General features: G+C 41.0%; 1 protein-coding gene across 1 annotated transcript; it reads right to left on the reverse strand.

Moving 5' to 3' along the window:
• Nucleotides 1-16,916: 16,916 nt before the first annotated feature.
• vstm2a (V-set and transmembrane domain containing 2A) lies at nucleotides 16,917-50,615 on the reverse strand (the record flags this gene model as incomplete). The annotated part of the gene is made up of 5 exons (XM_080543881.1): nucleotides 16,917-16,993; nucleotides 23,187-23,520; nucleotides 25,560-25,610; nucleotides 49,182-49,351; nucleotides 50,537-50,615. The coding sequence occupies 5 exons, from the start codon at nucleotides 50,613-50,615 to the stop codon at nucleotides 16,917-16,919; spliced, it is 711 nt and encodes a 236-aa protein (XP_080400007.1).
• Nucleotides 50,616-72,089: the final 21,474 nt, after the last annotated feature.

Below are 72,089 nucleotides of genomic sequence, written 5' to 3' on the forward strand. Positions count from 1 at the left end.
CTCAAACTCTGGATTATCTCACAGACGAGGATTATGGATTGCAACATTATGATTTTCTCTTGACACATGGCTTAATACCAGTGTACTGGTTAGCGTTGCTACGCTAACAGGACGGAGCCTTTTCAGGGCAGACAGGACCATGGAGCTGTATGCACCATACTGTACATAGCTATCTTAACAGCACATAGCTTACTAGTATTATCCTCTCCTGTATATACCGCTAACTACTGTGCTTGCCACGGTGAGGTCTGTTGGGGCTGTGGGGCTGCTTTCTCTCTCTGCAGGAGGAGCCGACACAAGGTCCTGGCAGGTTGGCCTAATCAGTAATTGCCTACATCTGGTGGTTGAGTCAGTCGCTCTTTATTCCCCGGAGAGACCTCTCTCCATGCGGGCACTTTTGTTATGTTATTTGACACCCTACAACATCCTGCATCAACACACACATGCATCCACACACATGCATCCACTCTCACTCACACACACACACACACACACACACACACACACACACACACACACACACACACACACACACACACACACACACACACATACACACACACACACACACACACACACACACACACACACACACACACACACACACACACACACACATGCATCTACACACACATGCATTCACACACACATGCATCCACACACACATGCAGCCAACCACACACACATGCATCCACACACACATGCATCCACTCACTCACACACACACATGCTTCCACTCACTCACACCACTGGTTAATGACGGTGTCCGGTGACGGTGACCTTATTCTCGTTTTGTATTATTTTAGCTTTTTTAAGTTAATACATATTATTATTATGTTATTTCACTGATTCTGAGGAGTGGTCTCCCCTTCTTGTCTCGATCCACGAGCCAGGGTCGTGACACCATACTGTACCTATCATGTTTTATATCACTAGTTGCACTTCTGGTTAGATGCTAAACTGCATTTCATTATCTGGTACTTGTACTCTGCAATGACAATAAAGTTGAATCTAATCTAATCTAATTTAGCAATATTAGCTGTTATCAACACCATGCACTGTATTATCTAGTGTCAAACATGCAACATCTAAATGTCAATTATAATTTGTTAAAAAAAACATGCAATCGTTTCAAAATCATTGTGTTGTCACTGTGTAAATGTTATTCCTGTCTTTGCGCTAGGACTTTGCACATTTCATTTGAGTGATTTGCACTTGGCTAATTTCTGCAGTAAATTGCTTTACTATATAATATGTGCTATATTTCAGAGCTTGACTCATCTTAAAAGTTAACCAAGGGGGAGGCTAGGGCTAAATGGCTTCATAATACATGCTGTAACTCTACAGTGAGACGTGATTGAGCTGCCGACAATATATTACTCTCGCTCTCAGCTCAAATTAGTTGGGCCGTCCCCTATCTTGTCACATGACATCTATTACAATGAGATTCTGCCCAATGTGATGAAAAGTTATTAAAGTCAGCTATCATATCTTTAAAAGAAACTTATGATCAAAAGAAAAGGATAGGCCATTATGTGAGACTGAAAAAGCCACAAAATGAATGAAGTATATATCGTAGCAATGTGCAGGCTCATTGTGGTCCATTTATTATGAAGTAAGCTATGAAAAGATGAGAGTGATCCATGTGCTGTTGTAAAACTACATCTTCAATAGTTTTAATATATTTTACCAGTTGAATCTCTATCGATGCTAATGTAGGTTCAGTTTCTAATAAAACGTGGATTGAGAAAGAAAAACAATCAATATATATTTGTAAACAACATTACACCTGGATAAAAATTGCCCTGTGGACCAACTTTGACTTTGAAGTTGTACAGTACGATATAAGTAACGTGTAACTACGGTATACTTTTTAATTGATTTTATTTATTCATGTCATTGATTCATTTCAGAGTCTAAGATTCCCTAAAACTACTTGAATTCATTTGAAGACAGAGTGTCACTCTCAAGTGCTCTTGTGTGTGTATTGCCTTGTTGACTATGCTCCTGACAGGGATGATGAATGCAATACTGCTGGAAGGTAATTCCATATTACGGTACATACTGTACCTTTGCTTTCAGTGGGCTAGTTATAGTGCTGCATTGCACAAACAACCAGGCCAACATATTTCGCTGTCGTGGTAAAATCTGAAAAAAAATGTTTTCTAGTCCTGTATAACAGGGTTTCAGCCCTGTTTGTTTACATCGTCACTAAGCAGTTCCCTCATATCGCCTAGTTCAACAAAGAAGTCCCTCACATCCCCATACAGTCGATTCCTTTGATAGTGTTTGCAATCTCTACACCCAGTAGTTTATGGCATATAAAGTAACGTCATATCCACCTACCGGTACATTTGGTTCTCATAATAAATGGTGTCATATGCTTTATTGTTAACCTACTCTATTATTTACAGAAATGAACATGCCACTGTGCTGTGCTGTATGTGTAGTGTGCTAAGCCCTCTCTCATTGTTCTTTCGGCAGATATGCCAATATTGTTTCCTTCTAAAGCCCCGGGGCTCTTAAATCCTGAAGCCACAAGGCTTGAGGGGACATTTAAACACATTTTCTCCCCCCAAGTCATATAGAATAAAACAATCACACAGGATAAAAAAGCCACAGTACATTAAAGTGAAGGATTTCTGAAAGTCCCATTAAAGACCCTTACATCAATGCCAGTTTCAATTGATTGCATTTAATGAGCACAAATAAATAATGCAGAACGCTGTGTGTGTGCGTGTGTGTGTGTGTGCGCGCGTGTGTGTGTGTGTGTGTGTGTGTGTCTGTGTGTCTGTGTGTGAGAGAGAGAGAGAAAAAGAGACTCTGAAAAATGTCATGTCCATGAAATGAATTTCGCCCACCACTATTCTTTCTAAATGCCCCCTCCCCCCCCCCAGGTCAAGGGTCAGGGTAGGAGGGTAGAGATTCATGCATGTCACGCAACTCTAAATCACCCACAGGGGTGTTATTGAGGTATTCTACTTAGCAGCTACAGTACATAGCTGCCCTTATCTGTATCAGTCTCTATTTGCTAAACCCATTTCTCAGAAGTGGAAGGAACTGAGTGAATACAGATGTGACTGCAAATATTCAGCACATTTTTGGGGGCCGAAAGTCCTACTCTGAACACTTTGATTATGTTTCGACACTTTGGGCTCTGTTCTAACTTGTAAAAACACGTGTTACTCCGAGTGGTGGGTAAATCATGCATCAGTATCAAAGGGAGAGTAATAAAGTTTGAGTGCAGATTTGGCCCTACGTGTTTCATTTCAGTGTAAGAAGATATGGAATGTGAATTTCAAATCTCTCGTTTCCATATCAACCTTACATGGAGACACAGACAGACCCATGGGCATCTGGAATGATCATACTGCTGTAATATGGTATATTTCTTATCAGATTAATACACTTTTGAATCCAGTGGCTGAATGTGCTGCCGTCCACAGATTTATTCATACAATAATTTCCCCAGCCATGTGTCCCTGTGGAGGGATCTGTAGCAGCAGACCCGCATCCAGATTAAAGTGCTGGAGGCTGGGTTGCACTCATTTCCACATAAATAACTGACTTGGTGCTGACCAAATTAACAAACACAAGCCAGGAATAATTTTGTGTTGTTACTCATCTAGCGTTTCCACCCCACTTCCTAAATGTCCTCCTTTCTCATCTCAAACATTCTGATTAAACAAACTTGATTACATCCACAGTTGCTGATTTCAAATTTCTTGAATTTCTTGTCCCCTCAAACGGATGATTGGATGAAATGTGACAAGCTCATTTTTTCCAGCAGAGAAATTGTGATTAGAGACATTTCCCGGTGCGCATGGAGGCTGAATGGAAACCAACACAGACCTCGAGTAATGCAGTACCAAGCTCTTACAATACACCTTGCTAGCATATTTCTGCTGTCACAGAAATACCTGTGCAGTCTCAAAGTCAGTGACTCAGCCATTGACCAATATAGCCACACTCTGCCATACCATACTAACACAGACAACCTATCTCAGATTTTGACATGTCATGAAATATAAGCCTACATATAAAACCATACCAACACAAATATGCCCAGTGAAATGTATTTGGAACACAGATGGGACAGAGAGATACGGTATATTGTATATCCCAATTAGGATGACTTGGGTGTGGCTGCAGTCTGGTCAGGTGAGTCTTTGAGGAAGGCAGATGTGTGCAGGTGAGTAAACTTAGCTAGCTGCTCAAAAGTCACATGTAAATACATTTACCAACAATAAAGAGCTAGCATGTGACACAGTCTGATCATTTGGTCCGCATGTCGGCAACCAATCAAAATGTTCAGACTTGTCTTTTGAAACACGGAACTACGTTTCAACATTGTAGAAAATCACAACACAAACTCGCTAGTCAAGCCAAAATACTGCAAAGTAATGCATTGGGTGAGTAATCCCCACTGCTACCTAGTTAACTAGAACACTACTTTACATTGTTAGCAGGCTCACAAAACAAGCTGTGTTAGTTGACTAGCGATGTCTCATGGATTTTCAACAACGTGGAAATGTATTCACATTTTTCTAAAGAAAAGTCAGATCATTACATCGGATCCCGACATGAGGACCAAAGCATTAGAATGTGTCTATATGTAATTACTCCTGAGATTATAATCAAATTGAATTGTTAATTCTCATAATAATCACATTGCATCTCCTTTGCTAACATAGCGTAAGCACACGTTTGGACCACTTTTCCATGACTGCAATGTGTTGGAACTCAAATTAGGGTGCTGTATCATAATGACATGTATGTAGCAGGCTCGTAGGGCTGTGTGTGTGTGTGTATGTATGTATGTATGTATGTATGTATGTATGTATGTATGTATGTATGTATGTATGTATGTATGTATGTATGTATGTATGTATGTATGTATGTATGTATGTATGTATGTATGTATGTATGTATGTATGTGTGTGTGTGTGTGTGTGTGTGTGTGTGTGTGTGTGTGTGTGTGTGTGTGTGTGTGTGTGTGTGTGTGTGTGTGTGGGTGGGTGGGTGGGTGGGTGTGTGTGTGTGTATGTATGTATGTGAGTGTGAGAGAGAGAGAAGGCGTGGGAAACTTTTAGAATCCAACCTCTTGTTCAGTAGGCTATGGGCATTTCATGAACAATTAATTATATTTGAATTGTTGATGGTTGCTTTTGATCTAAAACCTTTTTATAAAAAACTTTAAAAAACAAAACTTGAATTTTAACTCCAGCTAATGACTCCCTCTAATACAGGAGGGAGAACAACAGGGAGGGGAAGGGTATGAGGGTGTCTGTGTGTGGATGATGCACTAACCGCACAGTGAATAGTAAGAAATGTAGTTAACTACAAATATTCAGAGCCTTCTGAAGAGACACATGTTAACACTAGGACAGCCGCGCCATATTCACCTAAGCTTAGTGCATAGTCTTTAGAATGGGAAGCTGCTACTTACACACAGAGATCACTAGAAGGCGCCTCTTGTAAATTAGCCTGCCTCCTACACAGAAAAACTGCAAAATAGCTTTATACTAGTTTATCCTGATGTGAGGATGAGGGGTAGGATGAGGGGTAGTGGTGGTCTAGTGGATAGTGAGTTGGACTTGTGATCGGAAGGTTGTGAGTTCAAATCCCGCCTGAAGCCACACCACTACTAGTGTGCCCTTGAGTAAGGCACTTAGCCCTCAGTTACTCCAGGGGGAATGTCCCTGTAATTCGTAATTGTAAGTCGCTTTGGATAAAAGCGTCTGCTAAATGGCAAAATTAAAAATTAATTAATTAATTGATGTGATTTTGAAAATGTAAGGATACTGGGTGGTATATATCTAGGAAAAGTCATGAAAGGTGGGTCGTGAAATTTGATTGAGTGCAAATAATACTTTTATTTTACTCACTTGGTCAAATAACCCCACCCGTGGCTCTTTTGGTGTTACGTTGTTAATGTATAGACACTACAGACGCCGCCCCCACAGTGTTGAGTGAATTCACACCTATTTCCCTGGATAATCTGCTTGACATGGTGTCACACAAGCACTCACACACACACACACACACACACACACACACACACACACACACACACACAAGCACTTATCCTCCTGTGGCCTGGACACTCTTTCCAGACTATTAGAAGTCATTGCCCTGTGTCTTATCTCTATTGTAAATGAGTCTCTGTCCTCTGGTTTGTTCATGTCTTCTCTCTATTGTAAATGACTCTCTGTCCTCTGGTTGGTTCCCAGACTATTTCAAACAAGCCTGTATTCAGCCCCTTCTGAAGAAACCTAGTCTTGATCCAACACTCCCTCATAATTACAGGCCAATCCCAAAACAACCCTTTTGTCTCAAAAATAATTGAAAAGGCTGTTGCTAAAAAACTACTGGAAATAGTGGAAACAAATAACATTCTCGACACATTTCAATCTGGGTTTCGTAGGCTGCATAGTACTGAAACTGCTTTGTTGAAAGTTACTAACGACATACTTATGAATACATTCTGGTCATCACTCCATTTCAATATTGTTGGATTTATCTGCCGCCTTTGACACTGTTGATCATACCATCCTGCTGGATAGACTAAAGCATTGGGTCAGCATAGATGGAACTGCCCTCAGATGGCTTTCCTCATCTTACAGAGAGATCGTTAAGGGTGACTATTGATGATTTTGTCTCATCATCGACTCATGTTGTGTGGGGTGAATGGCATGACACCCTCCTATATTTCTGATCTTTTAACCCAATACACTGTACCAAGATTACTTAGATCTTCTGACCACGGCTTTAAATGTTCCACGGTCCAGGCTCAAAACAAAGGGCGTTTTTTTTTTTTACTGTTGTAGCTCCAACACTATCGCCTCGCTCTCACTGTCAGGTTAGCTGTGTCTGTACCACTTTTTAAAAAAACGTTTAAAAACCGACTTATACAGTATGTGACAGGGTTTGATTAATAGGTCCCAATCTCGGCAATTGTGAAACCTCACAATCGAGCCAAACAAGTCTTGTTGTGAAAAAATGTGTTTTCCGGTTTTTGCCATAGGACGACAAACGAAGCGATGAAGAACCCACTCGATATCATATCCAACAGTTTTACATTCACTAAATACCTACATTTAGTTAGCAAAGTCGGGTGGGGGGTATTATTCGTATTAGTGTGGCAGTGTGTGTAGCCACGCCCACCCCAGCTCTATGTAAGGAGCCACGTGTGTGCGTCTGGACCTGTTGACACATTTTCAAGATGGAGCTGAACCTCTCGCTAACGCTATCAACAGAATTTCAAAAGCAGCCAGAAATATCGACAGTGGGCAATTACAGTTTTTCTCAAAAAAATTCATCTCTAAACACAACACTCTTTTCTAAAGCTACATAAACAAAACCACACCTTCTCTCTTCAAAACTCAAACTTTCACACCAAAACAGCTGCTCAAAGCCTGCAAATTTTTTCTTTTTTTTTATACTTTATTGCAGGACTTTACATTACATTTCACAAGTTCATTTCACACACTTTACAAGTTTTCTTCACTTGTTTAAGTTCATCCTGCATCATTTTTTATTTTATTTTTATTTTTTATAAAGAGAACAAGAAATAAAGAAAATAAAGAATAGAGACTAGAGAGAAAATATAGAGAAAGAAGAGAGAAATTATAGGGATAGACATAGAAAAGTAAGAGACAAAGGGAGGGGGTGGGAGGGGTGGGATCGGGGAGGGGGGGGGGCTTCCTTCCTACTCATTCATTCGGTCCATTTACTCCAGTTCATAGTGAATTGCTCTTCACGGCCTCCCACTTTGCAAGTAATTCTTTCCATTTCTTTTATCTCTTCAACAGTTTTTTTCCAATTATTAACAGATGGTGGGTTTAAGTCCAACCATTTACGTGTGATTTGCTTTAAAGCCGCGATACGTAGTATGGTGTACAAATATTTATCTCCCTCTCTGTATATATCTAATGGAATAAGACCGAGTATAATATTGACTGGATGTATAGGATTTTGTAAGGTAAATGTATTTTTTATTTTTACTTGAACTGCCTCCCAAAACCTTTTCAATTTAGGGCATGTATAGAAAATGTGTGTGTGATTGGCTTCTCGTTCCGTACATTTCCTCCAGCATTCTGCATTGCCTGTTGGCCTATATTTTGACAACATTTTCGGTGTTAGGAAGATCTTCATATTTATTTTCCAAGCAAATTCTTTCCAGAATTTTGATTGTGTTGTCTTAAATATTCTTTTGCATGCTTCTTTCCAATCGTCATCCGTAATTGTTATTGCTAATTCGTTTTCCCATTTTTCTTTAGTGTTATCTTCTTGTATCTTGATTTCTTGCATGATTTTGTAAATTTTTGAGATTTTTGTCTTTTCACTGTTTCTATTTTTGATCAGATATTCCATTAGTATATGTGATCTTTGTTCCTGTCTCCTCTGCTGTGTTATAAGGTAGCTTCTAATTTGTAAGTACTTAAAAAATGGCTATTACTTATATTAAATGTATTAACTAAGGTTTCAAATGAGTCTATCATGTCATTTGTAACCATCTGTGAGTACACCTGTAGTCCCTTCCTAGCCCATTCTTCTAATATTTTGTCTGTTTTATTAGGTAAAAAGTCTGGGTCACTGGCTATCTCTCTCAAATAGATACATTTGTCATCACATTTATACATTTTACGAATAGTTTTCCAATATTTGAGGGTATTTTCTATGCATCTGTTATTTCCACTATATTTTTGAATATCCTTTAGACTCAGAAAAGGTAGTGTTCCTATTGATATTGATATTGCTTGTTTTTCTATGTCTTTCCATTTGGTTTGAACCAAGTTATTCATCCATTTCATTATTGTATCTATTTGAGTTGCATGGAAATAGGACTTTAGATCAGGGAAATTAAACCCTCCTTTTTCTCTGGTTTGAGTTAGTATACTAAGTTTTTTCCGTTTACTTTTGTAGTTCCAAATGAAATTTGAGAGCATTGTATTCCATTTTTTGAAGCTACGCTGTGGAATGGGAACTGGTAATGTTTGAAATAAAAACAGAAACTGTGGGAGGATCATCATTTTGACGCTTTCTACTCTACTCATTAAGGATTCAGGTGTTATCTTCCATCTATTAAGATCTTCTCGTATTTTATTTTCAAGGGCTTGATAATTGTCGGTGTATAATGTTGTTATATCTCCAGTGAGGTAGATTCCTAAATATTTGATTTTCTTTGCATCCCATTTCAACTTGTATTTTTCCTTAATTTCCGAATCTATCTGTTCTCCAATTGTTAATACTTCACACTTACTTTCATTTAGTTTATAACCAGAGTGTTTACTATATTCTGTAATTGCTTCGATTAGGCTTGGTAAGGATTGGGCTGGTGATGTTAAATAAACAACCACGTCATCTGCATATAATGCCAGTTTGTGCTGTTCCTCTTTTATCGTTATGCCTTTGATGGTGTTATTTTTCCTTATACTTTCTGCTAGTCCTTCCATGCATATAGCAAATATAACTGCTGAGAGTGGGTCTCCTTGTCTTGTACCTTTATAGATTGGAAATCTTCTGGATATTGTGCCATTTACTTTTACTCTCGACACTGGATTTTTATACATTCCTTGAAGCCATTTATTAAAATTTTCATGAAATCCAAAGCTTCTTACAATTTCAAACATGAATGGCCATAGCACTCTGTCAAATGCTTTTTCTGCATCCAGTGTTAAGAGTAGAAGGTTTGCACCATTGTTTTGTGCGTAGTCCATTATATTTAACGTCCTCCTTATATTATCTGACAACAGCCTACCTGGTATAAAACCACATTGGTCGCTGTCTATTATATCTGGCACGATGTCCTTTAACCTATTGGCAATAACGGCTGTTACTATTTTATGGTCCGTATTCAGTAGTGATATTGGCCTGTAAGACGAACATTCAGTAGCGTCCTTACCTTCTTTATGTATAACCGTTATTATAGATGAGTTCCAAGTAGTTGCCCAATTTCCCGTTTGTAATACAAACTTATATGCTTGTAAAAGTAGTGGTATCAATTGTTTTGATAGCCTGCAAAAATGTAAACACTATATGCATCATTACAGACTACAACAAAACAACTGAAAACACAATGTTCAGTGTGTGAGAATGTTCTTTTTTTTCACAACTGCCAAAGCACATTTTTAGAAACCTTACAGTATCTGTTCTCAGAATATATCACTGTAGAGTATTGGGCATTCATAGATTTGTGTGTTTCATATGAACAGTATGTAAATCTACAGAAAATACAGTATGTATTTTACGGTACATGTGGGAATACGGTACATGTGGAAAAACTAGGGTTAGGGTTAGGTGCTAGGGTGACTTGGTACATGCTGGCATGTCTAACCCTAACCCTAACCCTAACCCTAACCCTAACCCTACCCCTAATCCTAACCCTAACCTTAACCCTAGCACCCTAGCACCTAACCCTAACCCTAGTTTTCCCACATGTACCGTATTCCCACATGTACCGTAACATGTACACTACTGTACTGTATCACAACTCAATGCAAACACTACAGAGGATCCATTACACACAACAATACTCACTGAAAACAATGTTCAGGGTGTGATGTTTTTATTTTTATTTATGGAACTATACCACACACACACACACACACACACACACACACACACACACACCACAATAATTTGCAACAAGTGTCTTAAATGTTTTAGTCGTTATGTTTAATGAATGAAGCCAGGTGTGTTCATTGTGTTCAAATTTTGCTGACTGTGGCAAGCATTTTGCATCACATGAGCTTTAATTTGAGAATTTGAGCAGAGTTTTTTGCAACTTGTGTTTTAGCAAGACAAAATGTGTTTAGATTTATGAGAAAAGGAGGATTGTGTTTTGTGAATTGTGTCTTCATGTGAAATGTGTTTATGGTTTTGGCAAATGGGGGCTAGTTTTATTAAATGTGTTTAGAGAACTGGTCATTTGGTTTAGAGAATTGGCTTTTGTGTTTTAGCAATTGGGAAAAACTGTAATGAACTCCTTCATACTGGACTATACATAACGGGAACTCCGAACTTCGAATCTGACGATGACAGATGACAACGGAATTTCAGACATTGATCTCCACATCAGTTCACTATTCTTGGGACAGTCGTCTGCAGACAGAACTTCTGCTGTGTTCTTGGGTAAGTTTTAGTGAGTTACATGTGTTGTTTACTAGGATTTTGTGTTGTTTACTTAGGATAGCCAAACAGTTATTTGTTGTTTTGTGAGTAAGGTAGATAGCCCCGTTGTTAGCATCAGTTATCAGACCACTGAAACTGCTCACCACAATTATGCCACCCCTCTACAAAACGAATAGGAGATGGTGGGAGGTAGAAATAGGTTGTCAAAGATAAAACATGATGAATAAATACATTTGTTGCAGACCTACTAAACATGCAAAATACTGTACAGTATGTTTCATGCACCATTTTAGTGTGTTTGTGTGTACCAGCTAGCCAAACAAGTGTTAGCTTGTTAGCGAGCTAGCTAGCTTTGTTAGAGATGTAATAGATTATAGAAAAAGTAAATGCTTTTGTAATGAACGATAATGTTGTGTGGAATCAAAAATAATGATTAATTCATTGATATGTAGATTTGCTGTAGAATAATACTGTGAATTGAGATTATTTCACTAGCCTACTTCAGTACAAGTACAGTACTATGGAAAACCTACACTAGAGAAGTGTCCACACCTCTGACCTGAAATGTGTGTTACAGAATGACGAGGTGAGAGGTTCTGAGAGATGACACCTTGATGAGTCACCAGCACTACAGGTATTTGTCATTGTCATTGTATAAGCAATTCTATATCTATGAAGATAGTAGTAGGCTATTTCGTTAAAAGTGGTGTTGGTAACAGTGGGCAATCATTTTAAATGTACTGTCTTCTTTTTTTATTACAGCTTTGATGCCCAGATGGGATGGGAAGGAACTACACCGAAGTCCCACTAGATGCTTTATGGACTATAATGATAAATGCATGTGCACACGGACACAACATTATTATTTTTTACCATTCTATTATCAGGGTATCCGCGGTGTCTTGAAAAGTATTAAAAGTTGATAAATCAATTTTGGGAAAATCAAGACCCTTAATAAGTATTAAAAAGTCTTATCACGATTTTATGAGGTCTTGAATTTTGTAGATATTTTTCTGAATTAGACTCTGTCCAAAGAGTTTGAGTCCTAAAAACTATTAGTAAAAGTTCGTGAATGTATTAGTTTTATTAAAAAACAAAGATGAACCGGAAATCGTGTTGTATGATAGTGGTCTAGTCTATTGCAAACTAAAACTGTTAAGTTAAAGGTGTCACTGATGTAAACGGTTACAGCTCGAAGTGGCGGTGAAGTCTGGAAAAATATTGACAGAAAAGTCTTAGAAAGGCGTTGAAATTAACCTCAAGATTCCTGTATATACCCTGATTATTGTATTGCTCAATTGTATCTTGCCAAATGTTTTCCATTGCCATGAATTTTACTCTCTTTTACTTGTAATGGGATGTAATAAACTTTTGGCACACATGGCAGTAAGAAATCATGAATCTTGAATTATTATTATTATTATTATTATTATTATTATTATTATTATTATTGTTTAGCTATTTAAACGTGTCAGCCCTGCAACAACCACACTGACAGATGACAGGTAGATAATGACAGGTAGTGTAATGGGGGAGTGGTTGTCTTGAGGTTGTGGTTGTCTTGAGGGAGTGATTAGGGTGGAGTTAACCAGCTATTGTTCCCACCCATTACCTCTGTGAAAAATGTCTCTGAAATGTCTCTGAAGACTTATCTCAGTACGGTGGTTCAGGGGGTATCAACATTCAAATATCCATGACTTCTTCAACTTGTTTCAGATTTCAATGTATGACACATCATTTTAAAGCTTACAATCTACCCTTTCATAATCTGGAAAAAACAGAAAAATTATTTCGCCCTAGTTGCAGGTTTTTTAACCATGCCCTGTCACATATGCAGTTTTAAAGTAGTGTTTTCTATATAAGTTGTTTCTGATATCAGTATAGATTTTATTATTTTATCAGTTGTTTTATTGCTTTTGTGAATTCCTTGTTTCCATTTTATTAATTATATTTTACTTTGTTTACTTGCTGTCTTTTATGCTATATGCTACAGTACAAAATGTACTGTGAAGCACCTTGTGACTGCTGTCTTGAGAAGTGCTATACAAATAAAGCAAAGTAAAGTAAAGTTCAAAGAGCCACATACAGCTTGCAAGTTGTGGACTGAGTACAAAATTAATGCTCTGAGTGTTTTGAGATTCACCTTACAGTTCAATAGCTGCATTATGTGCTGTATAAGTACTGTAGCTCTGGAGTTTAATGTGAAACTATTTGATATATCACCATGTAAAATATGGAATCCTTCAGTGTTTGAATCCCATCTGTGAAAATGATTTATTTAAATATTATTCTGATATAATTTGTATAATACAAACTGCGGCAATATTGCAGTACAGAAGCTTTACACAGTACCAAATAAAATAAAATTACAAGTCATACATTTTTGAAGGCTCAACAAACAGACAGGATTTAAATTTAATGTAATAAAGAAACAATACATCTGCAGTACGTGTGGAGATGAAATAATTGGTCGGCATAGAAAAGAGAACAAAAAACCTGCTGTGTCGTCATTTCTGAAACAACATCCCTGGATGCTTGAATAGCTAGTGCTGATAATGTATTATGGACAGCTGACAGCCACCAAGAAATACTTACAAATATGACTATCCTTAGTCCTTGAAATGATATATCCACTTTCAGTAACTTATAATACTTTGCAAGTGACTCCATTTCTTGTTGGCGAAATCCAGTGAGTTGAGATGCCTTTAAGCAAGGTCTGCATCAGATGCCTTTAAGCAAGGTCTGCATCAGGGGAGTGCAGCCGTTCGAAGAGATCCTCCATAAAATGATGTGTGGATCCAACTGTCAATAAAGTTTGTTTTGAAGATTAAATCCCAGTTCAAGTTGTTAGCACTTGAAAATGAATACATGACAACATTGTTACACACACAGAACATCACTGGTCTCTGCCTTAAACATTTGAATTAAAAAAGGTTACATGCTGATTATTTTCTTTACAAGTTTTACAGATCGTTCCTTTTTTTTTTTTTTTTTTTTCAGGGATTGGACAAACTGAAGGCATTCATTTGACTGATCACAGGAAAGAAAATGGGCTGGTTTCCCAGACACAGATTAAGCGTAATTCTTGTCAAAAAGCATCTTCAATGGAGATTTTCTGTCGAAAGTATGACTTAGTCCTGGACTCTGTTTAATAAGTATGACTTAGTCCTGGACTCTGTTTAAACGTTATCCAGGAAATCGGCCCTATATCCATTTGAAAGCGCCTCACCAGGGAACTTTTTATTGTACAAATGTCACCTGTCAAGCTCTAATAAGAAACAGTTTCTTCCCCTCACATTCTAACTAAACATTCAGGATTTGTGTCATCATACAAATGTTTTCGCTCTCAATGCACTGTAATTGATTTGAATCTTAGCAGCAAATGACTCTGTCCAGATCAACTACATAATGCTGTATATCCTGATACCACTTGAAAAGCAGAGATTTTCCCACACTTCTCTTACACAAACAAAACTTGCTGATCAAGACATCTCTCTAGTTAGATCATTTAGCGTTATCTGCTCTGTCGCCTTTGAATCCAAATGCTGAATCAACAGGTTTCAATCTCTCCACTGGTCATAGTAGCCCAGTACACCACACATAGGACTATATGTTTGCTTTCTCTGCAAAGCTGATTGCTACCTTGAATAAATGATAAGTGATACTTTGCTGCCTGTGGAATTAGTGTCTATCGTGTGTGACTAGATTAACTGTAGCTTCCAGTGTGTCCATAGTTCCATTATGCTGAATATGATTTTATCACATGGGCACTGCAGATGGTGCTTTGTGAATCTTGGCAGATTTGCATCCTTGTTTGACTTTGTAAAGATTGGGCATATATTGGTTCAATAGGCGACGTTACTAACAGCAATGTGCAAATATCAATGTCAGTCTGAACTTCAACAATACAGTAAACTGTATGGCCATTGCCACTGTCTTTGGTAGCATGAAACATTTTACAGTGGAGTCATAGAATGTCTTTACACTCAAACTTGTCTAAACTTGTCCACCTAACATCTCCAACATCTCATACAGAAGCTACAGTATGATTGCATGTTCTGTGATCACTCCACTTAAAAGCACATTACATAAAAGGAGTGCAATCATTTTAAATGTTAATTCATGTAAATGACTCCAAGTGGAGAATGTCCATGGAAGAATGCAGAATGCAGAAAGCTTGTAATCTATCAACGGTTTTGTGACGGTAGGAACAATATGATTTGGCCAGTGTCTGTTGAATCAAGAGGTCAGATTGTCAAAGCGTTGAGTAAATTAACGTTCCTCATTGTTAAGAGCAGGAGCAAGGACCTATTTTTTATAGACTTTGAGACTATTCCCTAATCCTTATCTAGTTAGTTACCAATAAAGAAATCATACTCTATGTATTATTGGGCATTATTTGTGCCATTTAATGCTAATGCTTTATATGTTGCTAATGTGAGATACTTCACAAAGATAATTGCGAGACACCTCACAAAAAAAGAGAACAAAAGAGAACGCCCTGGAGCGTTACGTAGAGTACCTACATTTTCAGGCATCGTTTTTAAATAATAGATCACACTTACACATGAGAGTAGCAACTGAAGCATACCATTTCTAAATGACACTGTGTACAACATTAGTGCAGCCCAATTTAAACTAATGGTCTGCTGGCATGGTCACATATCAACATTTACTGTATATTTGTATGAGTCATAACATGAAGCTATTTGATTCCCCTTGAGCAAATGAGGTAATTATAATGGATGACATTTTCATAGCAAAGAAAACACTTTAAAGGGGCAATCTGGGATTGTTAAATGTTTTACTTTTGAATTAATGATAAATAGCCATTGATTCTTGAATAATTCTTCATGAACCTAGTTCAACTGTCTTACCCCATCAGAATCCAAAATATAATCTTGTTTTACTCCAATGTTTGTAAACATTGTAATTTAAATAAATAAATAAAAACACTCTATAGCTTAAAAACATGGTTAATTGTTATCTGATGGATGGTCATTCCTTGCCATCCATATAGCTGACTATGAATTTGAGAGTGGTAGCATTTCTCCAGCCCCATCCCTGATTACAAAATAAATAAATGGCGGGGTGAATGCTTTGTTGTTTTTTGAACCCCAGATTACCCCTTTAAAAAGTAAAGTATATGAGGAATAACAATAACAAACGGAACCTCAATACAACAACTGTAATTGCAGACGACACACTTGGGGTGGGTGAAATCATACTTTGTTTGAAATCATACTTTGTTTGAAATCATACTTTGTCACAACCAATCAACCATACATACCATACTTTTCTTTTCTGCAGCTATTATGTTTTAAGAGAGCAGAATATCTTAGCACAATGCAGTTTCATGATCATCACGGTGAATGTAAGCTATACAATAGTGTTTCAAATAAAACAATTATATATACTGTACTCATATATTACACAAATATAGTTTTTTTTTCTTCTTTTATTACTTTGAGCAAAGACACATTAGATGAACTGCAGGAAACCGAAAACAAGTCTTTGTGAAAGATATCCAAGGAGACACTGTCAGTTTCCTGTGTGACTGGATAGTTGGGGCCGTTGAATAGGCACAACAGTTAATACCCTCGCCATAGCTCCTCTGTAAAAGTGGCTCTTGTGTACAGTAGATAATAAGAATGCATTGGGTGCAGAGAAGTGGTTGATGAGGGCCAACTGTGCAGTCCGCTTCATGGAAATAACAGGCAATTTTCTCTTTGCTTTGAGAAGAGAGGGAGATAGTGTGGGAATCAAGTCAGTGGCTGAAACTATAGCAACGCATCCCTCATGAAGCCACATGCCAGAAGGAGGACAGCAAGCCCATAGCTTGTCGCTATTCTCGTACCTGTGAAAAAAGGTATACAGTAAGACATGCTGTACACTCATCTTGTCTTTTTTTCCAGCACTGGCAAAGACAAACAGTTCATCCAAAAGCGGTAGATTATATTTTTCTTACTCACATATAGTCATACATTTTGAGTATTCACAGTGAACATGAACGTGAAAAACAAATCAAGAAAAAAGAAAAAATATAGGATGATGCTACTCTAATCTTATTATTAGATTTAAGATTTGTGTACATTGTGCACCGAGTTCACAAAATGATCTGATTTTGAAATAAATACGCAGCCTGCATTGAATATGTCCGCTAGGCTAGATCGAGGCCACAGATTCCAAATGTCAGTAAATCAATTTAAATGTTTTTTAAATAAATACCCTCTTCTCCAAACACCCACAACAATTTACGATAGAATCTTAGCCTAAGGGAGGAAGTAGAAATTGTCTTTGAACTTCCATGAAAGGATTTGCATGGACAGCTACCATTGCCTTAACTTATCAAGCTGCTGTCTATACTGCAGGCAGTTTTGACTCCATGTTGAGCAACCCACACTGTCTGACAAATGTGATACTGATAATGATCGCATTGCAGTCATGCAAGTTTGTTTGGTTAATTTGTGTCTCCAGGACATTGTCCTTGAAATTATAAGAACAAGAAGAAGAGAAAATGTATTGAGTCACTTCTTTCTGATGCAGAACATACTGTACAGTACAGAGGGAGCGGGGGATCAATCACAAAAGCGAGTGGCCATTTGTGGTACAATACCGTTTCACTTGTAGTTCTGCCCAAAAGATTCTCAAAGCAATTCCAAAGGTGGAGTAGGTATTGTTAGTATAGTTGGTATTGTTAGTATAGTTGGTATTGTTAGTATAGTTGGTATTGTTCCTGGCCAAATGAGGTCGATTCCAGGGTGACTTTGATCTTCTACAATTACTTAAAATATATAAATTCACGTCTTGGCCGCCGTCATTTCTTTATAGCCCAGATCGGACGATAGAAGCATTTCTCTTACCTCTATAAAGCACTGATGTCATGTAAGAGTCTGCCAAGGGGCAGGAATGCGCAGGGATTCTATCAGCATGAGTGAGGCACTGAGAAGGAGCATAGAAACCTTATGAACCCAGCTAGACTTTGGTGCGTTGCATCCAGAAGTGCCGCAACAATTGAACACTGATACTAAAATACATAAAAGCACATTCTTTGTGCCAGTACATGCATTATTCTTTTGTATATTCTTATTTGTCTCAATAATAGTTGATGACAATATAGGAGTCCAATAAAAATGTAATTATATACTGATATTGAAAATGATGAGTCTTATGAGAACATGAGAGTGATGGGCTATAAATTCCTATTTTGCAAAGGGCATCATTTGACAGCAATTAATTTCAAGTTAATAAATTATAACGGCGATGATTAGGCTGCACAAAATTGCAATGATTAACCATGTCAAACTAATATAATTGGGCCGAAATAATTCTAACTACATATCATTTGTATAATTATTATTCATTTAATTTAAATTGCGACACAATTCACAATTGGTCTACCACATGGATTCACCCCCGCAAGAGATTTGTGTGTAAAGTGTAAATTGAGAATGTGTGCAATTTCTTTCACTAGTTTGAACTGACCAGTTGTCTGTCAAAATGCCATCTTGTTGTGTTTATAATTGCACTAATTGTACTGTTGTAGGGGACCTTGTTCATGAAAGATGGGACAAACTAAGCTACATAGCCTGTTTGTGACAGGGGCTGGTGAAAGGTCAAAGGTTGGGAATCGTGAAGTCGCGGAAATGACAAAAAATGTATTCATTTTTTAATGTTTTATCATATTACGAAAGTTTAAGTGTTGAAGAGCACACTCATTATAACAAACAGCACTTTTAGTATCACTAAATACTTGTCAGCAAACTCAGCTTGTTTTCGATTCACTGTATCGTCTGCCGTCCTGTATTCCATCAACGTCGCTAAAGGAACATTTTCAACTAAAACTTTCGTAATATGAAAAAAAGGAAATGTGGCCCTTTTCACCTGAACATGTCACATTTGTGTCAATTTCAAATACAGTACTCAGCTTTCTTACCTAACTCCTATACTTTCCTTATTAGGCTACGTCAATAAGGTGACATTTAGTGGGCTAGATGTGTGTGTGTGTGTGTGTGTGTGTGTGTGTGTGTGTGTGTGTGTGTGTGTGTGTGTGTGTGTGTGTGTAGATGGGATTGACAATGAATTGGTTGATGATGTAACAACATGTATATATTGTGGCCATATTGAAACCGCTTGGTATATTCTGAACACCTAAGCAGATGAGCTTCTCTTAAATACTATAAAAAAGGATTTGCATAGAATCAGAATAGATTACACTATGGCAATCCTTATTTTACTACCATTGACCTAATGGGGCATAAATGATTAAACGTCAGAACAAAATAAATACGATGAATAATTACGATGTAGGTTACCCATTAAGATTACTGCAGTTTATCTATATATGCTTTGGTAGCCTTGGTTAAAGACAAGTGACAGGTATTGTGTACTATAGCAGGTATTGTTTTATCATCTGGATGATGTTCTGTATCTGTTTTGCCTATGCTTGTTGGCTGAGGGGTGAGGCGTGTTCCAGAGTGCTTTGGTCAGCAGAGGCCTACGCATTCCTGTGTGCTTCTCGTATTGGTAACCCAGAGTAACCCAGAACTCTGGTACCCTCGTAACTCTGGTAACCCAGAGGCCTGCATGTGGCTGGCCAGGGGTCGCCTTTTTCTCACGCACTCATCTTGCGTTGCTCTAGACGAGAGCGAACACTGAGCATGTTCAGTGAGTTAAAATGCTAATGTAAATGTAAAAGTGGGTGGACAGACCAAAATGGTGACGGGTGATGTCAGACTTCACGTTCCTTTTCATTTACAGTTATTTTGAGGGAAGGGGGTAAGGTATTCTGACTGGCATTGTATCAACACACAAGTGATTTCTCCCTCAAATTCTCCTTGAACACACACACACTAAAAAGGGATACAAGGTTCAAAGACATCAAAATAAATCTCATTCCCTAATGAACTTGTTCGTACCTGCCGAGATTGCAAAAGACAGGAAAAATAAGAAAAAAAAGAGCACAAGAATGTAATCCTGTGAAACAAGGCAGCATTGAGGAAATAGAAAATGAAATATTCACTAAATCATGGTGACATTTACTGGATTTCTCCGTCAGACCAAGCACAGCAATGTTCTAAGAGGAGAATTGTCTGGGGACACTTTCGGCCAAGCTCAATATATGGAGGGGGGGGGGGGGAGACGGAGGCCTGTGACCCTCTGTTCCTCCCTGCCAGATCTCATTTGGCCCTGGGTGATCTAGAGAACAGGAGCACCTCAGAGGAGCAGCAATCATGCTGGGCCAAAACATCCTCCGCATAAAGAATAATTAATCAGTCCCCATCCTCCCCGGGTGGGCTGTGGGCCGTGGGCTGCACTACCAAGAGAAAGCTAGGCTCTACTCTCAAAGCTTTCTGTCAATCCCTCAATCAATACATGTCATTTAAAAATGGATTCCCCTCTCTCTTTTATAAGTGGTAATATCAATTAATTAATTAATAATAACAATTCATATTTCGTATATGAATGAGGAAATGATCAGCGCCTTGAAATAACATAAGTTGCCAGTACTGAAGTCTTAATTGGTGACATGCTCCAGGATATGATATTTATTTTCGGTTTTGCTTTTGCAGGCAGGTCACATATGAGTTTGTTGGTAAGGTATGTGAAAGTTAAGCTGTCTTATAATGAATTTCTGCAACAACAAAAAAACATTTTGATGCCATTTATTTTGTTTGCAAAAATAACAGCTCCTGTGTTTCACATCACAAGTGCCCCAATTCACCTGACATACAGACATGACTTCATTCAATTTGGTATTCTTAATGACAATATTATTATTACTACAACTTCATATACAGCCACTACTATAGTTATCAACAACGATAGGTCTTAAAGCACTTAACATAAGGTAAGGTGCACATTTTCAGTCTGATAGTCTACTGTTCGATTACATATTTTGCACTTTGGAATGCAGAATTTAAATGTGGGGCAGGGTAGACCACCTGCCTCCACCATACAATAGGGACTAGTCCTGGTCTTGTACCATATACTGTATCTGCCTGCATAATGCTACTAGCTGTGGGCTACTGATATATGCCATAACACAGTTTGATATGTCTAGCAAATTCCCTGTTGGACAGTAGGCAACTAGGCATATCAGTTGGTAGTGTAGCAAGGTGTCGTTCACCGTGTTTCACAGTTCTCAGTCAATTCACCAATCAGATGTTGATACAGGGGTTAAAGTTAAAAGAATATATGGCCTTTTGAAACATCTTTCTCCAGGGACACTGTGCATTCCAATGGAGTCACATCTGAGATTTGAGAAAACAACAGTCAAAAACAAAGTATGCAAGCTGTGATGTAACTACAGCTGTCACATGGTCTACACTACGCTGCCAGTCCCATAATAGAGACAAACTCCCATGCACATCACCTTAGGGCAATGCAGAAAAAGTCATATTTGTACCCTCAAAGGTCTAATTGTGACACATTCTAATGCTTTGGTCCTAATGTTGGTATCCGATGTAATGATTGGACTTTCGAAAAATTTGAATACATTTCCACGTTGTTGAAAATCAACGACACTTTGCTAGTCAATTAACACAGCCTGTTTTGTGAGCCTGCTAACAATGTAAAGTAGTGTTCTAGTTAACTAGGTAGCAGCAGGGATTACTCACCGAATCCATTGCATTGCAGTGTTTTGGCTTGACTAGCGAGTTTGTGTTGTGATTCTCAACAACGTTGAAACGTAGTTCCGTGTTTCAAAAGAAAAGTCTGAACATTTTGATTGGTTGCCGGACATGCGGACCAAATGATCAGACTGTGTCACAATTTCATCCACACATTTTACTATATGCCGCTTCAAACCTGCATTCTCAGTGATATAATCTGTCCTGCCTCCATGATACTGCTGGAGCTGTTCAGTGGAGATAAGACCACAGGAGAAGCCATGGAGGAGCATTTATCAGTGTCAAACACTATACCAAGACTTCACAACAACAGAGTTGTCAGCATAATTTCTCTCTCTCTCTCTCTCTCTCTCTCTCTCTCTCTCTCTCTCTCTCTCTCTCTCTCTCTCTCTCTCTCTCTCTCTCTCTCTCTCTCTCTCTCTCTCTCCCTCTCCCTCGCTCTCTCTCGCATAGTTTGGGGCATTATTTTGCTCTATTTTGTATCTCTCTGTATACCTACAGAATGTATTTGACTGGCTAGTTCTGAGGGTGAATGAAGTAAATGACCATCATATACATCATTGATGGAATCAGACAGAAACACAGATGGCTGACAGATGGTTGGACAGACACCAAAGACAGACTTTAACAATGTATAGATCAGATGATCAATGCCATTCTAGCCATTAAAAACAATAAATATATTGTGGCAACCCGCTCACCAGCGCCCCTAGGCCGTGGCCTAAGTAGTATGGACAGCGCCCCGCGCCCCTAGGCAGGGTGATCAACGGAGGATACTATCTGCTCGCACAGCTGAACCGCGTCCGGCAATCAACACAGCGACGAGCGCGGCTCATTAAGCGGACGTGGAACAGCTGTGCCAGCAGAGGAGAGAACAGGATAAAGCGACCTGACAAGCCCTCATATGGAGCAGCATTGCCAGTACAACGGCACAATGCCGGATGGGTGAGAAGAGAGGCACAGGAGTGCTCCCGGAGAACCAAGAGTGCGACGGAGCCCCACCCCCCTTCCTGAACGGACGGATCCCCGCTGCCTACCGCCAGTCCCTCCAGTAGAGAGACCCCCGTTATCCTTTTTTGACCTTTGAACTGAATGCAATATACTTTTGTGCTGATGAGTGAGACATCGCCCCTTCCCCCCTATTAAGCCACCTTTCTGATACCTGTGTTCTGTGTTCTGTTACGGCTACGCCATCTTCCTGAGTGGGCGGGGCCCCAACAGACCTTCCTGATAGGAATAAATGTGCCGATGCGCCTAAAGATGACCTGTCTCCTTGTCTCTCTAGCTCTGTGTGTACATATTCCCATGGTCAAGTGAGCGGGTTCCCACAATATCAACGTTTTGATTTCTCTCATTAACCCCATGCTTGCAATTGAAACACCAAACAACATCAGTCCCATCTCAGCAGACGTATCTTACCTGAACCTGTGTTGTGTTGGACTGTCTTGGATGATGACGTGTGGGAGGTGGATGTAGATCCCACCCTTTGGTCGGAGCTCAAGCTGTCCTGCGCTGCAGATGAGCTGGTCTTGCGGGGTTTATTGTCCGTCAGGTGCAGTGGGGAGGTCTTTTTGGGGGGCCTGACACGGGGCCGGACTGTGGCGTTCACCTTCAGGTAGGCCTGGACCTTGTACTCCAGCAGCTCCCCATAGTTGGCGTTGGTGACTCTGCACTCATACAAGCCCTCATCACTCTTCCCCACCCGGGAGATCTGCAGCTTGTGGGAGATGTCATTTCCTTGTACCTTCACGGTCTGTAACATTAAATGAAGCTTGTGAGTAAAGGGCGGGGGGCCATAATGGACTGACTTACAGTTAGGTCCGTAAATATTTGGACAGTGACACAATTTCCATAATTTTGGCTCTGTATGCCACCACAATGGATTTGAAATGAAACAATCAAGATTTAATTGAAGTGCAGACATTCAGCTTTAATTCGTTTAGGAAATGCAACCATTTTTATACAGTCCCCTATTTTCAGGAGCTCAAAAGTAATTGGACAAATTAACATAATCATAAATAAAATGTTCATTTTTAATAGAGAATCCTTTGCAGGCAATGACTGCTTGAAGTCTGGAACCCAAGGACATCACAAAATGCTGGGTTTCCTCCTTTGTGATGCTTTGCCAGGCCTTTACTGCAGCTGTCTTAAGTTGTTGTTTGTTCGTGGGTCTTTCTGCCTTTAGTTTTGTCTTCAGCAAGTGAAATGCATGCTCAATCAGATTGAGATCAGGTGATTGACTCGGCCATTGCAGAATATTCCACTTATTTGCCTTAAAAAACTTGTGGGTTGCTTACGCAGTATGTTTTGGGTCATTGTCCATCTGTATTGTGTCAAGGACCCCAATTGAAATAAGCCAGTGGCTTTCTTGGGTTTTTATCCTGTTAGTTGACCTTGTATGTAATATGTACTTTCATGTACCTACTCCTGCAAATCTTCTAATAAAGTTTTCAATCAATCAATCAAAAGCGCCATCCAATCAACTTTGCTGAATTTGTCTGAATCTGAGCAGACAGAATATCCCTAAACACTTAATTTAACAATTAATCCGTCTGCTTCTGTCTACTGTCACATCATCAATAAACACAAGTGACCCGAATGGCATTGGAACTGCCATGTAGTGAGCCGTTCCAAGCCTTCTCCATACTTTTTTCTTCCCATCATTCTGGAACAGGTTAATCTGAGTTTCATCTGTCCCAAGAATGCTCTTCCAGAACAGGGCTGGCTTTTTTAGATGTTTTTTGGCAAAGTCTAATCTGGCCTTACTATTCTTGAGGCTTATGAATGGCTTGCACCTTGTGGTGAACCCTCTGTATTTGTTCATGTGAAGTCTTCCCTTTATGGCACACTTGGATAATGATATGCCTACCTCCTGGAGACTGTTCTTCACTTGGCTGGATGTTGTGAAGGGGTTTTTCTTTACCATGTAAAGGATCCTGTGATCATCCACCACTCTTGTCTTCCATGGACGTTCAGACCTTTTTGTGGTGCCGAGCTCACCAGGGAGTTTCTCAGAATGTACCAAACAGTTAATTTGGCCACTCCTAATGTTCCCGCTATCTCTCTGATGGATTTTTTGGTTGTTTTTATAGCTTAAGGATGGCCTGTTTCACTTGCATTGAGAGCTTCGTTGACTGCATGTTGTGCGTATACAGCAACCCCTACATATGTAGGGAGCTCCATATTAAAGAGATGTAATTCCTAAACCCTTCCTTAAATTTGGATGTGAATACCCTTACCCTAAAGCTGAGAGTCTGCACTTTAAGCCCATATTAATTATGTAACTGCAAATTGAAGATATTTTGGTAAACAGCTAAAATTACCAAAATTCTGTCTGTGTCCAATGGACCTAACTGTATATAGCGCCTATTCCAAAGCACTTTACAATGGCCTCTCATTGACCCGTTCACACAGACATTCACACACCAATGGCGGCAAGCTACCATGCCACTGGTCCCACTCATTGGGAGCAATTTGGGGTTCAGTGTCTTGCCTAAGGACACCTTGACATGTGGCCAGCTGGGCATCGAACCGCTGACCTTGCGATCATTGGACAGCGGCTCTATATCCTGAGCCACAGCCCCCCCCAAGCTTGTGTGTAAAGGGGGCCATGACATGCTGTTAGTACCAGTACATTAGTTAGTCAATCTGTCGTTCTTACTAGCACAGGCAGGTCAACTTACCGTACCAAAGGTTATGGATATGACTACTGTATTAGCACACATGAGTCAATACACTGTATAAATAGTGATAGTTATGACATGCAATATGTTCTCACACACGTCAACTTACACTTATTTTAGTCCCATCGTCATAGGGATCTGGCTCTGGAATCATTTCCATCTAGGAATAAGGAGAAAAATAAGAAATTATAATATGAAAAGGGGACAGCAGAGAGAATGCCTCTCCAAGAGAATGCCATTTGGGAGAAATGTTTGCAAGGAGCAGTATTATGTTTACGCAAGTCTAGCATTAGCATCAGTCACTGATACAGAAATAGTCCAAAAGCCTCTGGCATTTCTAAAGTACGTGGCACTCCAATCTCGATTTGGGCGTAAACACAGCACCAACCATCGATGGCTTTAAATGGTTGATAGCTACGTACATCAAACAGTTTATCATAGTAATGGAGAAAAAGACTACATACCACTATCCAATTTGAAAATACTTTTAAAATAAATGTCACTCGTCACCGTGTTGTGTATTTAAACTGTGTGTCTAAGAAGATTGGATTAAACAGAGATGTCAAGACAGTAACAGGAGGATGAATATAGAATGTTTGTACTCTACAAAAAAATTACAAATGACTGCAACAAATCATGGGTCAAAAACAACACTAAGCCCATTGTCTTTTCATTGCTCATTGACAGGTGGCATCAATCTTACTTGACACACAATCTTACTTGACACTCAACATATTTCCATTGCATCTATTCACTTGACATTTAGACCAGACATTGGTATTAATTCAATAAAACTAAACATTTGAGGAAATTGCAACACTAAAAAGTCATGTGCAATAAAGGGGAATGGCACAGGAAAACGGTATTGAACACACGAACTGAAATGTGTTTGATACTTGGTGGAGAAGCCTTTGTTTGAAGACTCCGGGGGGGTCTGCTGGTGAATCTTGATCTTCAGTTCCTTCATGTTCTATTAGATTTATGTCTGGCGATTGACTCGGACAGTCCAATAACTTTATTGTCTTCCTCTTGATCCAATTGAGAGTCTCCTTTGCAGTATGTTTTGGATCGTTGTCCTGCTGGAAGATCCACCCACGTCTCAGCCTTGTCATCCTGGTGGACGGCAGCAGATTCCACCAGTACCATGTGAAGAGAAACAGCCCCATACAATGATGCTTCCACCTCGGGACATCACTGTAGGTATGGTACTTTTAGGGTCATACGCAGAGCCATTTCTCCTCCAAACATGGCACGTCATATTGTTGCCGAAAAGTTCACTCTTTATCTTTATCTACATTCTCCCAGTACTCTACAGGCTACTCCAAATGTTCTGTAGCAAACTTCAAACAAGCTTCGACATGCCTTTTTTTCAGTAATGGAGTCTCCCGGGGTGATCGCGAATGGAGACCATGGTGGTGGAGTGCATTGTCTTTGTGACAACTGTACCCGCTGCTTCCAGGTCTTTCTGGAGCTCTACTCAAGTGGTCCATGGCTCTTGAGCCAATCTTCTGACTAACTTTCTGCCCGGTCAGAAATCTTGCGAGGTTTGGTGGTTTGGTTTGCTGGTTTGGTGCTTTTTCTTACTGTGTTCAATACTTTTTTCCTGTGTCATTCCACTTTATTGCACATAGCTTTTTCATGGATTGGAATGTTACAATTTATTTAGCTGTGTAGTTTTATTGAACTATTTTCAATAAACTATTTTTTATGAACTATTTCCAATGTCTGGTGTACTTTTCATGTCAATAGCTGCAATTGCAAAACATGTTGAGCACTTATTTCCCACACTGTAGTTAGTTATTAACTAACTACATTATTGTTATTATGTTATTATTATTATTGTTATTATTGTTATATACATTATTATTATTGTTGTTAGTTATTGTTGTTTGAAGTCACTTTTAGAATCATTGATATGCACTGTTAAGTTTGTACAGCTGCGGGTGAAGCACCTGTTTCATTTCATGTGAAATGTGAGTCACTTAGCTGGGTGGCTCACAGAACAATCAATGCTAGTTTATGTGTACATATCCAAACTAAATAACGACTGCATCTTCAACCATCAAACTCCTTTTCTGGTTTCAAGGTCATGTAACGAAGTCATTCGCTGGAGAAAAATATAAAAATGATAGATGTATTGTTTCCGTTATGAGTAGTACTAAGCATTGTAACCAAGGTAACCAGCACATGTTATACCATTTGATACGATGCACATCCCTGCAGACAGTTGCGCTATGTGACAATATAATAAACTGTATGTGACAATACATTAAACTGTATGTGACAATGCATTAAACTGTATGTGACAATACATTAAACTGTATGTGACAATACATTAAACTGTATGTGACAATGCATTAAACTGTATGTGACAATACATTAAACTGTATCTGACAATACATTAAACTGTATGTGACAATACATTAAACTGTATGTGACAATGCATTAAACTGTATGTGACAATACATTAAACTGTATGTGACAATGCATTAAACTGTATCTGACAATACATTAAACGGTATGTGACAATGCATTCAACTGTATGTGACAATACATTCAACTGTATGTGACAATACATTAAATTAAATACAGTTGTATGTGACAATACATTAAATTAAATACAGTTGTATGTGACAATACATTACACTGTATGTGACAATACATTAAACTGTATGTGACAATGCATTAAACTGTATGTGACAATGCATTAAACTGTATGTTACAATGCATTAAACTGCCACTGATTATTTAAATTTCCCCCGAAAAACAATGTTCACTCTGGGGCTTTACTTAACAGCTTTTCAAACGAGAGACTCAAAAATGTGAAAAACACCACAGTGCTACAGTAGGTTCAAAGTTCAAGCATGCAAGTACTATAGATACAAACATGCCACTATTCTTGAACTGGTGGCAGTATTCTGGCACGATGGCAAACACTCAGCCAAAAACCTACATCATGGACTGGCCATTGATTTTAGAGGGTATCATTTATTTATCCTACATTGAATGCCAGATGGACCACTGCCCAGAAAAAGGCTGCTGACTACAGAACAGTGCGGAGTAGACCCACGGAGCCTCCTTCAAACCAGCCTGTGAGAGAAACACAGACAGTGAAGAGAACATATCTTACCTCCATAGAGGAAATGCATTAAGGGCAGAGAGATACAGTAGCTACTTAAGAAAATCTGAACTAGTGAGTTTTCTGTCAAATAGATGATCACCTCAGAGACACCAATGCGTGCAATGAAAAACCACGTCAAATGTGATTGATAGACAGCATTAGAGGCAATCTCTCTATCACTGTCGATGCAAGACTCTTACATCATATCCTTTTCACAGAGGGATGTGAAATTGGGATGTGAAATTCTGCAAAGGTGGCATGGGTTTGTCTGTAGTCATCTATCTCAATCAATTCCCTTACAAACTTAGAGTGATTGTGATTATATGGACTTTCTAGACAGTCCAGTCAGATAACATTGTAGTGGAGGTAGTTTGGTGAGCTACGGTAACAGGAGACCCATCCCACCCTGGGTACGAACACTTTGCTCGGCTGCCCTCGAACAGGCGGTTCAGGACCATGTTCGCAAGGACAAACAGACTGAAGCTCAGCTTCTACCCCAGGGCCATTCAGGCCCTGAACACAGCAAAGACCTAGGTTCTGGGCCCTGGACAGTCTGGACGGATTGATGGCAGCTGCTGGATTGAAATCAGGTGTAGTGCTGAGGCACAAATGTGTACATTTCAAGCCTGCAAACTGCGACACTTTAAATGAATGTGCAATAACACTATGTGCAATATGACAACCCTAGGGTACATAAGGTTGCAGAGAATAGGAAATGTTAGAATAGGTATAGCATAGCATAGAGTACAGCACAGTGTTTTATTTGTATAGTATAGTATAGTGGATAGTGTACATAGCCTTTATTTATGTAAACCAGCTCCTTTCCCTTCTTGTTTTTTAGTTTTTTTCTTTCCTAGCACCAGGGGAGCCCCCCCTCCCAAATTTTGTTGTTTGGTACCTGTACTATATCAATGACAATAAAGACCATTCATTCATTCATTCATTCATTCATTCAGGATGAATAACCTTGCGTGAGACAAAGACAAGACTTCTGTTCATTACCCAAGGTCATATCTAGGCTTTAGATAAACTGGCTAACACAATCTTGTAGCCTGTAGATGGCCATGGTTCAAAGATTGTCACATAAAAAAGGGATTCCTCTTTAAATTATTGAATGAATGAATGAATGAATGGTCTTTATTGTCATTGATATAGTACAGGTACCATACAACGGCATTTGGGAGGGGGGGCAATCTGGGATCCAAGCACCAACAAAGTAGCCCACAACTTGAGATGTATCTATGGATCCAAGGACTGACCCTCCATGAGATCAAAACTATACAAATCATACAGTATACATTGTTTATGAAGTAAAACAAGCATATATTTTGGGTTTTGATGGGGTAAGACAGTTGAACTACCTTTCGAGTCACGAGGCGTTTATAAGTTATATTCATCAAGAATCAATCGCCATACTGTATATAATTCATTTAATACTCCAAACATAGCTATACCAATATATTTTGGTAATATATGTATATACAGTATACAGGGTTGAATAATCTGACAGTGTCCTGAGAATGTCCACCAGAGAGAGACAGCAACATGTTTCATCTGTATTCCCTGGTCACTCCTCCATCTCAGGTTTATGGGGTACTTTATCCCAATTGGGCCTGGTGGATTTACAGTCACTTTGCAAACTATAAAAAAGCTGGGCATTTTAACAGTAGAACCCCATTAGTCATCCACCCTGTACAAATGCAATTAACTTAATTGTGACATAATGAATTTCCAATAATACTTCAGGATCCAGGCATTTATCCTTGGTTGTAATATACATTTACAGCCCACTTGCAGGCAGACATTGTGTTTGTCATTCGAGATTTAACTGTGAAAGAAATGTGTTGCTTTCATGATAAGAGGAATCTATACAAATGTACATGACAGTTAGTTTATAGTCTAGCATGACAGAGAAGTTTGTTAATTTCAATAGGAAATACAGGCTGAGGGTATTCCACAGTCTCACAATGCTATTTTCATCAATAATGATGCTCTTCTTGTCCAGATTTGTTTTGTTTTGTAATTTACAAGTGTTCCTCAGAATGATTAAAAGTATTTGACAGCGATGCAAAAGTTTTGGGTAACACTAAGAAACAGAGTCCCCATTATTTCCCCATTTATAATTCATTTCTAACGCATGGCTGCCTTCTGAGCCAAAAGCTCTCAGCAGTTTTCAATATCTCAATTTCAATCTCTTGTCTCTTTATTGCAAAACCCTCCACCATGACACACTGCCATTCCTCATGCAAACGCAAATTGACATCTTGTAAAATGTGTCCTACAATTACTGTGAATAATATAAAAGGACTGCCTAGGTCCCTAAATTAATTTCAGGAGAGAAGAATGGTATGATTTAGGTTGAAATAGAGACATGCCTCCCCCACACTGTTAAGATTGTCTCTCACATATTTAATTCTGATTGGGAACAACTTGTTATGAAAGACTTGATCCTTGTCGTTGTTGTCACCATATTAATCTTTGTCTCATCCAACGCAATGAGCACCTTTACAGAAGTTATCTGGTGTTATGATCAGTGAACAATACACACTTATATGTATTATAACTCAGTTTGAACCCTATGCTTCGAGCTCTCTACAAAACAGTGTGTACTAATAATAATAATAATTAATTGTATTTATATAGCGCTTTTCCGAGGCTCAGCGTTGACAATATGGGAAAAACAGAAAACACAGAAACAACAAGCAACAGATAACATGAGCACATAATAATAAATTTTGCCATTTAGCAGACGCCTTTATCCAAAGCAACTTACAATTACGAATTACAGGGACATTCCCCCTGGAGTAACTGAGGGCTAAGTGCCTTACTCAAGGGCACACTAGTAGTGGTGTGGTTTCAGGCGGGATTTGAACTCACAACCTTCCGATCACAAGTCCAACTCACTATCCACTAGACCAGGCGACCCCGAACACATAGAACACAGAGTTAACAAACGGGGAACACAGTAACACAGCAATGTCCAGGGGGGGAGGGGGGTGGCAGGGTTAGGGGAGGTTGTATGCATGGGAGAACAGGTAGGTTTTGAGGTGGGATTTAAAAGTGGAGAGTGAGGGTGAGTCTGAGTGGTTGAGGGAGAGAGTTCCAGAGGCGGGGTGCAGCTTGTGAAAAGGCACGGTCTCCAAAGCCTTTGAGTTTTGAGGATGGGACAGTGAGGGGAACAGTGGCTGAGGATCGGAGGGTACGGGTAGGGCGGTGGGGGAGAAGGAGGTCAGTCAGGTAAGGGGGGGCCAGGCTATGGAGGGCTTTGTATGTGAGGATGAGTACTTTGAATTTGATACGTTCTTTGATGGGGAGCCGGTGGAGAGAGTGGAGGACAGGAGTGATGTGGTCACGGGACCGGGTGTTTGAGAGCAGGTGGACAGCTGAGTTTTGGACTATCTGACCATCTGTGTCCACTGAGCTTAAAGGTCCAGTATGTAACACACACTTTCTAATGATTGTAATGAATATATTTACATTTGAAGCATTTAGCAGACACTTTTATGCAAAGCAATTTACAATTAGAGATTACAGGGACAGTCTCCCTGGAGTAACTTAGGGCTAAGTGCCTTACTCAAGGGCCCACTAGAGGTGGTGTTCCAGGTGGGATCACCAGTTCAACTAATTATCCACTAGGCCACCACTAGCCCTTATTGGTAGTAATCAGGTAATGGGTATACTATCATTAGGGAAGATGTCGTTGTTTGGACATTTTAACAGAATTTCACCTGGTGTCAGAACACATGCTCCTTTTAGCCTGGGTTAGGGAGTTAACACAAGTTTTTAAGTTTCAGGCAAGTGACTCACCAGCCTATCATTGATCTCTGGTCTGACTCCTTTTTTATACCAACAGTCAAGCTCCTAATGATGAAGTAAGTGTGTGTAAAGGTAGAGTACATAAAACAACATGCCGCTTCTTAAGTGCTCCCTAATTACAAACCTCACTGCCTCCTGAGTGTGGGCTCCAAACGTTATGGCCTAATTTGTTGTTAATCCTGACCATTACAGCCATTACAACAAATAACAGCCGTTGGACAATCTCAGATGCTGCAACCAGGATGAAGCGTTGCAGCCGTCATGGAGACGGCCCCCTGACTCAACCTTCACCACCGCCCCGCCTCCAGCCCCAGTTCTGACTCAACCTTCACCACCTGACCCTCCAGCCCCAGTTCTGACTCAACCTTCACCACCTGACCTCCAGCCCCAGTTCTGACTCAACCTTCACCACCTGACCTCCAGCCCCAGTTCTGACTCAACCTTCACCACCTGACCCTCCAGCCCCAGTTCTGACTCAACCTTCACCACCTGACCCTCCAGCCCCAGTTCTGACTCAACCTTCACCACCTGACCCTCCAGCCCCAGTTCTGACTCAACCTTCACCACCTGACCCTCCAGCCCCAGTTCTGACTCAACCTTCACCACCTGACCCTCCAGCCCCTGACTCAACCTTCACCACCTGACTCTCCAGCCCCAGGGCGGCGATGACGCATTATGGAGTTAAATGAGGAGGACAATGGCAGCGAGGTTCACAAGCTATCTGGCTGCGGCTCCAACAGCTTTCGGACAGGGATGGACATGGTTGCCATCTCCGCATGGTATGTAGGCTTCAGTAGAACGACTTGTACGTTGTTTCATGAAGGGAGTGCAACTTCTTCATCGGGTTATAAGAACCAAGTTGACTAAAAGAGAACAAAATGTTACAAATGCAACCCAGGTTCTTTGAAGAAGATCAGGGAGACCCTTCACCACATTGCCCCTCTCACGCTGAGCTTGTGAAGAGTGGCTCGCTGGATGAACTGACATGTTTGCCACATCCCTTTATTGGGACGGATGATAGGTGGGGATATCACTTGCAAGCATCACCGGCCTGTACCAGGCGTGATTGAATAGGGGTCTTCAGCAAGAGGTATACGTGCCCCATAGTGAGCGGTTCCCACAGATCTTTCAGAGAACCTTGTAACTTTTAGATTTCTATGGTGAGACGTTTACAGGACAGGTGTTGAATAATCCAAGTTGAATAATCATTGTAATTATGCAGCCCTTAAGCTTACCCCGGTCTAACTCCTGCCACACTGTCCATACAGTTATTTCTCCATCACACTGGCCAAACGAAGGAGCCGACATGTTTTCAATTAATACAATGGCATATGCAGTGTGTGAGGTAAGATCAATGACACTGTAGGAGATGTTTAGCATGCTATGATAGTCAGAGAGAGAGAGAAAGGAAGGTTCTGAAACTATGTAAACAAACACATGCACTGGTGCATGTCTCAAGCTAGCATGGTGGGATGAAATTACACTCACGTGGGGGGAGGGGAAAAGTTGTTTTGGTGTAAAAAGAAAAAAATGCTACTGCCCTAGTATAACAACATGTTTGTCATACCAGATGACAAAAGTAGCCAGTTAGAGAACATGAGGAATGTAGAAGCTAGTCCTTTGTCGGTAAAACAACCTTTCAAATTGTAATTCAACATTAACTAAGAGAATACTACCTTGATTACTTTTGCTAATCGAATAGATGGTGGGTTGGTGAGGTCATATAAAACATGTACATGCTCTGTGGCAAAAGGCAGCTGTATTATGTCTGGCCATTTGGTCACCCATTATTGGTAAAGGATTTACAGGATATGGAAAATGGGCACATCACACATCACATCACAACATGTTTGTTCTCATAAGTCGCAAAATGTTTCTTCTCCAAAAATCGTGATTGGTGGCAAAAATGCCAGGCATGTTTACAAGTTATTACCAGTGTAGCAGATATTTTGGATGGGAACGTTTTGAGAATTAATTTACCAGCCCAACTCTTCAAAGATCATACTGCCTATATACAGTATACCCTTGATTTCCAGGAACCCGTTAATGCCTTCTATAACCTTCTAAAGAGATTCAAGTCCAGCTTGAATTTGTACTGTTTTAATATGTCCTTCGCCTTGTCTGTATCTTACGTTACATGGACACCATTTAGCAGACGCTTTATCCAAATACAATTAGATATTACAGGGACAGTCTTCCTGGAGTAACTTAGGGCTAAGTGCTAGAGCTAAGTGCTCAAGGGCACACAAGTGTTGGTGTGACTAGGTAGGATTTGAACTCAATGACCTTCTGATCACCAGTTCAACTCCCTATCCACTAGGCCACCACTACCACACTATCACCACACTATGAATTTAAAATGCATGTCCCCACCACCATACTCTTCTTCCAGTTGGTTGTGGAAGCCAGGGTCAGTGACAGTCTGAGGCAGAAACATATACTTTGGAAGAAAAAAAAGTCTGATTCTCAGCTCTCAGGTGGAACCAAACAGAAACCACTTTCAGTGAGTGAAATTAGTCATTTCAAGCTGTCAATCATAGAGCCGAGATGAGATCTGTTTGAGACTGGAGGTATCAATCACCTGATGGCCCCGCTGAGTAGGACAGTGTTGAGCTTGGCTGCTGCTTATACAGACTCCATGGAGCATCAACACCCCCACACTTTCATGTTGAGCTACGGTGGCAGGATATGTCATGCAGTTGGGTAATAAATGTAAACAAAGTATATATGTGGCTAGCATAGTTGGCTTCATGGAAAATAAAGACAATACGTGTACGACATACAAAGTTAAGGTTTATTCCCAATTGACATACAGTATTTGATGCCTTAATAGATGTTAACGTCTCTGGCAATTCAAATAATAAATTAACCTAAATACTTTTCAGATGACTATACTTTGTTAGTAAGGGCATTCTTCTTCTATAAGCTTAGTTGTTGTGTTATAGCAGTTAGGGCCCTGACATTAGGTGTGTGGTATGACACCGCACAGTTATTTAAGCTATTTATGATTATTATTTTTTCAGAGATCACATTCCTAACCCCCATCTCAGGTAAATATTTCTCAGGTAAATGGCATCTGCAGTGCAGACTCACTCTATTTACAATTTGATTTTGCTGTTATGTGATAACCGTACAATTGTGTGTTGAATGAGGCACATGAACTTCAAAGCAAGTATTGTATGGATTTCCAGCAAAAGGATAGATTATAGGGAGACTCTTAACTCTCCATTTCCTAAAATAAGTCTGTTGTATTTAGAATCAAACCATGCAGCGAGGCAGCGTCTTTCAAAAACGCAGTACTTACCTTCCGTTGGTCTGCCAAATTAGAGGAATTATTGCTTCACTTTCAAACCTTAAATCAAGTGTTGAATTGCATTGCTTTGAAGAGCTTCAGGTATTATTGCATTTATCTTGTGAAAGTACCACATTCTACTAATTGAAATGATCGCAAGGTCGGCAGCTCAGCGGTTCAAATCCTGTTCTATGTCTCTGGCCCTGATGCCTAAAGCATAAAATACATGTTGTTGTACTCTGTGCAATGAGAAAGGTTGAACCTTCCTTTTTCTCTAGATAATTAATTTACTAGATAATCTCTAGTAAATAAACCTATGCTGGATGTCTAATTAGAGAATTATGTCCAAACTCTTGTTGTTTGGCCATCTTGAAGGCACCATGGAAAATTGCCTCAATGTGAGTTCAACCGTTACAAAAGCTTGGAATTGCTGTTTTGTCCTGTCTTATGTTATTGCCTACTGTGTACGAAGGTAACCTGATTGGTAGTTTGGTTACCAGTGTGTAGAGAACACAGCATATATTGATGTACGGTAAGTCAAGGTTGAGGGAACATCAGAGCGGCAAAGTGAATCTGCTTTGAGGAATGACCTGTAACCCTCCAGGCCCAGCGTCGTGTCCATTCTGTCTGACGTCTGTGGTGTTGGTGATGTTCTTCACCAAGGACACACATATCTAGTCTACAATGGATGTTTTCTTTTCTCTCAGGAAATGTTCAAATCTAATTAAAAAAAACACCTAAGCAGTCACCTAAAAAAACCTAATAAGGAGGTTGGATTGGAATGGAATGGAATGGAATGGAATGGAATGGACTTTATTTGTCATTGCTACAGTACAGGTACCAAACAACGAAATTTAGGAGGGGTGGCTCCCCTGGTGTTAGGAAAGGAAAAAGAAAACACATTTTAGAAAAAGCATAGATGCATAAGATCACAAGAAGGTAAGGAGCTAGTTTACATCAATAAAGGCTATGTACACAATCCACTGTACTATACTGCACAGATAGTCAACTAGGGTTGTCATATTGCACAAAAAGTATTTTTTCACATTATTTTAAAGTGTCACAGTTTGCAGGCTTGAAAATGTACATGTTTGTGCCTCAGCACTAGCTGCCATACAATCCGTCCGGACTGTCCTGGGCCCAGAACTTAGGCCTTTTCTGTGTTCAGGGCCTTGACGGCCCTGTGGTAGAAGCTGTTCTTCAGTCTGTTTGTCTTAGCGGCCGGGGTCCTGTACCTCCTGTTCGAGGGCAGCTTGACAAAGTGTTCGTGCCCAGGGTGGGTCGGGTCCTTGGAGATCATGGAGGCCCTCCTGAGACAGCGTGTTTTGTACAGCTCCTCCAGAGAGGGGAGGGGGGCGCCGGTGATCTTCTGTGCTGTTCTCACGACTCTCTGTAGCTCGTTTCTCTCCGCTGTTGTGCAGCTGTGGAACCAGTTGGAGATGCCGAAGGTGAGGATGCTCTCCACTGCGCCGTGGTAGAAGGCCGCCAGTATCTCCTGCTTGTTGTGTTGTTTCCTGAGGCATCTCAGGGTGTATAGCCGCTGTTGTGCCCTCTTGATGGTGCCTTTAGTGTTGTCCTTCCAGGCCAGGTCATCCCGCATGTTGTGTCCCAGGAATCGGAGGGTTGAGACTCTCTCCACGCTCTCTCCGTCGATGAGCAGGGGCTGGATCTCTGACTTTTTCCTCCTGAAGTCTACGATGAATTCCTGGGTCTTTGACTTGTTTAGCAGCAGGTTGTTAACCTTGCACAGCTTGCTCAGTTGCTCTACCTCATCCCTGTACGCCGCCTCGTCCCCCCCCGAGATACATCCCACCACGGTGGTGTCGTCTGCAAACTTTACGATGTAGTTGCTGGGGTGGACGGGGGTGAAGTCGTGGGTATAGAGGTTGTAGAGGATGGGGCTTAGCACGCAGCCCTGGGGTGACCCAGTGCTGAGGCTGAGGGCTGTGGAGGTGTGGGGGCCCACCCGCACCCTCTGGGGGCGGTCGGTCAGGAAGTCCTTGATCCACGCACATATAGAGTGTGATAGACCCAGGTCTAGTAGTTTGGTCACTAGCCTGTCTGGAAGGATGGCTATATTTGAGATATGATCACAAGTTAGCAAGGGAACAATTAGTTTAGTTTAGTTTAGTTTATTTATTTAGCACACAAGAAATTGTGCAAGGAGGGAACGAAGCCCAGAAGGCTTGTACAGAGTTCCACTCCACGTCCATATCATTGTTTCAAATGAAAATCAAGGGACACTTACTGCACGTCAATAGGAGAAAAGAAACCACAAACAAAATCATATCCATCGGGCAGAAAGGTCTGCACATACAAACACACAATACAAAAATACAAAACAATTGATAGTGCGAGGGTAAGTATTATTGACAGAGAACATATCACTCTGTGATCAGTGTCATAAGTGCTCATGTGGACAATACATTACTTGTAATATCCTCAGACCACCAGCCAGTGGAGGCACAAAGCAATTAAAACCTGAATCAATGCCCTGAATCAAAATAGTGTGACAGCTCTATTATCGTGGCATACAGGAGTCCTCTCTCTCTCTCTCTCTCTCTCTCTCTCTCTCTCTCTCTCTCTCTTTCTTTCTTTCTGTCTCTCCCTCCTTCTCCCCCCCCTCTCTCTCTCTTTCTCTCTCCTTCTCTCCCCCCTCCCCTCCTCAGAATTATCTCATATTGAAGCCGGTGGGGGGAGGATATACAGATTCAAAGAAGTGACAGAAGTGCAGCAGCGATATGTTCAATATCATCATGTTTAATCTAATCAGCCTCGTTTATATGCGGACACTCATCTACTTCACACTGGCGCCAGACATCTACGTGAACCATCTTGGCTCTTAATTGATCCTATTACAGTTTAAGACTAGCAGGGCAGATAAAGCAGGCTGACAGAGTGTGTCACACCGTGGAATGGAGAAGGGTCTACAGTCTGTCTGTGTGGGGGCCCCTGACCCTGCAGTCTGTCTGTGTGGGGGACCTGACCCTGCATTCTGTCTGTGTGGGACTCTGACCCTGCAGTCTCTCTGTGTGGGACTCTGACCCTGCATTCTGTGTGGGACTCTGACCCTGCAGTCTCTCTGTGTGGGACTCTGAAGCTTCGTGCACACCGCGAACCGTGACCCACCGTTCTGACGCAACCTGGTGGGATGGGCTTGACGCATGTCGCATGCGATGCAGACGCAACATGTGTGCACAGCGGGGGAAGTTTGAACAAAAAGTTTTAACAATGGAGGAGCAATTGATTCTTGCCGTCTCTGGCCAACCAAAAGTTTGATACAGCTACATGCTGATACAGCTACATGTTGATACATATGTAAGGTGAATAGTGAGTTAACATGTTTATTAGTTGTATCCCTTCCTTGTTGTAAAACGTGTTGTTGTTGAACATGTCTGTGACTGAGATAGACTAGATACTACGGAGGATGTTATCATAGTGTCTGTGATGCTAACGGCGCCATCTTTGCTAGCCTGTGGAGACGCTATGATAGCATTAGCTCCACACGGATTTAACATGAACAGTAGTAGACTACACTTGTAGTAGTAGTAGTAGTAGTTGTATAAGGTGAATAGTGACTGGTTATTCAGTACCCAGTCTGGAGACTAGATAGAAAATGAGCTCCTACGTGGGTAACATCATCTCTTATAAGCCCAGGATACATGATAGCCTTTAGCTAGGCTAGCGAAGTTTCCCACAGAAGTGGGGGAAAAAACGTCAGATTAGATATATAAACTGGTTATTTTGATAAACCGGATACATTTTGCGAATATATATGGTTACTTTCTCGCCTGAAAACATATAAAAACTTCATAAAATGACATATTAACACTTGTAGAGCCAAATTAAAGATTTTCGCCAATGGCGGATTTTACATCTAAATGCGAAAGCGCTGGTCAAGAAACTACTTCCGGTTGTTTTGACGGACCCAACGCAACGCAAAAGCTGAAATATTTTGACTGATTACCGCACCCTGACGGACAAGAAACGCAATGCAGAGCAACGCAACGGATCAACGCAACTGCCCCATTGAGATGAATGACTTCCGTGCAACGCAATGACCTGGTGTGCACGAAGCTTGACCCTGCAGTCTCTCTGTGTGGGACTCTGAAGGTCTTTGCACACCAATGCGTGCGTTTACGCATGCGTATTTTTTTATCCGTCATCCGAAAAAAACGTTACGCACAGAGACCTTGCACACCGGTCCGTTGCGGAGTCCGTTGCGTTTTTTACGTTGCGTTACTCTCCTCTCCTCTCCTAACCCTTTCGCAATACGCAACATGGAGTCTTCAAGCAGTGAGGATGATTTTGTGCTCCTCTCACTTCTTGAAAATAGGAAAAGGAAAAGGAAATATTGGATCCACCCCATCCTCAGAACTCGTCGGCAGCAAGGGGAGTTTCACCTGCTAATAAATGCCCAAATGAATGTTATTGTTTAGTGATGCTGCCCAAATGAATGTTATTGTTTAGTGATGTACGCTTTCGTGGTATTATATTGTGTGAATTATCATCTGTATGTTGTTTTCTTTCACTCGACTAACCGCCGAGATAATACTTGAGACATGTACTTCTGTAAACATTAATCCAACTGTCCTGCAGTTCTAATTTGACGATGTGTCCCAGTCTATACCATGGCGGAGTGGTCAATAACAACTCTCAAAAGGCTTTTGACGGACGCGAAAAACGCAGAAAATCGAACCTGTTGCGTTTGTTTTTTTTGACGGACGAATGTTACGGATTGGTGTGCAAGCGTGGTTGACACAACATGAGTTCTAATTTATTTTTTTAACGGATGTAAAAAACGCACGTAAAAAACGCATTGGTGTGCAAGGGCCTTGACCCTGCAGTCACTCTGTGTGGGACTCTGACCCTGCAGTCTCTCTGTGTGGGACTCTGACCCTGGCCTAACTCTTCACTTTAGTCTCAGACCTTATATGCCTATGCCCTGAGAGTACTCAAAGGAACCATGACAAATACCTTTCCCCACTAATGCTGTTAGAATAATACACTTACACATAATACACGGCCTAATCCATTACCCTACATTAGTTAACAAATGCATTTGAGTCATGTGCCTACTATACTTTCCTCAAGTGGATATGAGGCAAATGATTATTCTAATATAAAGCACAGTGTGTTATCTGTATAATTCAATTCAATGGAATTAATAGAAGTGCTCCATGAGACCTTAAATACATTAGACCAAGGCATACAGTATATTCATGTCCTAACATAGTTATGTGTGTTTAATGCATAATTCATGACATAATGTTTGATTGTGTTAAGGGTTATTTGTGTATAATTCCATCAGTTCAAAAAGATGAAAGGATGATTTTCAAAAGGTTATTTAAAAAGATTTGGTTTTGAAAGTTAAAATATTTTGTCAAATATGTTGTCCTTGGGGAGAATAGATACTTCAGCCAGTATGCTATGGTCACATTTCCCATAGCTGTGTTTTATCAGTGAACTGAGTGGAAAGAGTCCCATATGTGACAGCAGCTGGTGAAACCAGGAACAATTCGGCAGCCGATCAAAAGACTTGTATTCAGAAAAATGTAATATACATTTCAATGTTGAAAATCAATGACACACTCGCTAGTCAACTAACACCGCTTGTTTTGTGAGCCTGCTAACAATGTAAAGTAGTGTTATAGTTAACTAGATAGTAGTGGGGATTACTAACCGAATCCATTGCATTGCAATATTGTGGCTTGACTAGTGAGTGTGTCATTGATTTTCAACAACGTTTAAATGTATTTACATTTTTCAGAATAAAAGTCTGAACAATTTGAATGGTTGCCGACTTGTTCCCGGTTTTACCAGCTGCCATCCCATAATATGACCATTATGTCTTTAATGTGTTATAGAACTGACCTCTGCTTTTGGCAAACATCTGCTGGATAAACATTTGTTTTCACGTTCCAATGGGAAAAAAAAAACATTATTGAAAATATATTATACATACATCTTACATACATTTGTGTGTTCTTGTTCTGTATATATCATACTGTACATATCATATCATAACTATACATATCATATTGATATTCATATCCTGTATATTCATGTATTTATACTCACTGTAATAACTTACACTATACAGTAACACTATACAGTAATACCATACACTGTCTAGTGTCTACCTTATCATGTCTTTTGCACTGCATCTGGTTAGATGCCAAATGACATTTCGTTGTCTCAGTACTTGTACTCTGTGCAATGACAATAAAGTTGAATCTAATCTAATCTAATTATCTGATTTTCATTCTGATCCTGTCGCAGTGCAGTCCTGTAGCCTATACCATTTTCACACCTTCAAAGCAGCGGTCCCTCTGTAAATCCGTCCATGGAATTGAACATCCTGGGCCTCTAATCATCTAAATCAGTGTTTAATTTCCTGTCCCACTGTGATACTGTATATATGTATATATACAAAAAAATAACCCTTTCCTCTGGAGAAATCTGGAAATAGGTGAAAGCTACAGTACAACATGTTATTCCTGTTTCATATGACCATATGGGACATCAGGAGAATACCAGACAATGTCAACATTGGCAACTCTCTCTTCTCTCTCTCTCTCTCTCTCTCTCTCTCTCTCTCTCTCTCTCTCTCTCTCTCTCTCTCTCTCTCTCTCTCTCTCTCTCTCTCTCTGTATCTCTTGCACGTGCGCAGGAATGCATTATGCCTTTTCCTCTAGTGTCCCCTTGAGTTGCTGAAGTAGATGAAATGGTAGTCATTCTATAAATGTCACTCCAGCCCCTATGCCCAGTGTCTTCAAAGAGCACCGATTCTGGTTTGATCCACTAAATTGAATTGGATGATGCTGCTGGCACAGCCACTCTATTCTCAAGCTCATATTTAGTTAAAAGTGATTGATTCTTGTCAAATCTTGTAATTTTCCCTCACCAAATATGGTCTGACTGCCAACAGTATTTCCACTCTGCAAGCCTGCATTAGTCATGTACCTTTAGAAGAGTTTCCTTTGTGTGGTGGCCTCCTACGGCACGTCTTTGGACACTGGAAGGAGTTACGTAACCACTGAGTGTTGCTCTGCATATCACCACCTTCTGACATTACCATCGTCTCTGAAGGTTGTAGAAAATGGTTTGAGACTGCTGATTACCTCAGTCTCTGTGACTGTCCAGAATAGCTCACACTCCATACCATACCATACCATACCAGACCATACTATATCATACCATACCAGACCAGACCAGACAATACCATACCATACCAGACCAGGCCAGACCATACCATACCATACCATACCATACCATACCAGACCAGACCAGACCAGACCAGACCAGACCATACCATACCAGACCAGACCAGACCAGACCAGACCAGACCAGACCAGACCAGACCAGACCAGACCAGACCATACCATACCAGACCAGACCAGACCAGACCAGACCAGACCAGACCAGACCATACCATACCAGACCAGGCCAGACCATACCAGACCAGACCAGACCAGACCATACCATACCATACCAGACCAGGCCAGACCAGACCAGACCAGACCAGACCAGACCAGACAATACCATACCATACCAGACCAGGCCAGACCATACCAGACCAGACCAGACCAGACCATACCATACCATACCAGACCAGGCCAGACCATACCATACCATACCATACCATACCATACCAGACCATACCAGACCATACCATACCAGACCAGACCAGACCATACCATACCATACCAGACCAGGCCAGACCATACCATACCATACCATACCATACCAGACCTGACCAGACCAGACCAGACCAGACCATACCTGACCAGACCATACCATACCATACCATACCAGACCAGACCAGACCATACCATACCAGACCAGACCAGACCATACCATACCATACCAGACCAGACCAGACCATACCATACCAGACCAGACCAGACCAGACCATACCATACCATACCATACCAGACCAGACCAGACCAGACCAGACCAGACCAGACCAGACCAGACCATACCATACCAGACCAGACCAGACCAGACCAGACCATACCATACCATACCATACCATACCAGACCAGACCAGACCAGACCAGACCAAACCAAACCATACCAGACCAGACCATACCAGACCAGACCATACCATACCATAACATACCATACCATACCATACCATACCAGACCAGACCAGACCAGACCAGACCAGACCAGACCAGACCAGACCATACCATACCATACTATACCAGACCAGACCAGACCATACCATACCAGACCATACCAGACCATACCATACCATACCAGACCAGACCAGACCAGACCAGACCAGACCAGACCAGACCAGACCAGACCATACCTGACCAGACCATACCATACCAGACCATACCAGACCAGACCAGACCAGACCATACCAGACCATACCAGACCAGACCAGACCATACCTGACCATACCATACCATACCAGACCATACCAGACCCGACCAGACCAGACCATACCTGACCATACCATACCATACCAGACCATACCAGACCAGACCAGACCAGACCATACCATACCATACCAGACCATACCAGACCAGACCAGACCAGACCAGACCAGACCATACCAGACCAGACCAGACCAAACCTGACCATACCATTGCCACTAGTGGTCTCAAGGCCTCCCAAAGGCTCCAAAAGTGGTCCAGTACCAATTTGTCATGTTGACAAGTTCACTGAGAAACCACTATCATCCAAACGTTTCTATCAAAATGTAGACAATGGATGGCCCTTCATGACTGCTTGGATGTATCAAAGAAATCTGAGTAAAATAAGTATGTTTGAGTTTTTGGAAGATACTTTATTTAGGAAAGTAGATTCATTACTTTAGTGACAACAGGGAGTGAAACTCACTTTTTCTTCATGCAATAACATCCAAGGATTTAAGTGAAGAGTAAAATACTCAAACAGTGAATGAACATATGTGAAGCAATTTTTTTTATTAGCTAACACTTTTGATGAATCTATTATTAGTATTATTATTATTCATTCTGAATATACAATGAACACAGAATGTCTTGTTGGTACAGTACAGCTGCTGTCACCAACTATGGGCAAAATACCACCCGACAGATATGTGCATACAGATAACTCTGATACAAATAATCTTTCAATTACTGCACACAACCTCAGACTTCAAATTCTATCAACAGCCATTTCCGCAGTCTTTGACATCTATTAGCTTTTCAAAGCCCATTGGGACCACACCATCTAGTCAAGGATATGTTTCTAATGGAAATCTGGTTGGGGCCACTTGCTATGCCTATGTTTTGTGCATCTTCTGGAGGCCATGTTGCCATGATTACTAATGATGGCCTCCATCATTGACTGATTGGTCCAATAATGATAATACTCAGCCACTCAGACCACTTTGATGTGTGAGACGGCTCTTGTTATTTCCCAGAGGGCCTTGCATCGTTATCATCTCCTATCTTCTACATGTTTTCCTTCTCTCTTTCCTTCCCATCTCTTTATTATCACTGTCCTCTATCAAATGAATTGACTCCAACTGAACTCACTTTGGCTCCAATAACGTAACGTAATTCCAAATGGGAAATCAGTAGTATTGTTATTTGCATCCTGTAATGTGGGCTCCATTACGGTGCAAGAAGACAAGTTGCAAGGAAGAGACAAATGGAAGGAGAGCAAAACCCACCGATAGGTAGGGATGGGTCTTCCCACCCACATCTTGATCGTGTGATCTGCAAACCATTACATCCATTACAGCTGCGTCTCTCTGTAATGAGAGTGAGGTCGATAGGAGGCAGTTATCAGGGCTGTGCATTGTATTGACTCTGAATGTTATTATCTTGGCCAGACAAGGTACTAGGCTCAAGGGGCAAGTACGAGGAAGGGGAGGGAGAAGTGGATATTGAGGTCAAAAGAGAGGGCCGTAGCTATGGATTTTATGCTTCCTGCTGAAACACCCACAATAGGAAATAAGCGTTCTCATTAAAACGGTACCCCCCCCCCCACACACACACACACACACACACACAATATTGTTCAACAATGCTTCGCATTTAAAGACCTTCTCCAGCTTGATCCTGGTAGTGTGATGGGTCATAATGAGGCCTGTACTGTGTCTGTGAGTCATAATGAGGCCTGTCCTGTGTCTGTGAGTCATAATGAGGCGTCACGTCTGTGTCCTGGCCTCTCACAATTCATCTGGTTTTGAACACTGACACTGTTTATCTCTCACAGAGAGCCATGGCACACACTATTGGGCTTCCCACAGTGGGGCTTACACCATGCGTGCCAGTGTGTGCAAAGGACAATTGCTTTTCCACAGTCACTCCCGGCCTTCCACAATGCTTCTTACTCCGGGCCTGTTTGCTGCTTAACACTCAGGCTTTTAGCCTCCTCTGTCCTCCTGGTCCTTATGAAGCCGAACGGGGCTAGGGGCAGTTTAGAGCAAGGGCGGGATAGTCTTATCATCCTAGTGCTTTAATTGGCCAGCGAACATGGTGGGTGGCAGGCATGATCTAAGAAAGGTCGCTGTAACTGGAGGACATGTTGTCTCCATATAAATCACCACCTTACGAATTGCAAAATGCTAATTCAAACAAACTGGAGATCATATTATGATTATAATATGTGACACATTCTAGTGTTTTGGTCCGCATGTTGGCAACCAATCAAAATGTTCCGAGTTTTATTTTGAAACACGGAACTACGTTTCAACGTTGTTGAGAATCACAAGACAAACTCGCTAGTCAAGCCAAAATACTGCAACGCAATGGATTCGGTGAGTAATCCCCACTGCTACCTAGTTAACTAGAACACTACTTAACATTGTTAGCAGGCTCACAAAACAAGCGTCATGTGTCATTGATTTTCAACAATGCAGAAATGTATTAACATTTTTCTAAAGAAAAGTCTGAACATTACCATGCCAACATGCGGACCAAAAACTATAACGTGTCATATATATATATATATATCAGTGGAGGCTGGTGACTTCCAGAATTGAGGAGGCCAAATTTTTTTCCGCTTGCTCGCTTCACTCGCGATGGAATGTTCCCTGTTCTTCTTATCTGTCTTTGTTAAAAATTATTAATTTGTGTTTGGCGGTACTGAAGGGATTGGGACACTCTCAGGATGGTGGATGAAGCAGCCTTTATTGCCTGCACAATGGGTCATCAAATAAACAAAACAATTGGCATGAATCTCTGGTCCGCCTGCAGCAGCTATTGTCCCTTCTGCTCAGACTCACAACATTCACCACAACATACTACATACAATCAATGACATGTCAAAAGCACTCAAACACTATGTCAATCAGACACACAACATACAATTCAGAACAATACTTCATCCATTTCTAATATTTATCCTGCAGAACAGCACGCATACACGCGTGTGGCGGAAAAAGGTACTACACGGAGGCCAGGCCTCCTGTGCCCACCCATTTTCAGTGATTTGGCCAATCACATATTGCCATGAAAAAAATTGCATTACATTGACTTCTATGAGAAACCACTTTCCGACAGGAGGCCTGGCCTCCGTGTAGTACCTTTTTCCGCCACACGCGTGTATGAGTGCTGTTCTGCAGGATAAATATTAGAAATGGATGAAGTATTGTTCTGAATTGTATGTTGTGTGTCTTATAAAAATATATATATATTGCTTTTTTAAATCTCTCTCTCTTCTCTCAAATTATTGGGGAGGCCAGGCCTCCTCCACCTCTATGGAGGAGCCTCCACTGATATATATATATATATATATATATATATATATATATATATATATATATATATATATACTGTATATATAGATTATGGAGCAGGACTATAAAGCCTAGTTGTGGAAATTCAAACAGGCTTGTTTATTAGGTTCGACGCACTGGGCTCTGAGTACTAGCTGGCTGTTAGTAACCCTTGGCACGTACTGGCACTGCTGTCAAAAATCAGCTATTGGGAGTTGATGGTTCAGGCTTTTTCAAAGAGCCAAGGAACCACGTCTGTTATCTTCCTGGTTTTGCATATATCCACCACATAATCTCAATATCAAATAGAGTTACCTGTGAACATGACTGTAAAGATTTACTCCATAAATTGATTTGATGGAAAAATAGCGGTGGTCTGGATTAAAGGGATAGCGATAGATCCAACCCTGAGGAGGAGTGAATCCCCTCATCCTCCTACCCCAGTCATACAAAGCAGAGCACAGCGCTCAGACGACGACCAACCTCTGCATGTTATATCAACATTGGGAAATATCACACACTAAATGATGATTTTCACTCATCTGATGGTACCCCTAAATGGCTATTCAACAATAGGACATGTGTAATAACCTGGACACTGAAAATAGTATGTCTGTTTTTGTTCAAATACTGTTTAACATTCACTCTTTCTCAGCTGGACTATCTTATGTAGGATCTTTTTATAGCTCTGAAATCTGTTCTCAACCAATCCATGATTGTCTCAGGACAAAACCACTTGTCATTTGAAATAGATGCCATGAAAAGAATGAGACCCGACGAGCAACAGTGCCATGGGTGCGTCAACAGCTCTCTCAGCCCACATCTAAGAGTGATGGATACAAAATGGATCAAAGACTCGGCAATGAAAGCATGATAGGTGACAACAATGCAACAGTAATAACTGTTTTGAAGTGTGGATATCCAAGAACAGGCCTCTGTCTCTTCATTGTGTTGTCACTGTGAGGGAGGGCAAATGTATCAAAGGGAAACATTCCTCTGTTTGATGTCAGTGATGACAAACTGCCAAACTCCTTTAAAATGTACCCGCTATCAGAATGCAGTAAACAAATCAGACGCAGACATAAAGTAACTGTTGTTTGGTGCGAGAAACTGACATAAGTAGCAATAACACTGTAGCAATAACAAATGTCAGCAGAGGTGGGTTTCAGTGCACTGTTCGCGCTTCTATAATGAGGCAATTCACAAGAATGTGTCACGGAAGCTCTCCCCTGCATGGAGTCAGAGGGGTCTCCAATCATCTCCATCATACACAACCGTATCTGTTCACATATTTCTGGCATCAGGGCCCTTTGCAAACTCACACCAACATGTCTAAGTAGCTGTTCATCAAAGGTAATGAGAAGCTTCAACATTTTCACTTCAATTAGCCCCGGTTTTGTTTACCTTATATAACCACTTTATGACAATGCTGTCATATAATAGTACAATGATAGTACATGGAATGATATAATTGATAGAGATATTGTGAGGTGTTACTGTAAGTTTCCAAGCAAATTCAGTGTTACACTGGTCTTATAGTTATTTGAGCAATATGCAGATAAAGTAATTACAGTTTTCGTCAAAACAGGGTTTTTGTGCGTAATGGTGGACGGATGATAGTTTGTTAAAGGCTACCACAGTGTACAGGCTAAATAAATTATGTTAAACTGGATTTTCTATATATATATATATATATATATTTTGTTCGATATCACTATATAGAAGCAGTGCTTAAAATCGCATTCATTGGGATTTTAAAATCCATTTTATTTGATGCAACTGAAGTCCGTACCTCCTCGTCAGCCTCATCCTCCTCGCTATAGCTGGGTTCCTCTGGCGCCTTGATGAACCACCACTGAATCTCCAAGTAAACTGATGAGGTTCCACTCTGGAAGGCGCACGCCATTTCAATGTTCTGACCCTCCTTTACCGTTAAATTGGAGGGGATATCAGTAAACTTCCCTGGAAGAGAAAAGCAATCAATGAGCGGTTGTAGGCTACGCAATCAATTCGAGGTCGTTGTCTTTGCAACTGTCTATTATAATGTACTTATAACAAACTTGTGACATGATATTTCTAACTTGTATTCGTGTTTATGACATAGCATTTTACGAAATAATATTTGATTAAGGTTAACATCTAGTAGTGAATTCTGAGTTGACGGGGCTCCCCCTGCGTCGAGAACTGTCACAGCTGGCTCACATCTTGATCATAAAGTAGCAAATATTTGCCGACTGACTACTGCTTCCTGATGCAGCATGACATAACACTACATACGTGTATGAGAACATCGTGATAAAGTCTCAAGATATTTGAAGAACGTTATTTAGTCTTCGGATGCTACTGAAAATATCTGATGCGCATATTGGAGATGCGTAAGAAAAAATTAAACAGGAATAGGCTAAAGTAGACTGTGTTTAATGTTGCAAAATATTGAGTTGGTTTAATCAATGAAAAAAATATGTAAATAATGTTATAAGCTACATATTCCCCGGAACACTGAACTGCGTAACAAACAAAAAAGAGTCATGTCTTTGCATGAGGCAGTGTTATCGTTATGGAGACAGTGGCAACGTTGAAGACAAATTCGTAGAAATCGTAGGAATAAATTCATAGGGGACATAATAAAGCCAACATAGCCCCAACGGACACGTAAGCTCCCACTGGTATGTCAACAGGGTAGCTGTCCATGGTGTTGAAAACATCTCCGTCTAACATTTTCCCACCCTATTTCTGCATATGAGTCACTTTAAATGCATGTCGCGCTCACTGTCTCTGTCTCTCAAAGTTATTCGTAGATTGATAAATGCACTTGTGCAAAATAGTCAAGCATGTATGTTATATTAATGCAAAAAAACAACAACAACACTTATAATTATAAACCACAACATTATTATCCAGACAAAATGTAAAACAACCAACAGTTGCGTTTTGCTCGAGAAGGCTGTTGATAATATTCAATGTTCATTTTACAGCTGAACTGAAATTATGCCGCATTTCCCTGTTGTTGTTTTTTAAGTTAAAAGCACTTTTGACAGAAGCGAGATGGGTTAGATTTCTATTTGATGTTCTGACCCATTGTTTTTCCCAAAGACGATCTCAGACGTAATAAACGGACCACATTGTTGAAGGACGATCTCTGCTTACCTTCAAAGGAGAATCCACATTGAATACATAAGCTGGATAAGAAAACAAATCCAATAGAGTCATGAGAGGTCCACATCATTCCAAAGGAAAATAATTTCACATCAGCCGAGGGAAAAACGATCTTCCAAAACTGCTCAGCAAATTAAACTGTTGCCAGGCGGATATGCTTGGATACAGAATACCGAGTATGTAACATGCTGCAACTATAGCTTGGATCCTGAAGTTATTTCTGTGCGGTGCCACAGGCTTTGCGAGAGACACTGGCGACTGCGCTGTTTGCACAAGGTGTTGAGAAGTAGGCTATGTAAAACAGTAGGCTCTCCTCCTCGTTCTCCGTACGTGGCTGTTGATGAAACGTCAGTATGCAGCAGCTCCCTATTGCGTGCCTGGTGCTCTTGCAACAAGACTGTATTTCTGTAAGTCAACACCTTTATGCCTATGCAAACCCTCTTTCCACATGCTGTTCAATTGAACTCAACTTTGCAATGGCCTGTAGTGGCAGTGCTGAATGTAGATAATGATCTGTTATTGAAGCAGTAGTTATTGATATGTCATCAATAACAGAATTCTGCTTCAATGTCACTCAACTCAAAAACATAATGGATAGCCACAGATATGTGAAAAGGCATACGGCATGTTGAAGTGTGTATATCCAATGTGGGCGTGTCCATATGCCAAGTTGCATGGTTATGCAGTCAAAAAGCATTCAGGCACAGTACAATGTCACATGGGCTATAAAACAATATTGTAGCATTGAAGAGGAGCAGCCAGAGTGGATTTGAACCAGCGACCCTGTATGCACACGACAAGAGCACTACAATCCGTGCCATGAAGACACAGACCACTTGGCAGGGATTGGAATGGTAATTCAGACAGTACAGGGGAGTTCTCCCTTCAGTGGCGGAGGTCGTATCAATCTCAATGTGAACAATAAACAAATAATGATTTATTGAGAGATTATTCTATGGTGCTGGCACCAATGTAGAGAGGGAACAGCCAGATAATGGGGTTTGTCCTGAAAATCTATGGGGTCATGACTGTAGAGTAGCTGAAGTCCTACTCTGGCTGTTCCTTCAATCACAACAATAAGAATGCTGATGAATTACAATCATGGTCTATATTTTATTTGAGTTCTGTATGTTCTGAGTATAATAACTGGTGTTATATAGAATGTTAGAACTTGCTAGTGTTCAACATCATAAATTCAGAGCAATAGTCAGTGGGGCAGTGAATGGTATTAAGATGGTTTCTTAGTATCCAGTTTGTCAACCTGAACACACACTGCACAAATGCCTTTGAGTGTAGCAGAGTGCATCGAAAGATAATTAAACAGTTTTCCAGGGTGATGATGTTAGCAACAATTAATTACCTTCACATTCAGCATTCATTAGCGTGCGGTCATTAGCATGCGCTTAACAATAATGCTGTCTCCCAACCTGATTCTTTCTTCCCAGGCCTCATCTTTAATGACAGATGGCCATGCAGGACATGCTGACAACATGTGCTGCTGATGCTGGTAGTATGTAGGTCTAGACCTACACACTGGTAATGCTTGTTGCATGCATGCATATTGACCAAGTGTATAGCCCTTACTGACATCTGATGCTGCTAGCATGTGGGTCTAGATGCTGCTAGCATGTGGGTCTAGCCACCTGGTCCATACAGACTGCTAATGCTGCAGGAGTCAATGACAAAGGGTTGGCTGGGTCATCATCATTATCAAGGGAAACTGACAGCCTGCCCTGAGCACTGTGTCTGCATGCGTACAAAGGACACCTCCGTCCTCCATGAAATATTCATAGTCTTCTCAGACGTGTTTTGTAATACTGAAATAGCATGTTCTTCTCCTTTTTTTTTCTTATTTCAGAGATGACTTTTCACAGAGATGTGATCCATTTCACCTCTATCAGTGTCTAGGGGTTATGTCAAGAGCAACGCCAGGACAAACGACTTCACTTTATTAGCATACATATGCTCATTATTGACCATGAGGAATCTCAAGAGACTGCACAGAGTGGTTTACACAGTGATAGCTGCCACCTCACTAATGGCATCATTTGGACTGCATAGCGCCATCACCTGGGTGAAGGAGGAAAACCTACAAATACAAATAGTTATGACAGATAAATGCTGATTATGGCCAAGACGATAATGTACAGTATGCAAGAAATTATGTTCAAATGTTATGTACCGTCTATTTTCCCAAGTAGTCTCATTGAGATCAGATAACCTACTGATACTACTGTTCTGTAGCAGGTTTTGAAACTAGTGACAACTTACATGTATCAATCAATGTGCATCCAATACAACATAACAGAGAACTAGCGAGACCATCTTTAATTTAGTGTTGTTATTATTATCCTGAAAAGAATGTGTGACGGGGCATTAAAATACAAAACGATGAATAATAAGCTCAATAGTTATGGGATGCATTTGTGTTATTTTACTCACTTGTGGCTCAAATGTGGTAATTAATGTCATCATGGAAATGATTGCACAATTGTAGTTAATTAATGGTAATCACCTGATTTACAATGGGGATTTAGCCCACACACATGTTGTAGCTGGAGGAATAACTGATTAGCACGCTGATACATGCAGCATTAAACCCTAGGCAACGGCTGTGTGCTTAAAACTAAATTAACATACTTTTGTGGAATGCCTGATATTTAATAAAATCTGATATTTAATAAAATGTCTGCTCTTCAAAAGTGGCTTAACAATTGTTAGCTTTGTGACTGAGGGGAGGGGGGAGGGGTGCAATCTGACCAGGCAAAATCCACATGAATCCACATGTGATATTTCAAACCATATGTCAAGCCATACATAGAGGTCGTTTGAAATCAGACACAAATCTGATTCCTGGCCATGGTCACTGAACAGTCAAATCTGAAATTATGTTTTTATCACTCTGTATTTGCAACACAGTGACATCACATCACTAGCCATGATTATCATAAAGAGAAAAGAGCAAGCAACTGGAAGACTTCCATGGTAGACATTATCATTACAACTTCTGAGCTATAGTCAAGGAAGCATGTGCACCACCACCTACACTGCACACCGTCCCTTCGTTACTATGACAACTAGCATAATTAAACGACACTGTCTGAACCAATGATGTATATAAATATGTGAATATATGTCTATGGTCTGAACACACACAAATACAATTTGGTCACATGTAAAATGCAGTTTGAACAGTCTGTATTCCAAAAGGAATTTGAAAAACAAAACAAATTTGAGCATTAGGTGTGAACACAGCCTTATTTTTAAATGGTATGGCCATTTCACCTGCATCATAAAACCAAACTTTATGAGGAACTGACATTTTAAGGCTCTGTTTTTGGCAGACCATGTTATCTGTGGTGATGGGGAGATTGATTTGAGCCCCACAGAGGGAGCGATTATCCTACACTATCAATCACAAGCTGATAAAACTGAATAGATGTCCTGCAGAGGATCAACATACATAGCATATTATCATATGCATATCATATGTACCCTTTGCATTACGTGGTTATTATTAAAGTAGTGAAGTAGTAATAAAGTAGTAATGTTATTAATAATTATAAGATGATGTTATATTACAGATTTGTCAATTATCTATACAAGCTGTATTTGCATTCCCATGTACGCTGTGCAACAGGATCCACATTTCCAGCCTGTTATCTCAGCTGATATCTGAGCTGATATTTATGGTGGTGATGATAATTATGCCTGATGAGACTCATCGAAGGCCAACCATTTTGTCACAGCGCTCCAAATTGTAGATTGAGGCTTTGAATTTTCAATGTTGGCTTCACTAGAAACAACACGCCTGGTGAGGTAACACACACATGTCCACATGGGAACAAAAGTGTTGATTTAAAAAAGGTGGCAAAAGTTGTGCCAAAGCCTGGAGACAAACATGTGAATAAAACTGGGGGTGGGAGATGGGGACATAATATTTAATTTATTTTATCTGTTTTGAACAGCGGGGGAGCAACACATTACTGTCCAATTAACAATAACTTGGGATGGTCAGAGCACTATTATTTTCAATAGAGGCTGTTAATCCAACTGCAACTATTTTCAACAAACTGGGCACCGACTGTGATCGAATTTACAGCCCCTGTCAGAAATAGGTGCCGTTGAGATACCAAATTGACAGTTACTCAATGACTACTCTACTGGGGACTGGGTGCAGGAAACAGCCATGATAATTCAAGTTTAGTTTAATTTCTCCCTGTCAGCAAGCTTCAGATTAGTGCATGGTCCTATAGAGTACCTGGATGTACTGTAGAAGTTAATTTGTTAATTTGTCAGTTTGTTAATTTGTAGTCTGTGTTGAGTAAGACACGACTCCACGAGTCTACTACAGGCTTGTGCACCACCACCTGGATGGAGACTTAGGCTGTGTTCGGAATGGCATTCTAGCATACTATTGATTGATTGATTGATTGATTGTACTTTATTGTCCCCGAGGGGAAATTTGTCTTGGGCATGGTACTTTCATGCTTCAAGTGCAACAGTGACGATACATACAACATACAGTAGACAAAGTAAACAACAGGACAGCAACAAACATTGAGTGACATTGGCAGCAGTTTCCACCTGGACATGGCATCATTTGGTATAAATATATATTGCACATAACCCTTCAAGTGGTGTTTTCGAATATTGCACATGGCCCTTCAAGTGGTGTCTAAGATAAAGTGCAGGTGCTGGTGATCATGTCCTGATATTCATACTAGGTATGACGTAGATTTTGAGTATGCAGTGCGTTCACACTGTATAGTATGTGAAATTTGAGTATACGACAAATCTAGTATGGATACTAGATTTTCCAGAATCTTTGAGTATGCCATGACACCACACTATTCGACTACTCAATCCCCAAAATGCTCAACCCCCAAAATGCATTTTATATGCGTCTTTTTATAAAAGTTTATTCGTGTCCTACACACACGTTCGCCTAGTATTTGACTGCCTGTAGCCCAGTCATGAATGGTCCCAGTATTGTAGCTTCAGATAGAACAAGTTGGGTTGTATTGTGCTTGCTGGAGAAAGCCCACAATATGTTATTGCTCATATATATATTTATTTTAATCCTGTTCTTTTACCAACTGCTAAGACAACAATATAGTAAGCTAGTTACTTAAGCTAGCTAAAGATATTGGCCCCCAAATCATTTTACAACTTGTTTAGCTAACAGCTTCTGACGTTTCTGTCGAACCCCGCAGTGAAGGTATCTAAGCAACGTAATGTAGCTAGCGAACAGAAGTGGGGAAAAAAACGTCAGATCAGATATATAAGCGGGTTATTTTGATAAACTGGACACATTTTGGGAATGGTTACTTTCTCGCCTGAAAACATATTAAAACTTAATAAAATGACATCACACTTGTAGAGCCAAAATTACAGCTTTTAGCCAATGGAGGTTTAAAATGGAGGATTTAAAATCCCTGCTGCCGGATGGTGTGAAATGCATTCTGGGATACTGAGATGCATACTGCAGTGTAAACGGTCGGCTTGTATTGGCATACTTATTATGAATTTAGTATGCAGTATATACTCATTGAGTATGCTAGCATGCCATTTCGAACACAGCCTTAGATTAGTAGCATGCTGGCCCTGTCAATGATAGAGAACCAATCTATAATTTAAATCACCAAGCAGTATTGCTGGTGGTTGTGAATTGATCATTGTTATCATTGTTATTATAAGTGTCACATGTACTGTATGCATCTCGTACCACCTATACACAGCCCACTCCTCCTCCAGTGTCCAGCATTTCCATTACATTTATAGACAGAAATTATTTTGTCATAATTTAATTGGACCAAATAATAATGTCCCAGTTTGTTACTGCTGTACCATTTGCAGATCTAGGCCTATTAAATACCACACTGCTTTATTACCACAAGGTGAACCTTGAACAATTAATGGCTTTAGCTTCTGCAAAGGTAGAGCCATCAAGCATTTGTTCCCACTTAATACAATCATAAAAGGTCTCAAAATATCAGCCCATACTTTATTACCCAGATAGGGGACATTTTTGAGTAGACCAATTATGTCTAGTTGGACCCTGAAATGTCATTCAGTCTTTCATAGAGACATCCATTAATGTTCTCGACCAACTATCACATGAAAACATGGATGAATAGCAAGTTGTTCTCAAACCTATAGAATTGAATACAATTTTAGCTTAGATAATTGTGGAAAATTATTCAAAATAAAGTTTCAAATTCAAGCGTAATTTGAATGCCTCCACACAGGTACGCACATATGTAAGCACACAGTACAACACTCACACACACACACTCGCACCCACTCGCACACACACACTCACACTCACACTCACACTCACACTCTCACACACACACACACACACACACACACACACACACACTAACTGAATTACAGTTATGACATTGAAAGTTAAATTACTGTACTTGTATGTACTTAATACAGTACATAACAATATGAGTGCATGCATATGACACATTGCTCATCCTGGACTGCAAAGAACATGTTATAATCCATGTTGTGATATACCGATTGATCAGGACCTGATCTTCTCATTAAGCAGCTAGGCTTTACAAGCGTTGAAGAATTGAAGACACTGTAAGTCCCACTAGGCCTTGCAGCTTCATCTCAGATATGTATTTTATTCTTCTACAGTCGCCTGAGTTCCCCCAGCTCTGGTCTCCCCTTGTTGTCATGTATTATGCACTGTTCCAGAACATATTCATTCATTATTCGTCTTTCAAGATCAAAATGAATGCCAAACAAACTCCTGATCGTCTGAAACTGCATCAGAAGCAGTCACAATTCAAAGTGTTTCATAAGAGTAGACTAGAAAATATCATAGACATTTTTATTTTGGGTGAAAAGCAGCCTCAAATAGGAACTCAAAAAGAAAATGGTAATGACCTACAAGATGCATTTAATCTGTCATCAGGTGAACCATGTACACCTCCTGTATGATGGTAATTATATTCTAGCAACAGTACATAGCTAACAAAAATTAAGTAGACGGTTTTCCAATGTATCAGAAATATGTGGTTATCATTCCCACCAGGATGTACCACTGTGTGGTTTCCCATGGGGGTTTGAAAAACAATCGATTTCATTATTTGAATTACTTGTGCTTCCTTCATTGAGATAGATGAATGGAGTGATTAACAAAGTGATCAGAGAATTCTGTTCTGATGAGGCCAAAGACATCACATGCCTCCACAACAGCTCAGAACAAGACTGTCCATTTGTAGCTGCAGGAGAAAGGCGCAGCTGGAAACTGTACCGAAGCCTCTGGGCTAAAACCAAGAGGCTGGCAAACAGCTATTTCCCCTCAAGCAATCAGGCTCTTGGAGAAATGCACTGGAAGAAAACAAAGACTGTCCCCCACCACACCAACCACACTCACACTACAAAAATAATATATATGATATGATTACTTGCACACTACCTGACTACTTGAACACCTGACTACTTGAACACCTGACTACTTGAACACCTGACTACTTGAACACCTGACTACTTGTACTGTATCATATTGAATTTCATCGTATTGTATGTTGCACAGCATTTTGCACTATTGATTACACTGTAGTACCACTGGTTCCGCTGTAGTATGACTACCATCACTTATCACTTTATTACTTTATCATTACTTTACTATTACTCACTTTACTTAATATATTATTATTATTATTATTATTATTATTATTATTATTATTATTAGTCTCTATCATCATGTAGTCTCTTCTACTCACGGCATTGCTCTGGAAAGGCAACACAGTGCAGTGCTAGAAAGCCAGAGAATTAAGCTGGCTAATCTTAGGTAATAACTTTGCTAGGTAATAATGTTAGCTATAGATAGCGATCTACTGTAAACCTCTCTTTGAAAAGCCTATCTGATCCAGTGACTACCACTGACAGATATTGACAGCTGACAGCTGTCAGTCTAGTGGGGGAGTGGTTGGGGGCGGGGTTAACCAGCTATTGTTACCGCCCATTACTTGCCTGTGAAAAAGCTGAATCCTTTGAAAGGGGTTTTCTCTGTTAGTTGATTTGAGGTGAACCAACATTCAAATATACATATCTTCTTCCAATTTCATCAATCTGTCCTTTCAGAATAGAATCTGTACAAAAAACGTACAAATTACCATGGCATACTTATTCCTTAACAGTAGCTACATCACATCTTCTTTGAAGAGTGCTCACTCATTCATTCAGTGATGTGTCTATACAATGTTTATCTATATTTTTATTTATTTTATTTTACCTTTATTTTACCAGGCGAGACAATTAAGAACACACTTCTTATTTACAATGCCGGCCTGCCTCATAAGGGGAAAGGGTAGGAGGGCTGAAAGATAAAACATGTTAAAAACAAAGCACGTAAAACCACAATTAAATCAACAATTAAATGAGATGCCACAAAACAACAATAAGCATTAAACACAGGCATGAAAGACAAACAATACAACAAAAGCACCAACGGACATTAAGACTAGAATACAACAGTAAGCACAAAATGCAGACAGGCAACACAAAACAATACAATACAACAAAACGCACTGGGAGATGGGATAATCATATGGAGAGATGGGATAATCATCAGACACACAGTATTCCTAAACCCTGAGTATGGAGGCAGGTTATAGAGTATGACCTCTGTGCTGTCACTGAGCCCAACTCAGCAGTCACATAATGAGGGTCCTTTGTTTCCTCCCCACCTGACGCTGCCCCTCTCCAGCCTCGCCATGATCACATGGGCACGAAGGCCCAATGCAGGCACACTTCCTGCTCATCTCCAGAGGCAAGCACGGCCATGCTGTAGTCATAAGCTTCACAAGCACACGCTCATGCACTCACTCTCGCACACACACACACACACACACACACACACACACACACACACACACACACACACACACACACACACACACCTGCATGCACTCTACCTGGTAATTTAACAGTACAGCGCTGTCATTTTCTTCAACTGCAGGGATGAAGTCTAGGCAATGGAATTATACTTTGACTGTATGTTCTACATTGTTTTGAACCAGAGATTTATTTTTTATTTGATTTTTCTGACATACATTGACATACAGTATGCCCCAGTAACATCTCTGAGCTTGCATATTAGTATTGTACATTTTAACTGATTTCTTTAGCCTATTTATTCATTACAAAACATAAGTCTAATGGTTAATATGTTCTGATTTTGCCCAAGGTAAAGTAAGCTGGCCGGTAAGATTTTGAAGTCCCTGCACTGGCTCCCAGAATAGAATGGTCTTCTGTGTTGTTAATAATGCATTGTTTATTTTTCTGTTCAGTTTTGTTTAAATGCACTCAATTATATGCACTTTGAGATTGTTTAAATTAAAAGCGCTTTACTAATTATTATTAAATATACACAATTTTGGAGCACAATGATTGAATTAAGAATGTAGTTCTTTTTCATTGTGATAATGGATTAAAAAAAACACAATGTACTGTATGACAGTTGGATATTTTGCATAGATTTATAGATAAAATGTCACTTATAATGAAAATGACACAAAATATATTTAAAAAAAAATAAAGTCTGGCTATTAGTCCTGGTGTGGGGAATAATGTAAATGTACCTTCTTTGATGGCTGAGAAAAATTAATTGTCACATAGGAATTTCATTTTCAGAAAATATCTGTAAACCCTGTATGTTGAGTTGGATGAGCAGACCCAGGTGCATCTGAAGGTAGGCAGACGCGTAGGTAGTGGGAACAAACAGAAGGATCTTTACTAAAGTAGAACAGGCAAAACAGAATACAACACAGACATACACAAACATAAAGGGGGGAGCACCCAATCACCCAAAAAAAAACAGTACTCGTATACTCGATAGCTTACGTTTCTCAAGTCATCAACACACAGTGAACAAACAGTGAAGAACCAGCAGGCAGTGAAGGGAAGTGAGCAGTGGCGTAGGGGACGGGCCCGCAAGCGACGCATCGCGGGGGGGCCCCCAGCCTCTAGGGGGCCCCCTAACATTGGACATAATTCACCCATGGAACTATGGGTTGGGAGTATTGTTCCGCACGGACAGTTAAGTGCGTGGTACCCGAGTTGTTTATTCAGTTACTGCTTGAGTGTGTTGTTGACAATCGTTCACGTCCTTCATTAAACGTTTAGCTTTGTCATTTGATACGCCGCCTACGACTCCCGTCTCTCGGCACTACAATACAAACTTTTTTATTAGATTAGAAAAAAATGTAGGCAGCGAGACACAAGACCCTGCAGAAAAATGAGCAAGCAAAAGTACCTCAGTGGTGCGCAAAAACGGCAAGAGCAATATAAAATGTAACAAAATGCAGTGAAACTTCCCAAAATGTAATATTTTCTCACAAACCGACCCAATCCAGCTTCTGCGACTAACGCGGGCAGGGATGCAATTAGCACTGGGTCAGGGACGAACGTCGTGGATGCACCTGTTGCACCGCTGTGGAGGTCAGTGTTACTGCAGCTGGCATGGCGCAGGCTGACCCGGCCGAGAGATCGTTTTCAAAACTCAAAATTATCAAAAGCTATCTGAGAAGCACCATGTCCCAGGACAGACTCTCCAGGCTAGCGATTCTCAGCATTGAAAGCCAGCGCGCAAGTCAAATGGATTTAACAAACATACTATGTTACATAGTGAAGGACTTCGCACAAACTAATGTCAGGAGGAGAGGACGTGTTACTTACTTACTTACGCCTATCGCTCCTTTTGGAGGAGCATAGGCCGTCGACAACAGTTCGCCAGGGTCCTCTGTCCTGTGCTTTGCTTTCCAGCTGTTTCCATGTTAGTCCACTCTGTGTGATGTCTGTCTCCAAGTCCCTGCGCCAGGTGTTCTTGGGCCGGCCTCTCTTCCTTTTGCCTTGGGGGTTCCATCTAAGGGCCTGTCTGGTGGTGCTGGTGTTTGGTTTGCGTAGTGTGTGGCCGATCCATCCCCACCTTCTTCTCTTGATTTGTTCTTCCACTGGTTGTTCGCCCGTTCTCTGCCAGAGATCGTTGTTACTGATGGTATCTGGCCAGTGGATGTTCAGGATCCGCCTCAGGCATCTGTTGATGAATGACTGCACTCTAGTCATTGTGATCTTGGTTGTCCTCCACGTCTCTGATCCGTATAGGAGTACTGGCTTGATGTTGGATTTGAAGAGTCTGATCTTTGTCCGCTGACTGATTACCTTGGAGCTCCAGATGTTCTTTAGTTGGATGTATGAGGCCCTTGCTTTGCTGATTCTTGCTCTGACATCTGCCTCCGTGCCACCCTTCTTGTCTATGATGCTACCTAGGTAGGTGAAGGATTCTACTTCCTCGAGTGCTGTTCCCTCCAGGTTTACTGGGTCTTCGTTGTTTGTGTTGATCTTTAGGATTTTGGTCTTTGCTTGGTGGATGTTGAGGCCTAGTTGTGTTGAGGTGTCTGCCAGTATGTTTGTCTTCTCCTGCATCTGTTGTCGACTGTGGGATAGTAGGGCAAGGTCGTCTGCGAAGTCTAGGTCGTCCAGTTGTGTTGTGAGTGTCCACAGGATCCCGTTTCTCCTCTGTGCCGTTGTGGTCTTCAATATCCAGTCAATGGCCAGGAGGAAGAGGAAGGGGGACAGTATACCGCCTTGCCTTACTCCGGTCTTCACTTGGAAGCTTCGTGTGAGCTGCCCGCTGTGTATGACTCTGCAGGTCATTCCTTCATAGGAGTTCCTCATGATGTTGACAAGCTTTTCTGGTATGCCGTAGTGTCGAAGCAATTTCCAGAGGGTGTTTCTGTGGAGACTGTCAAATGCCTTCTCGTAGTCTACAAAGTTGATGTATAATGGAGAGTTCCATTCCAATGATTGCTCAACTATGATTCGGAGGGTTGCAATCTGGTCTACACATGATCTATTGGGTCGGAAGCCTGCCTGCTGGTCTCTTAGCTGCGGATCCACCACTTTCTTTATTCGCTCGAGGAGGATTCTGTTGAAGATTTTTCCTGGCACTGATAAAAGCATGATTCCTCTGTAGTTGTGGCATTGGCTGAGGTCTCCTTTCTTAGGTATTTTGACCAAGTAGCCTTCTTTCCAGTCTGTTGGCCCTTCCTCTTCCTCCCATATCTTCTCGAACAGGGGGTGTAGCATCTCTACCGAGGTGTCTATGTCTGCCTTCAGTGCCTCGGCAGGGATGTTGTCTGGTCCTGCTGCCTTACTATTCTTTAGTTGTGCAATGGCCTGTTGGATTTCCTGCTTGCTGGGCTTTCCACAGTTGATGACTAAGTCAGTCTCCGCAGGTTGAATGTCCGGGGGGTTATGTGGTGTCGGTCTATTCAGGAGTTCTTCAAAATACTCTGCCCATCCCTCTTGCTGTTGGTCCAGTCTTGTGATGGTCTTTCCTTCCTTGTTTTTGATTGGTCGTTCTGGTCTGCTGAACTTTCCGGACAGTTTCTTGGTGGTGTCATACAGTTCCTTCATGTTTCCTTTTGCTGCTGCCTCTTCTGCTTCTTTAGCCAGGTTGTCGATGTAGTTTCGCTTGTCCTTCTTGGCATTTCTTTTGACCTTTCTGTTTGCCTCAGTGTACTCGCTTTGGGCTTTTGCCTTGGTTGCCCTTGTTCGGCTGTTGTTAACTTCTGTCTTTTTCTGTCTCCCTTCTTCTATGTTGCGTAGTGTTTCTGCTGATATCCACTCTTTATGGTTTCTCTTCTTTATTCCAATCACTTCCTTACATGTTGTTATGAGGGTTTCCCTTATCCTTTCCCATTGGTCTTGCTGGTCTCCTTCGTCACTGCTTAGATCTTGCAAGGCTTGATATCTGTTCTTCAGCTTCAGTGTGAACACTTCTCTTGTCTGTGTGTCTTTTAAGAGGTGGACATTGAATTTCTGTTTCTTTGATGTTGTTTCCATCCAGTGCTTCTTCAGTTTCAATTTGAGCATAGCGCTTAGTAGGTGGTGGTCTGATGCTATGTCTGCTCCTCGCCTTACTCGCAGGTCCTGTAGTGATCTCCTGAACTTGCTGGTTATGCAGAAGTGGTCTATCTGGTTCTCGGTCACTCCATCCGGTGATACCCAGGTTGCCTTGTGGATCCTCTTATGTGGGAAGACGCTTCCTCCGATAACCAGGTTGTTCAGGGCACAGGTGTCCACAAATCTTTCTCCATTCTCATTCATTTCTCCTAGGCCATGCTTTCCCATCACTTTTTCGAAGCCTGTGTTGTCTCTGCCAATCTTTGCATTGAAGTCCCCCATGAGAATGTTGATGTCTTTTCCTTTTTGTTGATCCAGGATGCTCTGCAGTCTGTTGTAGAACTCATCCTTTTTTCCATCGTCACTGTCATTGGTTGGTGCATAGCATTGTATCACGTTCAACTTGATTTTCCTTTTCTTGGTTCTGAAGGTGGCTGTTATAATTCTTGATCCATGTGCCTCCCATCCAATCAGTGCTTTCTTTGCTGTTGTTGATAGCAAAAGGCCAACCCCCTCAGTGTGAGGGGCTTTGTCTTCTTCGTGCCCAGAGTAGAGTAGCAGCTCTCCTGTCTGCAGTCTTTGTTGTCCAGATTGTGTCCATCGTGACTCACTAATTCCTAAAAGATCTAGTTTGTACCTCTTCATTTCTGCTGCTACTTGTATGGTTTTTCCGGTCTCATACAAGGTCCTGACGTTCCATGTTCCAATTCGTGTGTCTCTGGTTGACAGAAGGGGTTTCGGCTCTGTGACTTCTGTGACTTGACAGCTTTCATCACACAGCGTCATATTTCCTCTCATTGAGGATCCTTCTTCTTCCAGGGCTGAGGTCTGTTCTGTCGTCAACGTTTTTGTAACGGATTGTTTTCTACGGGATGGGGTTGTTGGCCCCACGCCCAACCCCCAACCTGGAGGACCAGGTGCTGCTTTTCGTCTGGCCCCTCCTCTGAAACCTGCCCGGCTTGGTTGAACCTGCCAGGGGTGTAAACCCCGGCCGGTATAGCTCTCAGAGTCATAGAAGCACACAAGCTGCCCCACCACGGCAAGGTATCAGCACGATGGGACAGAGAGGACGTGTTGGTCATTGTTAAAGGTAAGAATGGTCTATTATTTGATATTATTAGAGATATGTATTAATCTATGAATCAAATTAACTCTGGGTGGTGTGTAGCCTGTCGGTCTGTTCTTGTTGCCGTTTGTGTATGGATATGTCCGCACAGTCACACACACGGTGTCATTCTGAGCAAACGGCCAGCCGCTGTAGCTGATAGCTGTCCAGGCCAACCATACAGTCTATGCTGTAGTAGGGTTAGGGTTAACTAACGGTCTATGCTGTGTAGGTTATATGCAGCCTTAAAATAAATGTACCACTACATCCGTTTGAGTTAACCTCCGTTGCGAAAGGGCCCCCGCCGCCACCTTGCGGGTGGGCCTCGGGATTTTGCGGTACGCCACTGGAAGTGAGGGGCTGTGTTCGGAATAGCATACTAGCGTACTATTCGTATGACGTAGATTTGAGTATGTAGTGTGTTCACATTGCAGGTGAAATTTGTGTAAGTGAGAAATGCCCGGATGTATACTAGATCCACCAACATGTCTGAGGCGTGAGGATACTTTTCATACTTTTCATACTTTTCATACTTTTCATACTTTTCATACTTTTCATACTCAGCATCCCCAAAATGCATTGCGCGTCTCTCCAGTCTCGTCAAACTGCGTCATACAAACTCGTCATACAGCTGTTGTTTAGATTGTTTAGATGGTGCCTGAAAAGACCAAAAGCTCACAATAAACAACGTTTTTGTACAGATTTGAGTGTGCAGATATTTACATGGTGAAATGCATTCTTAAACATAGTCGTCATGATTACAAAGACGCCACAAATGCATAAAATCCAAGTTTATTTGTGTCTTACAAACACACAGACACACGTTAGTATTTGACTGCTTGTAGCCCAGTCACGAATGGTCAGAGTATTGTAGCTTCAGATGTAACAATTTGTTTTTTTATTGTGCTTGCTGTAGATGTATGTTATTGCTCATATGTACTTTAATCCTGTTCGTTTACCAACTGCTGAGACAACAATATAGTAAGCTAGTTACTTTAGCTAGCCAAAGATCTTGGGCCCCAAATCATTTTACAACTTGTTTAGCTATGGTTAGGGTTAGGTAACGCTTAACTAGGCTTAACTAACGTAGCTAGCGATGTTAGCCTACAGAAGTGGAAAACCAACGTCAGATTAGATCTATAAACGGGTTATTTTGATAAACTGGCCACATTTTGAGAATATACATGGTTACTTTCTCGCCTGAAAACCTATTAAAACTTAATAAAATGACATGTTAACACTTGTAGAGTCAAAATTACAGATTTTAGCTCATGTAGGTTTAACCTGATGTAAAATCCCTGCTGCCGGCCGGTGCCAAATGTATTCTGGGATACTGAGCTGCAGACTTCAGTGTGAACAGTCGGCTGGTAATGGCATACTTATTGGCATACTTATTATGAACTCCGTCTCATTCTCCGGGAACAGGGAAGCTTGGGAATGGGTAGGGACTGGAAAAGACCAGCAGAGGGTTGGGGGGAGCCATTGTTCGGCGCACCTACCGTGCAGCCAGCCACAAAGGCTCTTGGTCCTGGTATCTCCTGGGCCGCAGGGCAACCGTCAACCCATTAGCACCCCTCCCGTGGCTAGCCTCCCGTGGCTAGCGAGACTGGGTGTTTCCCCTCCAGGCATGCGGCACTGATGTGTCCTGCTCGGCCACAGTATAGGCAGCTCCCATCTGGCAGGCAGCATTGCCTTTCCTCCCTGGAGAAACGCATCCCTCCCAACTCCATGAGAGGTGTGACGCAGATGAAGGGAGGCAGACCAGCGGGCAGTGAAGGGAAGTGAGGGTACATCAAATTACTAAAATTAAACACAGGTGCAGGAGATTAGTCCATGGGCGAGGCGGCACAGTAGGTGGCTGGAAGGAGACACCTAGTATCCGTACCGCACTGGAAAGTGCTATCCCAATCTGTAACAGTGGTAGTCCTGTACCTGGCCTGTGGACCCGTATGCAAATTTCTGTTTGAATTCAGTCAATGGGTCCCTAAACATGAAAAATCACTGAGGTGCTTGTCCTCCATGGTGCCACGAATTACCGCTATGGCCTAATCAAATATGGCCGCCATCGGACATGTTGAAAATATTACTTTTTTGTTTTTGAGAGTATATACACGTGTAATACCTCTATTTTGACTGATTGTGGTGCGTGGAATACATGGAATTCATTTCTGATATTGTTATGACCATTTGGGGTTATTTTGACCTTGAAAGGTCATGGTCAAGGTCATTTTCTATGACGAAGACCTTGGCCATAACTTGGCCATTTTTAACAGTAAAAACAGGTGTAACTAGATAGGTATAATTTCTGTGAAAATTGTGAAGTGTGCTTGACCCTCACAGCCAGTAGGGGGCAGGTCAGAGTGTGAGTGTGAGTGTGTGCGTGTATGTGTGTGCAACCATGTTCCAGTGTTGCTCTAGATCTGTGGGAAACCTATAATACTCCTGCCATGATCAGCGTTTTTGAATTGTGACAGTTTGTATCGATGGCAACCAGCTGTAAGCTACGGTGTTTTTGTGTTTAGCTAGCTCTCAGCCCCTAATACATCATGAGAATGGGCTCTATGCGCATGTCCAATATGGCGCCGCCCATGGCAGCTGTGGTGTTGTGGAGTGTTGTTTGGTGTGTTTGTATGTCTGGATTCGTGTTCTGTGACATCTCTTATGCAAGAGAACTTTTATGTCTTAGGGATTCCACCCCCTTGGACATTTTTCCTATTTTTCTCACCCGATCTACGGACGTGCAGGATATCTTGATCAGAGGAACCGCAATCTTCACCCAGGCTGTGAGGTGGGTTAGACGACAGCGGGGGAAGAGAGCTGGGGCTCTCGCTAGACTGAGAAGACTCCGGCTCCCGCACTCCACTCCCAGGAATACTTTTGGCCAACGTGAACTCTTTATGCAATAAAATGGACGAACTCCAGTGCCTGGAAGCGAAAAGCAAGGACTACCATTCTTCAACAGCTTATGCCATCACGGAGACCTGGCTCTCCGATGACGTCCCAGACGCAGCAGTACAACTGGAGGGTTTCCAGCTGTACCGAGTCGACAGGGACACACTTTCGTCCGGAAAAGTCTGCGGAGGAGGGGTATTTTTTTTCGTAAACAATTCCTGGTGTACTGACGTGACAGTGATTAAACAACACTGCTCGACTGCTCTAGAACTCATCATCATTAACTGTCGCCCGTTTTACTCGATCCGTGAGTTCAGCTCTTTTATTCTTGCTTGTGTATACATTCCACCCGACGCTGTTGTCGAAGAGAAACAGAGCGCACTAGCTGAGCATATAATGAATACTGAACGTTTATATCCGGACAGTGCTGTGATCGTATTGGGGGATTTTAACAAAGCAAATCTGAGCCGGGCTCTGCCCAAATATCGGCAGCAGGTCAAATGCCCCACTCGGGGGGAGAGGACGCTAGACCACTGCTACTGTACCATCAGGAACGCCTACCACGCTGTCTCCCGAGCTGCGCTGGGCAAATCTGACCACGACATTGTCCATCTGATCCCATCCTACAGGCAGAGACTAAAAGTGTCAAAACCTGTAGTGAAGTCGTACAGAACATGCGAGGAACAGCGAGGCTAAGGAGAGAACCAGTGCCTGGTTAGAGCGGGCTGGCTGTGACTAGGGCTACGTGGAGTGGACGGGGGCTGAGGCTGGTAATGACTTGGATGCGTACACTGACACTGTGTCGTCATTCGTCAGCTACTGTGAGGAAGCGTGTGTTCCAACTCGGACCAGGGTCAGTTACAATAATGACAAACCCTGGTTCACAGCACAGCTCAGAAGGCTGAGGTTGGAGAAGGAGGATGCCTGGCGGATACCACCCTGGTAGGGCTCATCTCCAGGGGGGATGAATCTGCTTACAGGAGCGAGATCGACTTGGTGGTCTCCTGGTGCACCCGGAACAAGGTAGGGCTCATCTCCAGGGGGGATGAATCTGCTTACAGGAGCGAGATCGACTTGGTGGTCTCCTGGTGCACCCGGAACAAGGTAGGGCTCATCTCCAGGGGGGATGAATCTGCTTACAGGAGCGAGATCGACTTGGTGGTCTCCTGGTGCACCCGGAACAACCTAGAGCTGAATGCTCTTAAGACAGTGGAGCTGATAGTGGACTTCAGGAGGAACCCACCCCCTCCCTCTCCAATCATACTGGGAGGCACTCCAGTCACCACAGTGGAGTCATGCCGCTTCCTTGGGGTGATAGTCTCTCGGGACTTGAAGTGGGGGCTGTGAGAGAAAATTATTATATGTAATAAGCTACATTTAAGATTCAAACTCCATCATCTTAAATTGAATATCTACAGCAAGCTATAGAAAATGATTTCCTGTTGTCACACAATGAAACCAGTTTCTCTACTTGAAGCTTGACATTGGCTAGACAACAGACACATTTAAATGATTACAATGAAACCTGTTTTCTCTACTTGTCCTCCTGTGCCATACATTTACATAGAAACTCAGAACAATGCTGAGTCACACCAGAGTGATTGCCCGGCATTGTTCACTCTATGGTCACCACTCCTCACTTTTGTTATACTGTAAGGAAGGGAGGGTCAGATTCCCCCCTAACCTTCATCCCCATCATCTTCCTCAATGTTCAGATCCACACCCCTTGTAAATGATTGGTTTAGACCTCACCTAAGGGCGGACTTGTTTATGAGGGGAACTGAGAGCATATATACTGACATGTAATGAATGATCTTGACTTTACAAGGAACTTTGAATCGTTCAGATGCGTCTGACGAACCTGTAAACTTCCTCCTTCTGCAGAATAATATTAAATATATTTTCTTATACATCTTGAAACGAAACAGCCCAGCTAGCAATTTTTGGTTCTAAAAATGTTCAAAGAATGTTACCTAGAACGTTCTCGTAATGTTTTCAGCGGGAAGTTTTCTTTAAGTTCCCAGAATGTTCTAGGATAACGTTCTCTAAAAACATTTTTTAAATGTTGTGATAACCTTCTTAAAATGTTAAGTGACAACATTGCTAGAACATTATGCCCTAATGTTCTTGAAAACGTTTTCAGTGGGAAGTTCCCAGAATGTTCTAGGATAACGTTCTCTAAAAACATTTTTAAAATGTTGTGATAACCTTCTTAAAATGTTAAGTGACAACATTGCTAGAACATTATGCCCTAATGTTCTTGAAAACGTTCAGTGGGAAGTTCCCAGAATGTTCTAGGATAACGTTCTCTAAAAACATTTTTAAAATGTTGTGATAACCTTCTTAAAATGTTAAGTGACAACATTGCTAGAACATTATGCCCTAATGTTCTTGAAAACGTTTTCAGTGGGAAGTTCCCAGAATGTTCTAGGATAACGTTCTCTAAAAACATTTTTTAAATGTTGTGATAACCTTCTTAAAATGTTAAGTGACAACATTGCTAGAACATTATGCCTTAATGTTCTTGAAAACGTTTTCGGTGGGAAGTTCCCAGAATGTTCTAGGATAACGTTCTCTAAAAACATTTTTTAAATGTTGTGTGATAACCTTCTTAAAATGTTAAGTGACAACATTGCTAGAGCATTATGCCCTAATGTTCTTGAAAACGTTTTCAGTGGGAAGTTCCCAGAATGTTTTAGGATAATGTTCGGTAATAACCTTCTTAAAATGTGAGTTGACAATATTGCTAGAACATTACACCTTATGTTCTCAAAACATTTTCAGCTTAAGTTTTTTGTTTGTTCCCAGAATGTTTTAGGATAACGTGTGTTACGTTTTGGAATAATGTTCTAAATGTAGAGTGGTGTTGGACCCATGTGCGGTGCGGTGCGACTCAGAGGAATTGAGGTCAAGACATGAATAAAATAAACTTCTCTTTACTGAGATGAATACACTGAATATCCATAGGACCGTGATACAGAACCACAGAAAAATAAAGGAGAGCAAGCAAGGCTCTGTGTAGCGAGTCGATAACTAATAACAAAAACAAAACACCTGCGAGTAGCGAAAACAAAAGATGAGCAAACAAGGCTCCGTTTACTAAAAGCAAACTTCACTTAAACACAAACAAATCAAAACACACGTATAGTCAATAATACCTGGAAGTAGCGACAGGTAAGGTAAAGTCCTCCAGGACCGAAAGGACAGGGACAAGTATCATGCACAATATTCTTAAGGGAAAGACGAGGGTTCACAAGACGCTAACAAGTACGAACAACTGACAAGGGAACAGGGAAATGGGACACACCTAAATACACATACAAACACTCACAGGTGACAATAATTACGTAATTAGTCCAGGGCTGGAGTGATGCTGCTCTTCAACCAGCAGAGGCATCGGGGAGTTATCCTCGCTGACCCCCCTCGTAACAAACGTGCTCTAAAAACCATTCTAAAAACGTTTGCTTATAACCTTCTTAAAATGTTTACTGAAAACCCTGTTAAAACATTATGCCCAACCATTCTTAAAATGTTTTTAGCTAAACGTATTAACACATGTAAAAGTTTGATAACATCAATATTCAAGTCTTTCAACATATTGTATCATTATTTATTAACATTAACAACAGAGGTGAGACAGGGAGAGGCAGCCACAGCTTCATTTGAGAACATATAAAACAATAAAAAACATCATATACTGTACATACTGAAAACATGGAAGTCAGAACCTATCATCACTGCAACAGTACATATCTCTGACAGTACATATCCTCATGACAGACAGGCATTCCCAAAGTGTTGTAGTTCTTGATTTAGTCCTCGAACAGTGTGGGGCTTCTGCTCCCCTCAAGTGCTGCTGCTGCACCTGGACACATTCTTAAACATCATCCCTGGACACATCCTTACTCTGAACTCTGTCCTCAGTCACAGATGGTCCACCTGTATCACTGTCCTCAGTCATGGATGGTCCACCTGTATTATCCACCTGCATTATAACTAAAATAGTATTTAAAATCAGAATAGTTTCTGATTCATCAGAAGTCTTTTTGGTAGCCCTTTAAATTACAGGCCGTTAATTATGCAGTAATTATTGTAAATAACCAAGTAATATCCATGTAAAATAGACATGTAGAATGCTAGTAATTGTGCATTGCTATAGCTTGCTAGCTCCCAAACCTGGCCCAAACTTTTGGGCTGGTAGATTTGCTTCACTCACCAGCCAAAAAACCAACAACAATGACATTAATCTATTGAGTGGCTGGTAAAATCTGAACGTTCACCAATTTGTCGATTTGGACGGTGGATAAAAGTAAATTTTGCGCCCAGCTTCCTAGCAATTTCTGACAACACACACGCTCAACGTTATTTGCATTAACGGTTAGTTTGTGGTCAAGAAAGTAAATGTATCCATACAAAGTAACGTTAATCAATTAAAAACAGTTATTGTAACCTTAAGGTTTAATCCACAGTGTCCCGTTCCCTTGTGCTGTCTTCAACTAAAACCGTCTACCTGTGCCCGACCACTGAACATCTCAGTCAGGCTTAGTGAAATCTAATCAGAGTCGTTTGATTGGTCTGCCACGTCCTCAGCCTCCTCGGTTATTGGTGCAA

This window comes from Nansenia antarctica (genome assembly GCF_963989245.1).
Source record: "Nansenia antarctica genome assembly, chromosome: 13".
NCBI classification, from domain to species: Eukaryota; Metazoa; Chordata; class Actinopteri; order Argentiniformes; family Microstomatidae; genus Nansenia; species Nansenia antarctica.